The sequence below is a fragment of the Engraulis encrasicolus genome, unplaced genomic scaffold (genome assembly GCF_034702125.1).
Source record: "Engraulis encrasicolus isolate BLACKSEA-1 unplaced genomic scaffold, IST_EnEncr_1.0 scaffold_99_np1212, whole genome shotgun sequence".
Lineage (NCBI taxonomy): Eukaryota > Metazoa > Chordata > Actinopteri > Clupeiformes > Engraulidae > Engraulis > Engraulis encrasicolus.
Window position 1 is genome coordinate 57,626 of NW_026946357.1, and position 67,375 is coordinate 125,000.

Sequence of the window (67,375 nt, forward strand, 5' to 3'; positions counted from 1 at the left end):
TGAAAGCTGAGGATAAGCGAGTGACGTGGCGGGATTCCCCAACCGGGAGCTATGATTGGATAATTAAGGGCAGTGATGAGTGTGAGTTACCGTCTCGTCTTCCTAGCAGAACTTAACGCCACAGGCTTACATTTCTACATGTTTAGGTGCTATTATGGATTTTTGATACGTTTTTTGAACAAAATGATGTGCAAAAACTCATTTTGCAAACAAATTTGCAAAAATTATCATGATATAATGCAGAAATGGATTCCCTGGCCATGAAAACATATGAATAGACATCAAAAATGCATCTGTACTCCTTTCACAACAGGAGATATGACACATTGAGTGCATCTTAACCCTTTAAGCGCCACACTTTATTTTTCAAAAAAGCTGAATATTGGCATGATAAATTCAAATGACTGTGGCTTAACAGTGGTAACAGATAGAGCTTGACTGTCAATTAGACAAATATTGGGGATGACCAAGATTATTTTGGGAGTAAATATGCATACCTAATTTGCATATTATGACGTCATATGGTGGCGGCCATTTTTAATTTTTAATAATTTTTGGAAAATATTGATAATTTTCAATAATTATTGAATTTATTTAGCAATATTTGACATTCCATTACTATCACATAGTGCACATACACTATGGTCAAGGAAATAAGTAGTTTTAGGCAGAATATATATAGTATATAAGCGACACAATTTATTTTTCAAAAAAGCTGAATGTTGGCATGATAAATTCAAATGACTGTGGCTTGACACTGGTAACAGATAGAGCTTGACTGTCAATTAGACAAATATTGGGGATGACTCCAAGATTATTTTGGGAGTAAATATGCATACCTAATTTGCATATTATGACGTCATATGGTGGAGGCCCTTTTGAATTTTTTATAATTTTTGGGAAAATATTGATAATTTTCAATAGATTATTGAATTTATTTAGCAATATTTGACATTCCATTACTATCACATAGTGCACATACACTATGGTCAAGGAAATAAGTAGTTTTAGGCAGAATATATATAGTATATATTGTAATATTGCAATAATATAGGCCTAATGCAATAATATTGAAATATATAATGCAACAATTACTACTTTTGCCTGGAGGGCCGAACATGTTTGTATCTGTAACCTGTACCTTTTTAGCTTGTGAAACTTTCACAGAAAGGGTCAGCACACACATATTCAATTCATATTTATGCCTATTTTTACATCTGTAGGCCTATAGCCTACTATGGCCTTTGGAGCAGGCGCTGTATAGGCAGTAAAATGGTTGATCATGGCACAGTCTAGCTCAGTGACTTCTACAGTTTGTCACTTACATTTCACAAAACTAATGGGCAAACTGTCAACATAATGGGTATGAAATCACAAGTAGCATGTCCGTAGTATTGTGTCCAACGTAATTAGGCTACGTTATAGCCTGACACCTGAAGCCGATCAGGAACACAATCCCCGCCCCCTCGCGTGGAGAGCGCAGCGCCCTTCCACCCTCTCCCCCGTTTGAGGGAAATATATCGCCACCTCTTTCGTCTCTATTTGCTGTTTTACTGATTTGTATAACTCTTACAAAGACAGTCAAAACGCTGTGACCAGTCTGATTGTCAACAACGAGTCTAAAACATTCATGTTCTAGGGTTGCCTGTGCGTCTTCTCTTCACCGTGCGTTTTATTACCAAAACCTCTCCATACGGAGATATGGCCACGTTCGCCGCTGCCATCCACCCAGTAGAAGTCAGAAAGAGGGACAGAATGAGTGTGTGTGTGTGCTGCTTGGTGAACAGTGTTTGTCTGATCCCAGGATTATTGCGTTTGCGTCCGGATAGGTGGCTACCCGCATAACCGGGGGCTGAATGGAGGGAGCCCAAGCTAACGTTACCAGACCCACTTCTCTATCCCCTAATTCCTCCACCAATACCTGTATGGACACTACGACTGCATTTGCCACTTCCACCGACTCACTTGAGATCGGATAAAGTCACCGAATGAGTTTCAATGTGTGTGTGTGCTTAGAGAACATCCTTGCTTCGCATGTCGGCATCTTCGGAAGTTTCGCCACGGTAAACAAAGAGTGCTCGTCCGATCATTATCCTCCTCGTGAGATAAAAACTGTCCTTAGGAGTCAGAATAGGCAAATACCATGCTCAGAACTTCATCACGATTCAACTTCTCACTAGCCATGATGAAATAGCTCGCTGATAGTTCACTGATAACAACACAAACTCAACTCGTACGCCTCGAGTCAAAGACGCAAAGTGGCTACTTCCGCATTTTGTGGTCGCGTCACAGGTCGCGTCTTTTACTGATTCACCAAAGACTCTGTGAACTACAAAATGACGCAATCGTAGTCTTGTTTGAAAGGGTAGCATGTCTGCCAACTACTGGTAGGGAGGATGAACACTATTAAGACCGCTGGTTTGATCTACATGCGCTTTTGTTCATGATGACGTACCGTCGCAATTCTGCGACTTTGGCGCTTAAAGGGTTAATATGGGACCTTGCCTCCTCCACTTCCCTCCTCCACTCGCTTCTCGTCATGATGACATCACTGACAACAGCATTATATTTCAATATCTTGCAAAAGCTCAATTGTAGAGTCTTTTAATCGTTTGCAATTGTTATGGTGAAAAACAGTCCCTCAAAAGTTGTTGTGGCTAGGCTGACAGCTGGGAAACTTTATCGTTTTCTTCACGGAGGAGGGGCCAGGAGGCGGGGCGAGGAGACAAGGGCAAGTGGAGGAGGCAAGGTCACATATTGGGATGCACACATTGTAGTGTATGGGACTGTCCGGTGGCCATCTTGGACTTGTCATATGAAAAAGCTGGAGAAAAAAATGTAAGCCAAGGAATACATTTTCCTCACCATGAATGACCAAACTGAAGACAAAGGGCAACCAACAGCTTTTCAAAAATGACAGAGTAAAACAACCAAAAATCTATGCCGGGTCAATTTTGACCCGAACACCACAGATGTAACTTTTTTTTTAGACCTTTAACCCTCCTGTTACCCTCAAATTTTGGGACATCCTTGATCCTTGGGGTCAATTTGACCCCAAGCAATTAAATGTCTACAAAATCAGTAGAAAACAACACTTTGGCAAATGTTTATATCTCAGATATGTATTATTGATCTGTTTGTAACATTAAAAGTCCTTTAATATCCTAATATCCTAACACCCCCACACATAGCCCACACACCAAAAAAACTTAATCCATCACTAGGCGAAATTTAGAAAAATAGCAATAAAGTGACATTAACTCATTGGCTGCCAGCCATTTTCATAAAAGAGTACACCAGAGTGCCAGAGATTTTTCAGCATTTTGGGTGTTTTTTGGAGGCTCACAGAAAATTGAGTTCTGTGTCTATGTCAACACCATACCTATCAAAACACAGATTAGACGCTCATCTGTAATCAGAAAAAATGATGTCTATCTACCCCTTTCCGTTCTCTCATAATCATCTGTTGAAATTAAGTGGAATTCACCAAAATGCTGCTTTCTAGCCAAAAAGCAGAGAAAACGCCATTTGAAGTAGAACTTTAACTGCAAACGTTTTTGCCCATATTGGCATTGTCCAACTCCAAACCTATCAGATGCTATTACAGAGTCTTCTGACATCTGTAGCCTGAACAAAAGATCGTTTGTATGACCTTTTCAACCTAATATACTGAAATATAACAGGGGTGGACTCGAAAACAAGGGTGTTTTGGTTTAGTTGCTGGCGCGCATAATGGATCATGACAGCAGGTGCCCCTAACTCCGGGAACTCATTGTCCTCCCTCTGATTGTGCTCTCTCTCTATACGGGCTGTGCTCTCCCCTCGTTGAAACAGTACCGTGTGAACTTGTGTGTATGTTTGTGGGGGAGGGAGGCAGGTAGGCAGGCAGCGCCGCTTAGCGTAGCTTACTGCAGCTTCTTTGGCAGAGCGGAAAATTTGCAGATTGATGATTAATGTCATCATGGTTCTGCTATAGTGATCTTGTCATATATTGTTCAATTAATTTTCTTTTGATAAAGTACTGATCACATATCCAACATTTCACAAGCTGATTGGAGTGGTGAAGGCTAGCTGGTCTGAGGCTAAGTGCAATGCTTTCTCATGTGAGCTGAATGCATCTGACCAGACACAAAGGCTACTCTGTTCCAAGAATCTGCAACCCCCCTGTCTTTTTTGATGATACAGTAAGCTGATCATACTATACAGATCCATAAAAATAACTGTAGAATGAGTAAGAATAGTTGACTTACCAAGACTCCTTTATTTAGGATTAGTTGTAAGTTGTTAGCGATTTCGTGCTAGCTAGCTAGCTGGCGTAGCAAACTTTATAGCCAAGCATTCCCACATCACCACTAGTCCCGTGCATTCTCCTGTTAGATGATATTTTGTAAGCATCATCCTGATGTTGTGTAGGCTGATCACATTATCCAAAATGAAAGGTTGCCACACAGATCATCTCATGGTGTATTTTGGGCAAGCTAGCTACAATGCCTTCTAGCTAGATAGCAACAGGGGGTTGTATTTTGGTCATGAGAGGAAGGTTTTTTTCGTCAGGCTCTGACACTATAATCAGTAGCCTACTTGTGTTAAAATCAGAGGGCAAGAAAGTATACTACTGTCACAGGTACTTTACTTTCCAAAATGATTTTGCTATGCTACTTGTGAGATTATAATAGTAAAAAAGGGGTGTTTTTGTCTTGACATATCCTCTTGCTCTGACCTAAAGCCCTGCCTTGACTCTTCCTAAGGACACTTCTGCCACCTACAGGAACAGTTAGAAAATGCCTAGAAGCTTGAAATGACAGAACATAGGTCAGACCATCCTTGAGGCGTGGCTGTAAAAAAACACAATTATCGGCGAACGACGTCGAAGGCAGGGGGCGTGGCTATTTGAAATTAAGTCATTGGCTGCCAAAGGCAGCCAATGAGTTAATTGACTTAAAAACAGATGGACACATGCTATTGAAATTTTAGTGGCTCCATACACTCCCTAAATGTGAATTACTGTTACTTTTAACATTTGAAAAGAAAAAACAAATTTGATTATCAAGGATAGTATCTATCTATTACCATATGGGTCAATTTGACCATAAAAGAAATTTTCATATTTCCAAACATTCAGAGGGTTTTTTAAGTCCAACATTCATTTTCTTTGAATGTTTGAATGTGTATTTATAACACAAGTATAATAGTTAGGTAAGAACATGGATACATTGCCAACCAAAAGAGATTTGGGAACATCATAGAAAAGCATTGTTTTCTACATGATTTCTGCGCTTGAATTAGTGTGCACATAAGGAAGAAAAGGTTTGCATGTGCTCCTTGTAGACACATTACACGTTAATGGTAGTGGGGTAAGATTTGAAGGAACAGGGCTAGCAACTTGTATGTTTACTTCTATTCACTATTTATGCCTACTGGAGAACTTGTGGTATGGACACCAATGTGTATGTCCTTAACAAAAGTTACAGCTGTTGCTCTTCCTGGAAGGTCCTTCCTTCTCTATGTCAGGTAGCACCAGTTTATAACCAATGCAGACAACTATGTCAATTTGGAACAACATACTGAACAGAGGAGAAGAATAGCACCATTATACTGTATCTCTCAACATGGCAACTAGCCTTGAGATCACATACATCTAAAGAAGTACAACGGCTTGTCACCATTAGAGCAGTCCATTTTAATCTTTGGAACACAATCATGAAGATTCTCTTCAAATATAAATCACTTACAATCATGTATAATGGGCACAGAACAGCATGCACAGCAATGCTGACTATATGACCCATCTTATGCTAGTGTGTGTGTGTGTGTGTGTGTGTGTGTGTGTGTGTGTGTAGTGGGAGGGTGCGAAAGTACAGGGTACAGGGTTGGGGGGGGTGGTGCTGTGGGGGATGCCATGATGGTGCTTTAGGCACAACAAGGTTCAGTTGGTGGATTTTGTCAAAATGTCAATGCTGTAGTAGCCACCACTGTTCAAAATGTTGCCGGGAATAAGTTTTAGGCCTCCCCCATATCATTAGTGTTTTTATTTATCTAGGCCCAAACAAAAGCAAAATGTTCTGAAGAAACATGGTTGAATAGCTTATTTTCATGTATTTCACATTATCTAAACAGATTTTAACATTTATTTGCAAAATATGGATGTTCCATTTATGATTTATACACTTGCTTGGAGCATTGAATTTGAAATTCGGGCTAGCACCCTCAGAGACTGAAATAATTATGATGCCTGCTCCAAGAAGAAAATTGATTTATACACTTGAAACAATTGGGGTCAAATTGACCCCAAGGAACACGGATGTAACCAAAATTTGTACAGCACTTAGGAAAAACATTTTTGTGGAAATTTCACTTTTTTCACATTTATCCCATCTATTTAGGAAAAGTAATCAAAGATGATGCATAAGAAATATGTACTTCATGTATTTCTCAGACATTAAACATTGATTGGGGTCAAATAGACCCCAAGGATAACAGGAGGGTTAAAATTTACTAAAATGATAAACATATTTTTCTTGTGTTAAAATGATTGTGACTGAGGATTAGATGAAGCCTCATTCCAGGACAAAAAAGGAAAGTGTGTTTTTTTCACACTTAAACTTGAAATCAAAAATGACCCAAACACAACAGAAGTGCTACAGAAATAGGCTATATTTCACTTGGTGGTGAACTTTGACGTGCATCTTCCCCTAAACTGGAGTAGGAGAAAGAGCTAAAACATAAAGATAAAGTATGTAATTTCCCTCTATGAAAGACGGTTAGTAAAACCACTGCTTCAAAAAAAAATGGATTATCCTGTTAGACGTTGTACATCCCGTAGAAATTCGATACATGGCTTGGGGAAATATCTGTGTTTTTTTCACCGTCGCGCACGGCGAAATGAAGACTCAAACCCTATAACACGAATATATTAGACTTGCTTAACCCTTTAATGCATAAGCCATTGGACTCACACTAACGCATAACATGGGTCTAAATAGACCTGCATTCATTTCCAATGTATTTCTGAGCATTAATCATGTATTCTCTCACACAACTTCTAAAACCAATACATTTTATCCCATAATTCTTCTAAAAGTAATTACATAGGTGGTCCTTAATTCAAAAAAGTATTTTTTTAAAATGTTCTTATATTTTTATTTTACAAATAAACATGAATTTGGAATGAAATCACTAATTTCTAGACGTGGACCGAAAATGGCCCGCATTCATTTCTAATGGAAGTCTAAATCTTTCACTATAATAACTTCCACAATTAATGTATTTTAATAGCTAATGGATTAAAAGTTGTGATTTAGGCTGTTTTTAATGCACAAAATGGGTGTTATTTTTTGTATCTTATATAAATAAACACACAAATAATTTCCCCCATTATTGCAGACATAGCCTAAGTCTGAAGTGTTTCACGTTAGGAACTAAAATATATTTAAAAGGATTCCATTCAGGAACAAATAAACTGTTTTTGACCACTGTTGACCACTGCTGACCTATTGGATTTAAGCATTCCAAGTCATGCATATTTGTGTAATAAGAGACAGTGTGATCGGAGGAGCCCAATAGCCTATATCAGGGCATAATTAATGTGCATAATTATTAGGAAACTTTGCTTTCCTATGGGAAAATATGCCACAAAAGACATCTAACAAACTCCAAAAATACTATAAACAATTTTGATGTCTTCCAGAGGGGTGTGGCTGTCTTGAAATATTGGTCACATCCGTCTAAAGCATAGTTACAAAGCCATCAGTGTCACATGATATGAGCTCACAAAGTCACTACCAGATTTAGAAGAATTGAAGATGAAACTACCACAAAAGTATTACCTGCAGTGCTGTTATATTCCAGAACTGAAACCTACATTGAGTGTCCACAAGAACATTGTATTCAGCACTCAGACATGGTGTCACAATCTGGACTTTGTGTTGTTTTGTGCTCATGTTTCACTGTCTCTCCCCTCTCGCCCATTTTGGTTTCCTTGTGTCTTTGTTTACGTTGTCACCTCTGTCCATGTGCTTTTGTTTTCCTGTCATGTGTTTTGCCCCTCCCCTCGTTTGTGTCACCTGGTCCACTTATCTTTGCCTTGTTTAGCTCTCGTTATTGTTTTCATCTCGTACCTGGCCCTCTTCTGATTTCCTCGTTGTCCATGCCAGCTTGCTGTCATTGCTTTCACCTGTTCTTGTGTTTCATGTGCCTCCTCATTTGCCTGTCTGCCCTCTGTCTGATTGTTGCTTATTATCCCATTGTCTGCCCTTGATCATTACCTTCTGATTTGTTCCCTCGTTGTTTGCCCACCTGTGCCCTGTTAGGTTCTACCCTATCGTGTGTTTTCTTGTGATTTCTTTCTGTGTATTTAACCCTTTAAGCGCCACAATTTATTTTTCAAAAAAGCTGAATGTTGGCATGATAAATTCAAATGACTGTGGCTTGACACTGGTAACAGATAGAGCTTGACTGTCAATTAGACAAATATTATTTAATAATATTAATATTAAAAATATTATACTATTTTGGGAGTAAATATGCATACCTAATTTGCATATTATGACGTCATATGGTGGTGGACATTTTGAATTTTTAATAATTTTTGAAATATATTGATAATTTTCAATAGATTATTGAAATTATTTAGCAATAGTTGACATTCCATTACTATCACGTAGTGCACATACACTATGGTCAAGGAAATAAATAGTTTTAGGCAGAATATATATATTATATATTGTAATATTGCAATAATATAATGCAATAATATTGAAATATATAATGCAACAATTACTACTTTTGCCTGGAGGGCCGAACATGTTTGTATCTGTAACCTGTACCTTTTTAGCTTGTGAAACTTTCACAGAAAGGGTCAGCACACACATATTCAATTCATATTTATGCCTATTTTTTACATCTGTATAGCCTACTATGGCCTTTGGAGCAGGCGCTGTATAGGCAGTAAAATGGTTGATCATGGCACAGTCTAGCTCAGTGACTTCTACAGTTTGTTACTTACATTTCACAAAACTAATGGGCAAACTGTCAACATAATGGGTATGAAATCACAAGTATTATGTCCATAGTATTGTGTCCAACGTAATTAGGCTACGTTATAGCCTGACACCTGAAGCCGATCAGGAACACAATCCCCGCCCCCTCGCATGGAGAGCGCAGCGCCCTTCCACCCTCTCCCCCGTTTGAGAGAAATATATCGCCACCTCTTTCGTCTTTATTTGCTGTTTTACTGATTTGTATAACTCTTACAAAGACAGTCAAAACGCTGTGACCAGTCTGATTGTCAACAACGAGTCTAAAACATTCATGTTTTTAGGGTTGCCTATGCGTCTTCTCTTCACCGTGCGTTCTATTACCAAAACCTCTCCATACGGAGATATGGCCACGTTAGCCGCTGCCATCCACCCAGTAGAAGTCAGAAAGAGGGACAGAATGAGTGTGTGTGTGCTGCTTGGTGAACAGTGTTTGTCTGATCCCAGGATTATTGCGTTTGCGTCCGGATAGGTGGCTACCCGCATCACCGGGGGCTGAATGGAGGGAGCGCAAGCTAACATACCAGACCCACTTCTCTCACCCCTAATTCCTCCACCAATACCTGTATGGACACTACGACTGCATTCGCCACTACCACCGACTCACTTGAGATCGGATAAAGTCACCGAATGAGTTTCAATGTGTGTGTGTGCTTAGAGAACATCCTTGCTTCGCATGTCGGCATCACTGCCTTCGGAAGTTTCGCCACGGTAAACAAAGAGTGCTCGTCCGATCATTATCCTCCTCGTGAGATAAAAACTGTCCTTTGGAGTCAGAATAGGCAAATAACATGCTCAGTACTTCATCACGATTCACTTCTTACTAGCCATGATGAAATAGCTTGCTGATAGTTCGCTGATAACAACACAAACTCAACCGCACGCCTCGAGTCAAAGACACAGTGTGGCTACTTCCGCATTTTGTGGTCGCGTCACAGGTCGCGTCTTTTACTGCTTCACCAAAGACTCTGTGAACTACAAAATGACACAATCGTAGTCTTGTTTGAAAGGGTAGCATGTCTGCCAACTACTGGTAGGGAGGATGAACACTATTAAGACCGCTGGTTTGATCTACATGCGCTTTTGTTCATGATGACGTACCGTCGCAATTCTGCGACTTTGGCGCTTAAAAGGTTAAGCCGTCATGTTTCAGTTATTCCTTGTTGCGTCATTGTCTTACCACACCTTGTTCATCTGAAAACCCTGAGAAGTTTAGTAAGTGTCTTGTTTGTAAGTTTAAGTTTTCTGTCTTCTAGATTAATGTTTTCCCCCTCGTGGGTTTTTGTTTTGGAATGAATCTTTGTTACATTTGGTCCTTTTTGTAGTCCTTTTTAGTTAAATAAAACCCCAACTCTTCCTATACCGTCGTTTGTGTGCTGCATCTGGGTTCTCGCTTTGAAACTCTGACACATGGCCAAGGTAAAACAGGCTGAAACCTGAAGACAACTCAACAAGAAACTTAACCCTTGTGTTGTGTTCGTAAGCTGCATACACCTGTGGTGTTCGGGTCATTTTTGACCCGTGATAACAAAACTCAGCAATAAAATACCCCAAAACACTAGTTATCATCAAATATTGTTTTTCATCTCATGGCTAACTTGGTATGTATTCATATCCATGGAAATATTACTTTATGTATTCATCTTTTTGACTTTACTGGTCTTTTATCTTACATTATGCAAATCGTTTTTGATGACCAAAACTATCAAAATCTGCATAAATTCACTATTAATACCTCCTAAAGTGATGCAATTAGTGACCCCAAAATTTATTTTATTAGTTTTTCTCTAATATTGAAAAATATCATCAATAGTGGCATTTGTGGTGTTGAGGTCCAAACCAATCCAAAGAGATTTATAGCAGGATAAAGACCAAATGTCAACTAAATTAGTTTTTCAGTGCATAAAATCAATGTTTAAATATGTTGACTTGGTGTTTTTCAATATTTATATGATTTTAGTGTGGTAAATATACAAAATAACAATTCTGTCAGAGTCACAGCTATTCCACCAATCTAATGCAAAGATATTGGAAATTAACACATCAATTAACATGAAAAAAGTCACACTATTCATCTGAATCCCCTATGCCATGAACAAGGACCATTATCTCATTGCCACATCAACTTTATGGAAAGTATAAGACCAGTTCTTCATGTTTGGGTGGCATTATGAATTTTTGATACATTTTTTGGACAAAATAATGTGCAAAAATGTATATAATTGCAGAAATGGATTCCCTGACCATGGAAACATATGAGTAGACACCAGAAATACATCTGTACTCCTTTCACAACAGGAGATATGACGTATTGTAGTTTATGGGACTGTCCGGCGGCCATATTGGATTTGGAATATGAAAAAGCTGGAGAAAAAAAATTCAGGCAAGAAATATATTTTCCTCACCATAAATCACCAAATTAACCCTCCTGTTACTCTCAAATTTTGGAACATCCGTGATCCTTGGGGTCAATTTGACCCCAACCACTTAAATGTCTACAAAATCAGTATGAAACAACACTTTGGCACATGTTTATGTCTCAGATATGTATTATTGCTATGTTGGTGACATAAAAAGTCCTTTCAATATATCCTAGCACCCCCACACATAGCCCACACACCAAAAAAACTTAACCATGACTAGGCGGAAATTAGAAAAAATAGCAATAAAATGTCATTAATTGGTCTAAAAACAGATGGACACAAATTATTTTAATTTTATTGGCTCCATATACTCCCTAAATATGAATTTCTATAACTTATAACATTTGAAAAGACAAAACAAATTTGATTATCAAGGATATTATCTATCTATTACCATATCGCTCAATTTGACCCTAAAAGAAATAGGCATATTTCCAAACATTCAGAAGGTTTTTTTTAAGTCCAACATTCATTTTTTTAATGTTTGAACGTGTATTTATAGCACAAGTGTAATAGTTAGGTAAGAACATGGATACATTACCAACCAAGAGTTTCGGGAACAACATAGAAAAGAATTGTTTTCTACATTGTTTCTACGCTTCAATTAGTGTGCACATAAGGAAAAAAGGTTTGCATGTGCTCCTTGTAGACATATTACATGTTCATGGTTGTGGGGTAATGTTTGAAGGAACAGGGCTAGCAACTTGTATGTTTACTTCTATTCACTATGTATGCCCACTGGAGAACTTGTGGTATGGATGTCAATGTGTATGTCCTTCACAAAAGTTACAGCTGTTGCTGTTCCTGCCTTTTCTATGTCAGGTAGCACCAGTTTATAGCCAAGGCTGCAGACAAAGATGTCAATTTGGAACACAATACTGAAATGAGGAGAAGAATAGCACCATTATATCTCTCAACATAGCAAACAACCTTGAGATCGTCTCCATCTAAAGAAGTACAATGGCTTGTCACCATCAGAACAGTCCATTTCAATATTTGGATCACAATCAGAAAGCTTCTCTTCAAATATACCATCACTTATAATTATATATGCTGGGCACAGAACAGCATGCACAGCAATGCTGACTATATGTGACCCTTCTTATACTAGTGTTTGTGTGTAGTGGGAGGGTGCAAAAGTAGCTCCCAGGGTACAGGAATGGGGGGAGGGTGTTGCTGTGGTGGGTGCCATGATGGTGCTTTGGGTACAACAAGGTTCAGTTGGTGTATTTTGTCAAAATGTCAATGCTGTATTAGCCACCAATGTCCAAAATGTTGCCGTGAATTAGTTTTAGGCCTCCCTCATATCATTAGCATTTTTAGTTATCAGGGCCCAAACAAAAGCAAAATGTTCAGAAGAAACATGGCTGACTAGCTTATTTTCATGTATTTCACATTATCTAAACAGATTTTGACATGTATTTGCAAAATATGAATGTTCCATTTATGTTTTATACACTTGAAACAATTGGGGTCAAATTGACCCCAAGGGACACGGATGTAACCTAAATGTGTACAGCACTTAGGGAAAACATTTTTTGCTGAAATTTCACTTTTTTCACATTCATCCCATATATTTAGGAAAAGTCATCAAAGATGAGGCAGAAGAAATATGTACTTCATGTATTTTTCAGGTGTTAAACATTGAAAGGGGTCAAATAGACCCCAAGGATAACAGGAGGGTTAAAGACAAGGGGCAACCAACAGCTTTTCAGAAATGCATAAAACAGCCAAAAATCTATGCCGGGTCAATTTTGACCCTTAACACCACAGATTTAACTTTTTTTTTTTGGACCTTTAAAATTTACTAAAATGATAAAACATACAGTGCCCTCCATTATTATTGGCACCCCTGGTTAAGATGTGTTTTTTAGCTTCCAATTATTATTATTATTTTCTAAATAATATGGGACCTTAATGTAAAAAAAAAGGGAAAAATCCAACCTTCAATACAAGTGCATTTATTCAGTGGGGAAAAAATCCCACATAAAGAAATAATTATTTGACATCAAATAATGTGTGTCACAATTATTAGCACCCCTGTTGTTAATATTTTGTACAACCCCCTTTTGCCAACAAAACAGCACCTAATCTTCTCCTATAATGTTTCACAAGATGGGAAAAGACAGAAAGAGGGATCTTCAGCCATTCCTCTTTGCAGAATCTCTCTAAATCATCCAGAGACCTGGGTCCTCTCCTCTGTACTCTCCTCTTCAGCTCGCCCCACAGGTTCTCAATGGGGTTGAGGTCTGGGGACTGAGATGGCCATGGGTGGAGCTTGATTTTGTGTCTGGAGAACCATTTCTGTGTAGATTTGGCCATATGTTTTGGGTTATTGTCTTGCTGAAAGACACAGTGACGGCCCACCTTCAGCTTTCGGGCAGAGGGCAACAGATTTTGATTTAAAATGTCCTGGTATTTCAAAGCATTCATGATGCCATGCACCCTAACAAGCTTCCCAGCATCACTGACAGCATCACTGTTATGTCTATTGTTGATTAGATATCTCACTCTCACACACACACACACACACACACACACACACACACACACACACACACACACACACACACACACACACACACACACACACACACACACACACACACACACACACACACACACCACACACAAACACACACACACACACCACACACACACACACACACACACACACACACACACACACACACACACACACACACACACACACAAACACAGGATTCAAACAGTGGTCTCACATAAACCACACAGCAGCAATGTGGACAAACAGAAGCATCACGGCAGAGAGAGCTGGAGAGCAGAGCAGAGGAGAGGAGAGTAGTGGAGAGGAGAGGAGAGGGGAGAGGAGAGGAGAGGAGAGGAGAGGAGAGGAGAGGAGAGGAGAGGAGAGAAGAGGAGAGGAGAGGAGAGGAGGAGAGGGGAGAGGAAGGGAGAGGAGAGGAGAGGAGAGGAGAGGAGAGGAGAGGAGAGGAGAGGAGAGGAGAGGAGATGGGAAAAGAGAGGAGAGGAGATGGGAAAAGAGAGGAGAGGAGAGGAGAGGAGAAGAGAGAAGAGGAGAGGAGAGGAGAGGAGATGGGAAAAGAGAGGAGAGGAGAGGAGAGGAGAGGAGAGGAGAGGAAAGGAAAGGGAAGGAGAGGAGAGGAGAGGAGAGGAGAGGAGAGGAGAGGAGAGGAGAGGAGAGGAGAGGAGAGGAGAGGAGAGGAGAGGAGAGGAGGAGGGGAGAGTAGTGAAGAGTGTAGCTCCTTCACAGCCCACTGCTCTCACACACACACACACACACACACATTTATACAGTGGTCTCACATAAACCACATCAGGGCGGATGCTCAATGAAAGACACACACACACACACACACACACACAGGATTCAAAACATGGTGTCATATAGACCGCTGAGCACCACGGCGAACAAACTGGTGTGATAGCTTTTGTGATAAGCACCGGATTCTCGTGCAAATGTAGGCCTACATCTACTTGTACGAGGCTACGGCAAACAATGTGGGACAAAGGTGTGGCAGGAAGCGACTGTCAACATTTAAACAGAGACTACTACACAAGTTTCGATATGGTCACCAAATAGGCTAGTGACAATGGCCTCAAAATTTTGAGACACCCCAACCGGAGGTAGAACAAAACCCAATAATGTTTTTCCTCATCTCTAAGGTGTCCCATACATGAAAATGATTCTTGGCCAAAGTGATTTTAATGCTAAGCCTAAAAATTTCACACATTTCCATATGCACCTCCAAACAAAAAAAGCACCCAAAATGTGACTTCTCCGTATGGGAGTAGATATACAAAAAAACATGCAGAAAATTACCAGAAGCTCTGAGAGCTTTGAGAATTGGTATGATTGTGCCCAGGGGCTACCTGCACCAGATAGAAGTGGTTGTATTGGACCATATTGATGTATGAAGGAGATATAGGCATTTAATTACACCTAAAATAGGCGGAAAATGAAAAAAAGTGATATTTATACAGAATGTCATCATTTACATTGTAATTGCTTTGTCAGGGCATGTCTTATGCACACATATGATATCTTGATGGAAAGGTGAGATTGTTCTGAATCCAGCAATACCTCATATGTATATATTTTCTGAATATTAAAGATGGCATATCATTCAATGTATGAGGTGCCCAGAATGAAAAAAAATCGAAAGGGAGTTACAGGACCTATTTCAATGCACTTAAGTGGTGACAGGAATGCTCACAATTGTATTACAGTAGGCTATATTACTTCAAATAAACTTATTATTAGTGTGTGGTGCTATAGATTATGCTTGAATGAAGAATCAGATTAGGGTGAAAATATATTTATCACTAGTGTATATATATACGTATACAGTATATATATCATTTCTTGCACATCTGTAGGTATGGTTAAGCTGGAAAATGCAGTGACTCCACCTACTTCCAATGCCTTGCAACTAGCTCATCAGAATATTGCATCACTCCTTTCAGGTAGATATGATAGAGGAAGGGGAAAGAGAGTGGATGTCATTCAATTTGTTCAGAGATCTTTTATCTTCCACGAAGTGAAGCTCTCCAGTTCTTCTCCCATGAAAGAGCCAGCTATATATATATATATATATATATATATATATATATATATATATTTCTTGCATCTGTAGGCTATTGTAAAGCTGGAAAAGATGAGATTGTGCTGAATCTAACATTACCTAATATGTATATATATTCTCAACATTGATGATGGTACATCGTTCAATACATAATGTGTCCAAAGAAGAGAGAAAATGAACCAAGATATAAAAGTTCAAAGACTGGTTCATTAATTAACCGTAGTGGTGCTCTGAAGCCTAGTATATATTTAAGTATAATGTTATTAACCAATACAACACAGTGAAGGAACTATATGCTATAAGGATATTTGTTCTTAAAACTTCCTTACAATGATAAAGTGTACCAGAGATACACTGCACCAACATACCACTGACGTATACAGGTATCGTAATGGCATTGATAATCCTAAATCAATAAAATCGATCAATCAATCAAAGTACATCATGATACAAAATTGCCATTCAATGTCCTAACGATTAGAGAAAGAGAAAAGAGAAGAAAGAATGCATTGTGTACTGTACTGTATCACTTAAGGCAGACGAGAATAAACCTTTTCACATTTCTTTTTAAAATAAGATACTATCGGGGCAGTTCTAATTTGGACAGGAAGCTGGTTCCAGCATTTTGCTTAATGACTAAATGCCATCTCACCCTGTCTAGATCTGGTCAGTATAGGGAATTTAAGTTCATTACATTTCCCTGACTCTTTTATCCAATGGCTACATTCAGTGTGTGTGGAAAATACAGAGTGCAGGCTTATACTGTATATAGGGTTATAAGAGTTGAGCATGAAGATAAATACTCCTAGAAGATATGTGTATGATATGTGTGATATGTGTGTTTTCAGCTTCTTAAAAGTTGAGGGGGATGACCAAACTCTTGTATCAGCTGGTAACTTGTCAGACCATTGGGATTACCTTGTCAGAGGCCAAGGCCAGACTGTTGGTGTTACAGTATTGCGAAGCAACATTACGTTTTAGTGCAGCCTCAGATAAAATGAAACAGTTCCTTCCAGGAGAGAATTGCACTCAAGGTACAGAACCTGAGTTGCATATTGGGTCAGGTGCAGTCTGATTTTCTGTATATTGAACAGTGCAAAAGAGCATCAGTAATTTAAGCGGTGTTTTCAGAAAAGATGAGCAGTGATAAATAATAACACCCAGGTTTATGTAGCGTTTTCTGGGGTAACAGTGGTTGACCTTATGCCTTGCTTGATATAATGGCAGATGATGGTGGTGTTGCTTCATCCATGTGGCCAGGTCTGAGAGACAGGCAGATAGATGCATAGACATTGGAAAAAGGTGGAACCAGGACAATGCATTAGAGCATTATAACACCCTATTTTTCCCAACTATTTATTGTAATTCAAGTTGTAGACATTGAATGCATAGCTTGAAATGGTACAAAGGTAATTAGACATCTAGAGGTGAAAGAGATGTTCTGAAACGTTTGTAGTGTACACGCAGAAACTATGGAGTTATCTCGGTGGACAGACAGGTGTTTATCATCCAACATAGCAGGGAGCAGGGTGAGTGGACAACATTGCCCAGTGAGATGAGATAAAGATGGCAAAGACAGGGGGGCCTAGCACAGAACCTTGGTACCCCTGAGAGGATTTGAGTTGAGGGGTCTTGATCATGGCACATAAAGGAATGCCCAGTGTGGTCTACCTTCGATGCCTTGTTCCCAATTAATTGTATTAAGCCTACATTTAGCAAATGGACCAGGATAGATAACGTCATTACACTTCTGACTTGCACTTTGGTTGGCCCTTTCTTCCAGGTCCAGCCAAACCATTTGCTTAGCTGTAGAATATGATATGGTTGCTGGATTGAAGTCTAGTGTATTTGACACACTGTTATTTCCCTTAGTTTAACAAACATACCCTAGCCTTACCTTTCCTCCTATTTGCCAAAATTATATTGTAAAAATAAAACGATCTGCTACTGGATGAAGAAAAGTGTGAGACATCATAGTTCTTTACTTGGTCAATCCAGCCATATAGTCATCAGATGACATGGATAGGTTAAGTGAAATGTCACCAGTAGGCTACAGATATGGTGCTTTATGACTTCACTAACAATCAATGGCAGAAAGTGGGTTAATCAATTTAAAATAAAAGCTATGAAACAAATAATTCACTGAATTCAATTCACTAACATGTGACATGATGGTATTAAGAGTGTAGTGGAAAGCGCGCACATCCAGCAGAAAAGCATCAGCAGGTGCCAAATCAAAAAACTTCTTTAGATCTATGAGCGAAACGTTGCTCCAAATAAATTAAGTCTTTTGCAAGCAGTGTGCAGATCCTTTCCCGCTCCTACATGATGGTATTAAGCCACACCTGAGTGATGTCAGGTAATGTCTGAGTGAACTTAATGAAGAAGCTGTGCGTGGATCTATGAACTTTTGAATTCACTGAATATGTTTGCCATTCCCCTCCCTGTTTATTACAGTAGGCTCATTAAATAAAAGGCCTTTGCTTCCTGCTGTCAGGCTTTGGTAATATACCATTTACCATTTGTATGTAAACATAAATCATTGCTCCTTCCAGGAGCAGTCTTTATTTATCACACTACCACCACCCAGCACCTCCTCCCTCCCTCCTCTCTATACTCACAGCAGACCTGGTTAAAGCCCATTAACTGGATAGGACATCACCAAGACTGCTTAAGAACTGTGGTGCTGAAGTGGCTGAGCTGCTGGAATATTTTTTCAGCCCGAGTGTACATCTTAGTAAGGCACCAACTCTGAACACATGCCTTATGCCTTATCCCTGTCCCCAAAAAACACATCCAAAAGAGATAAACGACTTCAAACCGGGAGGCCCTCCCTTCACACAGCATGAAGACAATGCTGTTACATACACTCAGACTGCAGTAAGTCATGCACTGGATCTAGTACAGTTTTCATACCAGGAGAAGGTTGGAGTGGATGATGCCATCACATACCTATTGCACAGGACATATAGTCATGTTCCTTTACTTTTCCAGCGCTTTCTACAACATCCAACCCTCCATTGGGAGAGAGCGGCTCCTGGGTTTGGATGCCCTCCTTGTGCACTTGATCAGGGACTACCTAACAGAGTGGCCACAGTTTGTCAAACTGAAAGATTGCCTCTTGGACACTATAGTATGTGGTACTAAAGCAGCCTAGGGAACTGTGCTCCCTCCTCTCCTGTTCACTTTGTACACATCGGACTTAACATATTTACAACACAGGCACATACCACATGCAGACATTCTTGGATGATAATACAATTGTAGGCTGTATTAAGGCAGGAGGGAATACAGGAGTACAGGGCTTTGCAGTGGTGTAATGCACCTACATCTCAACACTAAGATCAAGCAGATGAAGGTGGACTTTTGGAGGTCTAAGCCCGCTCTCCAACCAATCTCCATGGGGCACCTAAGTCTCCACCCCTTCCGGGCGGCTTGTGGGGCTGGGAACGCAAACACTTTTGACTGGGCTGTAATGGACTGATCAAAGCTATTTTCCGACCCACCTCGCATTTCCCCGTCGATCAGACATATGCTGTGCCTCAGAATTAATAACAACCAATGGTGTGCTTGTTGACTTCACTTGGCAAGCGATTTTTGAGTTGTGTGTGTGCAAAAATATATAATTATTTGGACTACACAACAGATGTCGCATGTCCGACGTGCAGCCACTTAAGCCACGGTGCAGCAGTAGGGTTGGCTGTGCCTCGGTTCACGTCAGATAGGCCTATGCGAGGCGCACGTGTAGTCTCTAACACAGTTTTGCACAAAAGCTAAAATAACATTTCTTGCGTGTCGAAAATGAGTGGTCTTACAACGCAAATCTAAACCTTTCAAATTCACTGTCATCATATGTGAAATCCAGAGCACATGCCAAACGGGATGAGGATTTAGCTTGACTCGCTCCATTAACTCGCATTCAAAATTTTGAGCGCTCCAGCCCCACGGATCTGAAATAGAAGGTCGTGACTTAGGTGCCCCATTGAGGTTGATGAAGTGGAGATTGTAAGCACATCTAAGTATTTCAGGTAGGGGTGGGCGGTAACCGCGGTATAATATCGTGTGCGGTATTTTTTCATCAATGATAGAGATTTTGTCTCATACCGTCTACCGCAATAGTGCATTGCGTCCTGTAGATGTAGAGTTATAGTTATAGATTAAAAGTTTAAAAATATGTTTTCAAATGATTTGAATGACAAGAATGCCCACATAGAAGATAAAACAATGTCTGACCAGTTATTTCCAAAAAATAAAATGCAAAAAAATGGTGTTTTGGTCATTTTGCCACAAAATGCTTAATTTTAACATTTTATACACAAATGTACAATACCGTGATATATACCGTGATATATACCGTGGCTAAAATTATACCGAGGTATACATTTTTGGCCATACCGCCCACCCCTAAATTTCAGGGTATAACAAGACAACAAACTGGACTGGTCAGCCAAAGATGCAGTTTACAAAAAAGTACTATTGGCTATACTTGTCTGCTATAAACTCCTTAATATGTTCTATGAGACTGTTGAAGCCAGTATGTGTCCTTTTCTGTGCAGTGGTGTGCTGGGGAGGGAGCACAATGAAGAGGGGGTATTGGGTGTCTTGAAAGACTGATAAGGAAAGCTGGCTCTTTCAGAAGAAGAAGTACTGGAGAGCTTCACTTCGTGGAAGATAAAAGATCTCTGAACAAACTGAATAACATCCACTCTATTTCCCCTTCCTCTATCATATCTACCTGAAAGGCGTGATGCAATATTCTGATGAGCTAGTTGCAAGGCATTGGAAGTAGGTGGAGTCACTACATTTTCCAGCTTAACAATATGCAAGAAATGATAAGTAATATACTGTAATACAATTGTGAGCATTCCTGTCACCACTAAAGTGTATTGAAATAGGTCCTGTAACTCCTTTTCGATTTTTTTCATTCTGGCCACCTCATACATTGAACGATATGCCATCTTTAATATTCAGAAAAGATATACATATGAGGTATTGCTGGATTCAGAACAATCTCACCTTTCCGTCAAGATATCATATGTGTGCATATGACATTCCCTGACAAAGCAATTACAATGTAAATGATGACATTCTGTATAAATATCACTTTTTTTCATTTTCCGCCTATTTTAGGTGTGTGATTAAATGCCTATATCTCCTTCATACATCCAGATGGTCAGATTCAACCACTTCTATCTGGTGCAGGTAGCCCCTGGGCACAGGCATACCAATTCTCAAAGCTCTCAGAGCTTCTGGTAATTTTCTGCATGATTTTTTGTATATCTACTCCCATACGGAGAAATCCCATTTTGGGTGCTTTTTTTGTTTGGAGGTGCATATGGAAATGTGTACAATTTTTAGGCTTAGCATTAAAATCACTTTGGCCAAGAATCATTTTCATGTATGGGACACCTTAGAGATGAGGAAAAACATTATTGGGTTTTGTTCTACCTCCGGTTGGGGTATCTCGAAAACGAAGGCCTTTTTGGGCCTATTGTCACTAGCCTAAAATATTTTGGGACTGTCATTTATGTTATGCCTACACTTTGGAATTAGATCAGAGTCTTGTAGTTAGGCTACACGGGTATATTTGATTTACCTCAACGCCCTGTACTCAATTTTACAAACAGTTACAGGGCACATGAGAATCCTGTTCAGATCACAAAAGCTACCATCACACCAGACAGAATCACGGCGGATTCTTTATCTCCCCACGGGTCTCACAAACACAGGCTTCACACACATAGGAAACACTGATCTTACCTTTAGCTCGTACATCAGGTCCAGGCGCCGCTCTTTTCCTTCACTTTTGGCGTTGCGCATGCTAACGTTACTTTAGCCGGCGCTGTTCATCCAAAGCCACATCTATTCGAGACGCCCCAAACGTCCAAAGCAATTTGGCATTGACTATGAATATGAGTAGCCGCGAGGATTTGTTTCGTGAGGCTCCTTAGTCCTTAGTAAATTGTTAAGTCGTGAAATCCCATGCGAATGTTCTTCCACACATTCTCGCCGGTTGCAAACAAGACACAGGGGAAACAAAAAAATAGTTTCTGTTGTACCGCTCACTTTGAAATGATCGGGTAGTTGACCGGTCACCTGCAGCAAACCCTTCAGCTCTGTCGGTCCTCCATTCTTTATCACATATTTTCCCCTTGGAAATCCAACTTTGAGAATGGTCTTAGTTTCGTTATGAAATCCACTTGTAGCAGTCCAAGTGAACAAGCTAGCCAACAACACCGACTGACTGTATTGTGAATTTCAGATTCGCTATGACGTAACTGGCCAGCAAGACTCAACGCCAGAAGGAGTCTGCGGCCAGGCTACTGCTGGCCTCACCACTGTATATTTCAGTGGGCGTTCAGAGTAAAGAAATGATAATCACACGTAGAAAATAGTAAAAAAAAATTATCAGGAAATGAGGGCACACCATACATACTTCTATTAAATGTATAAAAACGTTTAATACAATATTACCAGGTTGCATTCACAGAACGAGCAAAATGGCGCATGCGCTCAAGCCTGTTAACGAGGGATTGCGCAATCCGGGGGTGAGGCAAGTTCAGAGTTGCCCCAAATTCAGCGTATTCTGAGAAATTTGACATGAAATGGGCAAATATTACCATTTTGGCCACAAAAATGATTGAAAATGAGTGAAACTGTTTAACACTAGAACTACCAGGATTTTTCTGCCTACCTAGAAGTACCAGAGAGGGGTCATTTGACCCGGCGGCTTTTACCTAATACACTAATCACTCATTTTGTTATGGTAATGAGGCTGTTAGGGGCCGTGTGTGGGGTGAGGGGTGAGGGGGTCACACCTTACAGTGCTAACAGCCAAGACAAACAGGGACAGACAGCTTCTTCCCAAGGGCTGTCAGCCTCCAAATCACCACAGGTAAATAGCAACTTGCATGAAGATATCAGCAGCAAAGACAGATAGCACAGTTTGGCGGACAGTGTGTTACAGTTTTTCTCAATTGGTTTGGCTCATTTCTTGAAACTGAGATGTCATTCTCAAAACATGGACAAATCCCAAAACTAATTTGCAGTTCCTCACAAAAGAATGGCATTTATCATTGCTTTCATCAAATTTCAAATGCTTTTGTACATGTCTCAATTATTTAGTAGGCTACATCCTTGCAAATGGCTATGTACAAGTATCCTACAGTTGGCACAATCAGTTTACTTTTAGTACAACAGCATTTTCAAATAAATGTACCTTGCTGATATATCCCAATTGGTTGATTGTCAGTGTAATGGTTGTCCTGAAAACATGTCAGCACATTTTCTTCATATAAGTCATCAATGAATGTTTGAATGTCCCATGTGATCATGACGAATCATATGGCTGCAACCAGATAATGGTTGAATTACAGTTTTTCTCGATTGGTTTGGCTCATTTCTTGAATCTGAGATGACATTCCTATAACCATTGGGTCATTTGGCCAAGCATTCTTACACTTCTGCACAACAGTTCAGATAACTAGCAAAATGTCATATACCTCCCAAAACACCTCATTCTTGCATCAGCACTAAACCGTCTCACATATAAATAGTCAGTACCATCAAAATGGCATAGATCCTTCTCAATTGCTTTGGCTCATTTGCATTCATTTAGTCCTTCTGTAAAAATAAACTGGATGGTTCAGCATTAGTACATGGATCCTCATCACTCGCTCATATCACCCAAAAAACAGTTTACCCATGTGTCAAAACTACATTTCTTCCCCACATATATCATCAGTACCCCCAAAATAAATTGTCCCTTTGCCATTGTGTAAGCACTGCCAGTCAAAATGGTTAGGTGTTTTATCTACGTTCAGCTAACAGTTTTCGACTATGTATAAAAATGAAAAAGTGAGTGAAACCATTGAAGTTTGACAACACAGATAATTTACCAAGGACATTTATCAGTAACTTTCTTTACTGTAAATTCATATACAGAAAGTAATGCCCATATATCACAGGTTTCTCATGGGTTTGGCTCATTTCTCAAAACAGAGATAACGTTCTCAAAATAACATGGATAAATGCCAAAGCAACTAGCAATTGTTCAAAACAGAATGTCGTTTGAAAAAATGTCATGAAATTAGCCAAATAACAGAGGAAACTGTAGTATACACGGTTGTAAAATTATTTTCTACTAACTAGTAAAGTTACAATACCATCTGACCTGTTGAACACTGTCATGAATTTACTATGTAATGAAATTCTTAAAATATGATGTCCTTGACTGTTTTGGGAATTGCGTAGACGACTTTGCATATGATGACTTACACAATGAAATAATGCTGACGTGTTTTGGAGAGGGCAACCATTAGACTGAGAATTGTCTAATGCGTTTAGATAAGCAAGGTCAATTTATTTGGAAGATGTGTTAAATGTATGCTGAATGTGTCAACTGAAGGGTATTTGTACATATCCATCTCCAGAGATGTACTAAACATTTGAGACATGTACAAAGCATTTGATATCTAATGAAAGCAATGAAAAACGCCATTCTGTTTTGGGAAATTGCAAGTTGGTTTGGGGATTTGTCCGTGTTGTTTTGAGAATGTCATCTCAGTTTCGAGAAGTTAGCCAAACCAATCGAGAAAAACTGTAACGTGTGAATCTCCCATGCCATGTGACCATAACGACTCATGTGAATGCAACCTGGCAATTGTTAGATGGATAAATACCAGTGCATGTGGACTACTGCTTCATTTCCCTCAAGAATTTTGTGGTGAAAGAAGCTCCTCTCCAAGGAACGAAGATGCAGAGATACAGCACTCAACAGGCATTGGAAATGATCCACGCACGCACGCACACACACACACACACACACACACACACACACACACACACACACACACACACACACACACACACACACACACACACACACACACACACACACACACACACACACACACACACCCCACACACACACACACACACAACACACACACACACACACACACACACACACACACACACACACACACACACACACACACACACACACACACACACACACACACACACACACTCTGTTTCTCAAGTGACAGCTGTGAGCTGCTAACAGCCACATTTCCACAACAAAAGGAGTGTCCACAGGGGGTCCAAAGGGTCAATTGACCCCCTTGTGGGGCTTTTAGGTAAAAAGGTCAATTGACCCCTCCGTTGTAGTTCTAGTGTTAAACACTGCTTAAATGGTAGTTATGGTGCAGATGCTCGAAAACAATAGCTGTTATTGTAACTATTATTCACATTTACTGCATCTCATCATAATCATCTGGGGCTGGTGAGGCCGTGCCTCCCCTGCTGTATTGGAGTGCACGTGCCTGATGTGTACTGAATATGTGTGCTTATCCTGTCTGAGAAGGTTTTCACAGACTAAAAAGTCATAGGTAGATACAAACACTTTTGGCACTCCAGGTAACAACCTCCCAGTCATTCCGTTTCTTGCTATGCTATTATTATTACAATATTAGTTACAATATTTACTATATGTTAGGCTTAAAACTGCTTTTTTCCTTGACCATAATGTATGTGCACAACATGACAGTAATGGGATGCCACATATTTCTAAATAAATTCAATAATCTATTGAAAATCTATTGAAAATTATCAATATGATAATTAGGTATGCATATTTACGCCCAAATAAACTTTGGGTCTTTCTCAACATTTTTGTAATTTACAGTTAGGCTCTATCTGTTACCACTCTCCAGCCACAGCCTGTTGAATATATGAAGAGTTCAGATGCAAAACCCCCTAACTCCATTTCTGAAGACCTGCACTTCTATATTTTTAGAGAACCCTGTTGTGGGTTTGGTTTACATTTATGTACTTGATGATACATATAAATAGTTATATTATATTAAAAAAAAATATATATATGGAATTTTGATAGCTTTGTATTAAATAAAAATGAATTAAGATTATTTTCTGAAAAGGCACTTAGGGGGGTTTGCATCCGAACTCTTCATATGATGCCCAAATCGAGCATTTTCACTAAAATAACATTGGCATTAAAAGGGATTACACAGATGGCGCATTAACCCTCTGGGCGCCACAGGCGACTTTTGTCGACGAGATGCCGTATTGTATAAAACGGTCGTTTTTTTCAAATAGGATATCAAATGTAGTTCAACTTCCACCTCTATAGGTGGCAGACATGATTTACTTCAGTTCTAGACACATCGGGAAGCCTTATATGGTATTTTGTTTAAGAAAACTACAAAACTACAAACCGCGTTCATTGCGGAAGTAACTCCTCCCCTGTGAAACAACTCGAAAGACGGAAGCAACTCTGCAGTGACATTACGTGGATAATTCTACTGAATAAACGACCAAATGCATTCAAATGGTAACTTGTCATGGTTTTACATACGTATTCATCATATATTTCGCCCCTAAATGAGGTAATATGCAAACAGGAGTGTATTTTCTGCCGCAGTAGAACTTCCCATGTTATGGTGCCTGAGGGAGACTATCGGTAGCCTATTCTTCGATCATGGGGACTGTAACAAGAAAACCCTTCATTCATTCACACACAATAGAAGTGTTTGTTTCTGCAGGAGACTTATATAATGAGGAAGGGAAGGTTTTTCCGATCAAGATGCGAGGTAAATATTTGGTGCTGCTTGTATACTGTCGCTATGCTGGCGACGTTCATTGCAACGGGGGATGAGGAAACGCGTCGTAATTTGCCTGTTACAGACTCAATAGTCAACACCTGGAGGGTGACAGGGGTCGGGATGTTTGTAGAAGAGCTTGTATACTAAGTAGAAAAGTAAATGAAGACAAAAGAAGTGTGCATATTCCTGCCAACAGCGGGGGATGTTGAGTGAGAAGTATAGGCGCCTGAGACACACAGGTCTCGTGCCCATTCTACTCGGTGCAAATTGGAATCGCAGTTCACGCTACTCGACACTGTTTGTGCCGTCTGCAGGTCTAAATAAATAGCAATGCTATTCTAATAATATAATAATAGCAATAATTATATCAAATTCCGACCTGACTGAGTCTATTAGCAACAGAAAATTGTGATACCAGCTGGGGTTTGGTGCATCAGAATGACATGGGCGATAGCCTATGGTACCCCCCCACCACACACACACACACACACACACACACCCACACACACACACACACACACACACACACACACACACACACACACACACACACACACACACACACACACACACACACAAACACACACACACACACACAGGTTCCTTTCTATCACTTATTTGTATATCAGTAAATGTAACACTTGGTTTGAATAGGTATTTGCACAAGTTTTTAGAAATGTAGTCCATACCCGGAGTCCTTCAGGGTGTACGCTGACAGGCCTACTGTAGGCTACTGTAGGCCTGCTGTAGGCCTACTTGGTTCAAAGACCCACAGATGGACAAAATACACATAATACCCCTAGTGTGGATTGAATCTGTATGCTGGGCATTGCTGTGAAGGGTTTCCATGCACTAAAAAAAACTTGTCACCTTCATAGACCAGCCCCTACAGGCAAAACAGCAACCTTCCATTCACTTGTGTTTGTCACTGTGCTACATTGTTGCACAATATTAGTTACAAATTACACATTTAGTGTACAATTTTTGCTATCTAGACCTAAATGTATGCACAGAACATAATAGTGAAGGTGTCTGGGGAAGTTTTATAAATTAAATTCAATAAATGATGAAAAATATTTAAAAAATATGCATAAATATGCAATAACTCATTATGAATTCAAAATGGCCGACACCATATGACGTCATAATATGCAAATTAGATGGGATAATTTACTCCTAAAATAAACTTTGGGTCATCCTCAATATTTGTCTCATTAATTGTCAGGCTCTATCTATTACCTATGTCAAGCCACAGCCTTTTGAATATGACATGTCAAAATCATCCGTTTTGGGCAAAAACCTCTGGCGCCTCTCTTTTTTCCAAAATGCATCTCAGCTTAAAAAAATGGCCATGTTAATACTTGATGAAAAAAAAATCACTGCAATATTTGTAAAGTGTGTCGAATTTACAGTCATAAGATACTGAAATTTCAAAATGAGCAGTGCTATGAATTGTAGAGGCATATACAAGTAAATATATTAAACATTTAGGCTATTTAAACAAAATGACCTCAACAATTCATCATTTCTAATGGGCAGACAGAGAGAAAGAGAGAGAGAGAGAGAGAGAGAGAGAGAGAGAGAGAGAGAGAGAGAGAGAGAGAGAGAGAGAGAGAGAGAGAGAGAGAATCTGCCACTGACTGTTAAAAAGAGTGTCGGCTCCTTTAAAAGAGGGTGGACAGGACTGTTGTTTGTGTTCCCTGCAATGCGCAAGGCAATGTAGACTGTCGGGCTGGTACTCACACACAATAATGTCTCTCACTTCACCTCAAACAATAACGTCTCTCTAGTCTACCACTTATGAAAAAACACGCAAACAACGCCTACCACGGTAGAGAGATTAATGTTTACAGCATGCAAACACTGTTCATATTTACAAACCCCAACTCCGGTGAAGTTGGGACGTTTGGTAAACAGTGAATAATATCAAAATGCTATCATTTTCAAAACATTCAATCTATTCATTAGATGGAGAATAGTGAAAAGACAACATATTAAGTGTTAAAACCGAGAAAAAATGTTGTTTTAGGAGACGTATGTACTCATTTCTAATTTGATAAATCCAACACGTCTCAAAAGAGTTGGGACGGGGACAATAAATGGCAGCAAATGTCGAGGAAGACTACAAACAAAACAAAAGACAACACTTAACCCTGCAGCGACCGACTGGGGTCATTTATGACCCCGGGCACATATTTTCATACACCATTTCTGCAATTTTCATCATAAAAACTTGTCCTTCTAGGAGTTTGTCAATACATATGTTGTGCATGTTGTGAATGATTTTTGTGAGATTTGGACCATCTATATAGGATTTATAACCAAAAAACCTCTGGGGTCATTTATGACCCGAGAGGATCCATGAGATACTCAACATTATAATGGCCACTGTGTTGTTGTAATTTTCAAACTCTGATTTTTGTATTTTGTTTCTTTGGGCAAGCCATGGTCAGCAGACTGAACAGTATCCAGACCAGGCTTTTTTGGCATTCCTGGGACTGGGGGGGGGGGGGGGGGGGTCTTTGCTTTGCTGTGAATCTGACCGAGCGGGGTCATTTATGACCCCAAGGAGTTTATATAGAAATACCACTATATAAATTATTTTTTGGGGTTCATTCAAATTTATTTACATCTTGCACATACTTGTCCCTCATCTAAAGCAAAAAAATGTGAATTTGAACATTTTTTTGTTTTGCTAAAAATTAGTCAAACTTACATACGTATATGCTAAATATGATGTATTCCCTCATTTGCATATGTAAACATCAAAATACAAAAAACATCCAATACATTTTTTTCTTCTCTCATCATCAGTAATCAACTGAGAAAGTTTCATGGTGATATCTATCATTTATTTTTTTAGCCTATTCACTTGTAGTAGTCTTACCATAATAATACAGTATATTTATGCTAATTATGGAAATTGCTCAAAGTGAAACTTTGGGAAACCAAGCTAAATTCTATCCATTAGGCCCATAGATGATATTTCTGCAAAAGGGTACTCAACATTTCTGGGTTCATGAAATCACAAGATCAGAGAATATAGTAATTTACATAGACAAAACCATGTCCCAAATATATGATCTTTTGCACACTCAAAATTTCTCTGAAACTTTTTCTGGACATTGTAGCTGTGAAAATGTGTCTTCCACATGTATTAGAGCAAAGAAATGATTCAACTGATGCTTCAGCCTTTGTATAGCCATATAATAAGGAAAATTCTAAAAACGCCATTGATTTCTACACTGATGACTTGTTTCCTCCCTCTTTGTTCATCAGGATAACTTCCATTTCATATTCTCATCATGTGTCTAGGACCACTGTGCCATGATATCAACAAATATGGAGCAATAACAGAGGAAATGCTACCTGGGTGCCCTCACAATATGCTTTGTTGGCTATCGCAGGGGTGCCCTACTTATTTATATAATATATTATATTTTAGTACTATAAATGTTTATATTGTGAATATTTTAGGTCTGCTGACCATGGCCTGCCCCAAGACACAAAATACAAAAACCAGAGTTTGACAATTACAACAACAATGGACATCATAATGTTGAGTATCTCATGGATCCTCTCGGGGTCATAAATGACCCCAGAGGTGTTTTGATTATAAATCCTATATAGATGGTCCGAATCTCACAAAAATCATTCACAACATGTAGGCCTATATTGACAAACTCCTAGAAGGACAAGTTTTTCTGATGAAAATTGCAGAAATGGTGTATGAAAATATGTGCCCCGGGGTCATGAATGATCCCAGTCGGTCGCTTTAGGATTCATCAAATTAGAAATGAGTACATATGTCCCCCAAAACAATATTTTTTCTCGGTTTTAACACTTAATATGTTGTTTTTTCACTATTCTCCATCTAATGAATAGATTGAATGTTTTGAAAATGATAGCATTTTGATTTTATTCACTGTTTACCAAACTTCCCAACTTCACCGGAGTTGGGGTTTGTAGTAGCTTTGCTGAAGCAACAGGTGGAGAGGAGAAGCGACCGGAGCGCAGTCTGAAAGCCTCTGTCAATTGAACGCTATGGTGACGTGCATAGCCAAACTCCAAACCCAATTTTGAGAATTTTGAGATTAACGCGATATTTTCTTTATCGCTCAATAAGTGTCTCACATTATCGCAGCACGTTAACGCCGATAACAGCCCACCACTAATTATAACTAATATTACATCATTAAAATAGCATTTACATTTATTTAGACCTGCAGTCGGCACAGTGTCAAGTAGCGTGAACTGCGCTTCCTATTTGCACCGAGTATACTCCTCGGCGCATACTCCTCTCACTTCACATTCCCCGCTGTTGACAGAATATGCACACTTATTTTGTCTTCATTTACTTTTCTGCTTAGTATACAAGCTCTTCTACAAACATCCCAACCACTGTCACCCTCCATGTGTTGAATATTGAGTCTGTAACAGGCAAGTTACGACGCGTTACTTTATCCCCCTACTAGCATAGCGACATACAAAGCAGCACGAAATATTTACCTGGCGTATCGATCGGGAAAACCTTCCCTTCCTCAATATATAAGTCTCCTGGAGAAACAAACACTTCTATTGTGTAGGCCTACTTACAAGTGAATGAATGAATGAAGGGTTTTCTTGTTACAGTCCCCGTGATCGACGAATAGGAGCTATCGAAAGTCTCCCTCAGGCACCAGTAACAAGCATATCCGCGCCAGAAAATACACTCCTGTTTGCATAATTACCTCATTTAGAGGCGAAATATATGATGAATACATATGTACAATCATGACAAGTTACCATTTGAATGCATTTGGTCGTTTATTCAGTAGAATTATCCACGTAATGTCACTACAAGGCAGCTGCCGTCTTTCGCGTTGTTTCACAGGGGAAGAGTTACTTCCACAATGTCCGCGGTTTGTAGTTTTGTAGTTTTCTTAAACAGAATACCATATAAGCCTGCCAATGTGACTGAAGTATAACATGTCTGCCACCTAATGGGGTGGACGTTAAACTACATTTGTAACCCTATTTGAAAAAAAGGGCATCTCGTCAACGAAAGTCGCCTGTGGCGCCCTGAAGGTTAACAAATGGCAAAAAACATTGTTAGAGATGGTTTAAGGCGAGACACTAAAGGTGAATAGGCTAAAAAAATTAACTTGCAGATATCACCATGAAACTTTTCCAGTGGATTACTCATACATATAGGAGAAAAAAATGTATTGGAAGTTTTCTGAAATCTTATATTTAAATATGGTAATTAGGCTATGTCTAATTAATTATGCGCTAATTTGCATATATATTCAAAAGTGTAAAACTTGACATGTGGAAGAGCCAGACTCAAAATTATTTTTTCATTGTGTTATTACAGCAATTTAAAAGATTTTGTCACAGGGGTTTATGGATATCTCCTTTTGTTTTGCAGAAAATCTGACAATGCTGCTATTAGACCTGAAAATGTGATTTTTCGCCTCATTTTAACACATTGACTACCAAACCACTGGAAAACCCGTTTTTACTTCCCATGCGTTGGCTCCCAAAACTGGGAAACCCGTTATTAATATTTTATTATATTTTTCATAACTAGACACTTCAATGCTTATTCTGTGCGATTTTGGGAGCTCTGTGATAAGTAGAACAGACATAGATGGCAGTCAAAACTTGTGTCATCATCTGAATATTTTAATCATTAATCATGGCTTTGTGTTAACAACCCCAAATCATTTTTGATAGCGCTACATTTGATTGTGGATAGAATTCTAATAATTTCCGCATTGTGTTCAATCGCGCGTCAGTTTTCCACAGGGTGGCAGTAGTGCTCCTTAGATCTAACCACGATTACACATCAAGGAGGAGAGGAAAGCCCGCGATAGGTCAGAGGAAGGAAGGCTGTCCTATGAAAAGTTAACCCAAAGCCGTGCGATCGATCTCGGAGAGATAGGGACGACGAAATGAAAAGGCGTAGTAAGAGAAGAAAGGTGCAACAGGTTCGTTTTCGCCAGACAACTCTGGAGGAGTCTGTATTCCTATTTCGCCACGAGAAGCAGACTCACGACGACCAGCACTGTGGTGTGGAGTCGGTGGAAGCAATTCCCAGTTCATCTGAAGCTGGACCTAGTGGCGAATGCCGTGCGCAGCCAAGTCGGGCATGCAAAAAAGTTTGTCAGGTGGATCTTAGTAGCAGTGATGACAGCGACACTGACGATCAGTGGGACAATCAAGACCTTTGGAGCCCAACTCGGACAGCACCAGGACCCGGTAAGATCACACATTTTCCAAGAAGAATTAACTCATTCGCTAGCATGAATTAGCAAACAAGTTACCTCAGTAATTTACCAAACTAGCTACATTGCGTAAACATAAGCATGCATGCCCTCGCCTGAACCGTGATTGTGTTGTAACTTGTAGCATACTTTTTTTTGTCTTCTATCAAGTTTCAGACAGCGAGTCTGACTGCTTTTCGGACGAGGCAGGAGAAATTAGACCCATCACTCCTTCTAATTTGGGTACAACAACTGGTGCATTTGCCATGTCACCAATATCATTCAATAACGTTGGCTCAGCTGGGTGTGTGCTCGCGGGTGCGCGCATGGGTGTGTGTCGGGGTGAACCCGGTGTGTAAAAATGGACATGAATATGATACGTTCGGGTGATAGAGTTGTCCTGCATTACAAATGTATGCTCATTGCGTGTATTCATTGCATGTGATGTAGTCTATTGTGTAATTCCAGATCCGGATGGCATGGAGGAATTGGAAGAGACAGAACGAAGGACAGAACCACAGGTGCCTTCAAAGAGGGGTGCGTTCTCTGTCTGTCTGTCTGTCTGTCTGTCTGTCATGGTCATGGTAATAACTGTTTTTATATATTATGTTTATCATTTACAGGTCGACAAATGACAAGGGGCAGAACAGCTGGGGCCAAGCGAGGGCGTGCACCAAGCCGGTCGGTGAGCAGTACCACCCTGGAGGAATGGCAGAGAGAGGACTGGAGGCCTAGAGACATACCCTTCAGTGCAACCCCTGGACCACGAGGCGCAGCCAAACTGGTGTCTGACCAACCTGTCGATTTTGTTGACTTGATAATAAATGATGATTTGTTGCAGACAATAGCTGAGCAAACCAATCTCCATGCTGAGCAAACCATGTCAGTGGATAATAGGGGTAATGCGACAGGGAAAAGAGTGCAACCTTGGAAAAAGGTGACTGTACAGGAGCTTAGACGTTTTTTTGGTCTTTTCTTTATTACAGGCATTGTCAAAAAGCCTACACTGGCTAGTTACTGGTCTACTGACGAATTGGTTTGCACTCCCTATTTCAACAAAACAATGCCACGGAATCGATTTCAACAAATTTGGAGATACCTCCATTTTAGTGACAACCAGACAGACCATGGGGGTGACAGGCTGTACAAAATACGGCCTGTCTTAAATCATGTGTTGGCCAAGTTTGGTGAGCTGTACCAGCCCAACTCTAACATATCTATTGACGAAGGCATGATGGCTTGGCGTGGGCGCCTTGCTTTCCGGGTGTACAACCCACAGAAGCCCATAAAATATGGGGTGAAGTCATACATCATTTGTGATTCAGAAACGGGTTACTGTTTTGGTATGAAGCCCTATTGTGGAGAAGCTGGGAACTTGGGGGACATTGTCGTTACCCTTCTGGACAGGTTGGCAGGACAAGGCTACAGGCTCTATATGGATAATTACTATAACTCTGTAGCACTTGCAGACAGGTTGCTACAGATGAACACACACATTTGTGGCACATTGAGAAAAAACAGGGGGGAACCAGACACAATTACACACATCTCAAATTCCGATCTGGGGCCAGGCGACACTATTGCACTGCACAACAACGTTGTTATGGTCTTGGCATGGAGGGACAAAAAAATTGTAAAAATGATTACCAGTCTCCACCAAGATGAAATGCAGACATCAATGGTTTGGCAGAGGGGCAACAATGAGAGGGTCTCAGTTCAGAAGCCAGCATGTGTTGTAGACTACAACAATTCAATGAATGGTGTCGACAAGCTGGACCAGAATATTGCGTACTACCCATGTGTGAGAAAGTCTGCAAAATGGACAAAGAAATTTGTCCTGTACTTGTTTCAGATATGCCTATTCAATGCATTCATTCTGTACAAAGCCATGAACCCCCTGGGGAAGCACAGGAAGCTGCTGTCATTTACAATGAGTGTGGCGAGGTCTTTCACTGGTGGACGAGTTGAGGAGGAGGCAGGAAACGAAGATGCGGCTGGTGGTGATGATGATTTTGGTTGGCTGTTGCAAGGTCGAGACCCGAGGGCTCCAAGAGGAGATCCTCCAGCTAGGTTGACTGGTGGCATTGCACGCCATGTAATGATGAAATACAGGCCAACTCCAAAGAATAAAAACCCAGGTCGAGTATGCAGGGTATGCAAGGCACGTGGGTACAGACGTGAAACTTCCTTTTACTGTGCGTCATGTCAGGTGCCCTTGCACCTCAGAAAATGTTTCAAAGTTTACCACACAGATCAAAACATTTCTTGAATGGATGGATAGATGAATGAAAGTATGAATTTGTAGACCACATACTAAGAAGTATGCAAGCACTCAATCTGTAGGCTATTATTCTTTCTGTAAATAATTTATACGCTTGGGCCCATGTGATTGTCTTTTTTTTTTTTTTTTAATGTATGAATTTGTAAATATTCTAGAAATACTAAGAAGCATGCAAACATGTAACAGCCTGGTTTGTTGGCTATGATTGTCTGATTTGCGGATGAAGCACTTGTAATAAATTTTCATTGAATTTCACCTGTCGTCATTTTATGAAAAACAGTAAGAAACGTGGTTGTTTTGTTAGAATACCAACATATTCTTGGTGGTTTTATGAACATTCAAACTCATTTGACATAAAAACACAACGATATACCACTTGACCCGGATATACAAGCGCTCAAAAGCGCGACAGGCTAAAAGGCGCAGGTTTCAGAAAAGCCTCGATATCTCCTCTTGAAAGTGAAACTGCGCGATTTTTGTGGACACCTGCCCTGGTTTAACGAAGGATTGCGAGGTAATGGAGAAAGCTAGAGACATACGGTTTTCGCTGACTTAAAGAGTAAAGGCTCACCTTTCAAACGAGCCATAGCATGAGTCAGTGGCCCGATCAGATAATATACGGTGGCCTTACAAAAAACATCAAAAATGGCCGAAATGTCTGGGAGTCTACGTCAGTATTCTGAAAAAAGCGCTGGGAGTCAATGTGTTAAGAGGAAAAGTCCTATAACTCAGGATTAAAATAATATAATAACAAAATCCTGTGACAGAATCTTCCAAATATAGTCAGGAATAGGACTGGAAAGTTTGGTGTATGTCAGTCATACAGAAGTGGAGTTTTAGGCCTTTGAGTGTGAGGAAAACCTCATTTTGAGAAAATGGCCGTTAAAGATTTGTATGGCAAAAATCCATAGATTTCTGGTAAAAGCCACAACGTACATAAAAAAATGGCATTAGGATGAATGTAGGATGAATATATGCATGTATTACACTAAAACTGATAACTCTATTACATTTAAAACAGGTGAATATTTTTATTTTATCATTAATGGTATCAACATGGCATGTGCAGTGCCATCATCAGTGATCTGGCTGTCGAGGTTGCAATCCTGTACCCCCTATTTCTTCCAACCATTCACTACACCAATTTTGGAGTGAAATCACCTATTTCTAGGCCATATTTGTGCACTTGAAGCATACTATTTCACTTACCAACTGGTGAAGTGAATGGCTGGTCCTCCAATTTGCATATAGCCTACCAATATGTTAGAATAGGCCCTAACAGGCCTCAGAAACTGCCAGGTTAAAAATCACAAACTGTGGAGTAGGTCCATGGATGTTATAGCATCAGAGGTTCATTTTGACCTTTCATTTTGGCCATAATATTTCCAAAAGATCACACAAAAGGGTCCTTAATATTGAGAATGAATAGGCTGAAATTGAATATAGCTCATCTACTTGACAGAACAGCTATAGGCCTATCGCTACAATAGCCGCACAGTCTGGTATAGGCCTACTTATTTGTGACAGCAAGTAGTTATAAACCATGTTTATTTTTAATCATGATTAGGCCTATGGTTTTAGTAGGCCTATAGGCCCTAGGCCTAATTATTATTTAGTTTTTGGTTATGTTAAGGTTGGCTTATGGACTTCGGCCTATGGACAAACAGAATGTTTCCTGCTAGGCTACCCTTAAAGATAGGATTATTTTACTATACTTGTAATGGTGTAATGGTCTCTATTTGCTAGATGCCAGTGATTGGCAACAGCCCACATGATAGGCTACAACTAAATTGGGACACTTCTCTGTTTGTTCATGAAAGGGCCTCCTCTGCCTGTGCACACCACTGGGCCAATGAATAAAGCTCTACTTTTGTTTGTTTCTTTGTTTTTACTTCACTTAAAATATATAGCAGGGTGTATTTTATTGCCCATGCTTAATTGTTTTCATATATCCACTGTAGGCCACTGACTGGGGAAAGTGAGCATGTTGCAGGATGACAAGCAGCCTACCTGCTTTGCAATGTGTGGTGGTCAACTACCTCATCCAAGTCTGTTTACACAAGTCCCTTTCCATAATGTTGAAGGAAGTAATGTTTTCTGTGCCAATGGAGTCAATTATAGACTAATAATCAATATCCAACAACCTAAGAAAATACTGGTCTATTGGAAGAAAAATATCACAGAGTTAGAGTCGCCAGGCTGGTTTCACCTCGGAACGACCTCGGCATGTTTACCTGTGCACTTCACTCGAAAACAAGCTACAAGAGTGGTTATTAGGCTATGTGAGTCAATTGTGAGCTACATCGCACAACACGTTAAATAAACAGTACAATGAGTACCAATTCGTTGATTATTCAATTCAAACGCGCACTGACAGAAATTTCGTTGTGGTGCAAGGAGAGAGGGTAACCTCACTGTAGGCAACGCATTGCAAACGCGTGCCCAACAAATGCCGACAGCGTACCGAATAATTCACTTTGAAACATATATTGTCTGCTATATTGTTTGCTTTATTGTTTACCCGTGCTTTCTGCTACATGTAAGCACGGGCTCTTGTCATTTCAATTCGTCTCGAAAAAGTGGAGAGACACGAAGTGCTCCGTTGGATACTCCTCACTCCAAAATAATCCACTGCAGCCGAGAGTGACACGTGACTGATTAGAACCAATCACAGTGCCGAATCTCCCATTCCGGCCAATCGGATTTCGTTTCAACCTTCTCTTCCTGCTTTTTTCGCCTTGTCTAAATCAATGATTGGTGGTTGACACAGCGGAAATATCCTTATTTGGAATACATGACTGTATGCGGGAAGACTCAAGCTTTCCAACGAGACCTCGGAAGGCATATAAAACCCAACGGTTGAAAATAAACACTGTGCGTAACAAGAGGAAAAACATGACAAATCAAGCTAAAAATCACAAGCGCAAGTCTACCAAATGTAATAAAATAACTATCTAATACTGTTTTTTAGACGTTTTCTTCACACCAGTGTGAAAGACAACAAGTTAAGGATGCAAACTAGCCCAAAATCTCAGATTTGACCAAGGCATGAAAAAACGATGATTTCACCTGCCGTGTCTCGCCTTAAAAGGAGAGGTAGACAGGAGAGGCAGAAACAGCAATAAGGCAGAGGAAGAAGAGATAGATAGTGATTGTAGTGTCATAAGGTCCACTTAGGTTGAGACCAGGATTGTTAGAGGCATAAGGTCCATAGTGGCTGGGTCACACATAAGTCATAGATAGTCACACTGAATTTGGGCGCTCAGATGTGGCCCCTGGTAGCATAAGGGGTGAGGAAAAACTCCCTTTTCACTTGAGTCATACCTCAGCTGCTTCTTGAAGGAGTTGACGGAGGTGGCTGATCGGATCTCGATGGGGAGGGCATTCCATCTCTTGGGAGCATAACACACGAACGCAGCGTCACCAATCTTCTTTTGGCGGGGGGGTGGGAAGTCCTTAGCAGCTTGGCATCAGTGGAGCAGGGGCGTAAAAAGAAAGCATGTCAGAGATGTAACTGGGGGAAAAGTCAATTCATGCTTTAACCCTCAAACGACTGACCTGTTTTTGCGACTAATCTGACCGAGCGGGGTCATTTATGACCCCAAGGAGTTTATATAGAAATACCATTATATACATTGTTTTTTGGGGTTCATTCAAATTTATTTACATCTTGCACATACTTGTGCCTCATCTAAAGCAAAAAAAGTGAATTTAAACATTTTATTGTTTTGCTAAAAATTAGTCAAACTTACATACGTATATGCTAAATATGATGTATGCCCTCATTTGAATGTATGCCCTCACAAAAATAATAAATTTCTTTCTTCTCTCATCATCAGTAATCAACTGAGAAAGTTTCATGGTGATATCTATAATTTACATTTTTTAGCCTATTCACTTAGTAGTAATTCACTGCGTAGTAATCTTACCATAATAATACAGTATATTTATGCTAATTATGGAAATTGCTCAAAGTGAAACTTTGGGAAACCAAGCTAAATTCTATTCATATGGCCCATAGATGAAATTTCTGCAATAAAACTTTAGGCTTCTCAACATTTCTGGGTTCATGAAATCACAAGATCAGAGAATATGGTAATTTACGTAGACAAAACTATGTCTCAAACATATAACCATATGCACTTAACCCTTATGTTGTGTTCGGGTCATTTTTGACCCGTTTTCAAGTTTTAGTGTGAAAAAAACACACTTTCCTTTATTTTCTTGGAAAAAGGCTTCATCTAATCCTCAGTCACAATCATTGCAACACAAAAAAAAATATGTTTTATCATTTTAGTAAATTTTAAAGGTCCAAAAAAAAAAAAGTTACATCTGTGGTGTTCAGGGTCAAAATTGACCCGGCATAGATTTTTGGCTGTTGTATGCATTTCTGAAAAGCTGTTGGTTGCCCCTTGTCTTTAGTTTGGTGATTTATGGTGAGGAAAATATATTTCTTGCCTGAATTTTTTTTGCCAGCTTTTTCATATTCCAAATCCAATATGGCCGCCAGACAGTCCCATAAACTACAATATGTCATATCTCCTGTTGTGAAAGGAGTACAGATGTATTTCTGGTGTCTACTCATATGTTTTCATGGTCAGGGAATCCATTTCTGCATTATATAATGAGATGTTTTGCACATTTGTTTGCAAAATACATTTTTGCACATTATTTTTTCCAAAAAACGTATCAAAAATTCATAATGGCACCCAAACATGTAGAACTGGTCTTATACTTTCCATAAAGTTGATGTGGCAATGTCATAATGGTCCATGTTCATGGCATAGGGGATTCAGATGAATAGTGTGACTTTTTTCATGTTAATTGATGTGTTCATTTCCAATATCTTTGCATTAGATTGGTGGAATAGCTGTAACTCGGACAGGATTGTTATTTTGTATATTTACCACACTAAAATCATATAAATATTGAAAAACACCAAGTCAACATATTTAAACATTGATTTTATGCACTGAAAAACTAATTTAGTTGACATTTGGCCTTTATCCTGCTATAAATCTCTTTGGGTTGGTTTGGACCTCAACACCACAAATGCCACTATTGATGATATTTTTCAATATTAGAGAAAAAACAATAAAATAAATTTGGGGGTTGTTGTACTCTCATGTCAGCTGTAATACATGGACAACATAATCACTAATTGAATCACTTTAGGAGGTATTAATAGTGAATAGAGTTTGATAGTTTTGGTCATCAAAAACGATTTGCATAATGTAAGATAAAAGACCAGTTAAGTCAAAAAGATGAATAAATAAAGTAATATTTCCATGGATATGAATACATACCAAGTTAGCCATGAGATGAAAAACAATATTTGATGATAACTAGTGTTTTTGGGTATTTTATGGCTGAGTTTTGTTATCACGGGTCAAAAATGACCCAAACACCACAGGTGTATGCAGCTTACGAACACAACACAAGGGTTAAATTTTTTCTGAAACTTTTTCTGGACATTGCAGCTGTAAAAAGGTATCTTCCATATATATTAGAGCAAAGAAATGATTCAGCTGATTCTTCAGCCTTTGTATAGCCATATAATAAGGACAATTCTAAAAACGCCATTGATTTCTACACTGATGACTTGTTTCCTCCCTCTTTGTTCATCAGGATGACTTCCATTTCATATTCTCATCATGTGTCTAGGACCACTGTGCCATTATATCAACACATATGGAGCAATAATATAGGAAATGCTACCTGGGTGCCCTCACAATATGCTTCGTTGGCTATCGCAGGGGTGCCCTATTTATTTATATAATATATTATATTTTAATACTATAAATGTTTATATTATGAATATTTTAAGTCTGCTGACCATGGCTTGCCCAAAGAAACAAAATACAAAAATCAGAGTTTGAAAATTACAACAACAATGGCCATTATAATGTTGAGTATCTCATGGATCTTCTCAGGGTCATAAATGACCCCAGAGGTGTTTTGGATATAAATCCTATATAGATTGTCCAAATCTCACAAAAATCATTCACAACATGCACAACATATGTATTGACAAACTCCTAGAAGGACATAAATGACCCCAGTCGGTCGCTTTAGGGTTAACCCCTGTAAGGTTTTAATGTTTTGGTTACATAGAAGGTGTTCGGGTGAATGTGACTCGTTCATATAGGGAAAATAATGAAACATGAAAAAAATCTTAGCTCATATTCACACTCATGTTCCCCTCACCCTGCCTGTGAATTTCAGTTTATTTATGTTTTTGAGAGTGGGAGATACAGAGAGAGAAATATAAGGAGAAGGTCAAGAAACTGAGCAAACTCAATCTAAGATCTGGGATTGAACCACTATAATGCCCTAATCGCGCAAGGTTGAAACATTAATGCACAACTGAAGGACCGAACAATATCTGCACTCCCTTTTCCACATGCTTCACCCTCTGCCTTGTCTAACCAACATGTGATCACTGTTATAACAGAGGGTTTACAAAATATTGATGTATAAGCCCCCCAAAGTATTACGGGTCAATATGACCCGGGAACACCTCCTCTGTAATAGAAATGCGCTGGGGGGGTTAGCAAGGGGGGGGGTATTTTTTATTTTCATTTCAGATTCATATTCCTCACTGAAAATGAACCAAAGCCAGTGAATCTAAGTATGAAAGATTAATAAATTATATATTTTTTCTCAAGCTAAAAACTGAAAGCAAGGTAAAATGACCCAAACACCTTACAAGGGTTAAATACTGTTAATTGACTCTTAAAGTCAATTTTTTATGAGACAGGCAACCAGTGCAGGACTATCAAAGGAAGTTCCGGGGTGCTACCTTGCTACTAAACAGGCACAGCAACTATGATTGAAATCCGTGTCAGTCGGGTCCCAAAGTGTCTGATTTCAAGTGAAATGACCCAATTTTGTTTTCCTCCAAAGACGCTCGGTAGCTCTGCACTTTCTTTTTAAGGCTCTAAGCGAGTCATTCATCCAAGGTGAATACCTAGCTCTGGTTCTTGTCATTGTTATAATTGGAGCTACGTGTATGTTATTTAGAATTTCTCTTAAGTTGTTGTTGAAGCTATCAACCATTTCATCAGTTGTGCGGTGACCATTTAGTAGGTCACCTGATTTGATGAGGTCTGAAATCTTAAGCTCAGCAGAGGTATTAATGCGACGTCTGTGAGTGACATTGTTTGGTGTATTATTTTTTGTTGAAATGTCAAAATCGAAAAACAGAGTGGTGGTTGGAGAGGCCGATATCCTTGACCCATATATTGTTGATATCAAGCGCATGTTATATAACAAGGTCAAGTGTTTTGCCTTTTCCGATGGGCAGGCTATTCTGTAACCTTTTGGACGAGACCGAATCCATTTAATATATCTAAAAAAGACTTGGCTATTGCGTCATCTGGTTTATGTACGTGAACATTAAAGTCACCAGCAACTATCGCTTTATCATTGTTAGTAAGTACTTCAGACATGAAGGTGGAAAAATCAGACAGGAACATCTGAGAGAATGTCAGTGGGCGGTACAGTACAATAATAATCAGTTTGTAGTTTGCTTGGACCCTCATTGCCATATATCCAAATGAAGAGAAAGAGCCCAAATTAGTCTTAGTACAATTCAATTTGTTGGAGAAAAGTGTTGCTACGCCTCCGCCTCGTTTATTTGGTCTCGGGGCGTGAAGAAATTTGTAATCAGAAGCCTCAATAAAGGTCGTCGCCCGTCGTCTTTAAGCCATGTTTCGGTAAGAAACATAAAACTAATGTTTTTGTCCGAGACCAGCTGGTTTATTACGAAGCTTTTGTTGGTCAAGGACTGCACGTTAAGTAATTCAGCATTAATATTCAAAGTAGTAGAGCTATTGTTAATGTGTTCAGGTGCAATCGTAATTAGGTTGTTGTTATACACACACACGCAAGCCTCAATAAAAGTCATCGCCCCGTCATCTTTATGCCATGCTTCGGTAAGAAACATAAAACTAATGTTTTTGTTGTTTTATTGTATTCTGATGTCTCTCCCAGGCTTGAGCAGTGTACCCTGTCAGTGAAGAGCTGTTCCTATCTGGCTTCCGCCCTGATATCACATTCCTCACTTCTCACACAGCTGACGCTAAAGGGCAAAAAAAGATCATCATCATCATCATCATCACTGACTGTGTCCTCTTCAGCTGGGTGTCATCCAGACTGCAAGCCCCGGGAGTTGAGGTACTAAACATTCACTCTGCACACCCCCCGAAGTCATTCTCACGCTCAAAGGCAACGCCACACTTTCAAGTCACGGCTACTCAGAGTGGGCAGTAAATGTTGCTTGAAGTGATAACTGAAATTACGCTTGAGAATGACTAAAACATATCAGCTATTTACACAATTTATGAACCACATAACAGAATATATTTGGGACATCATGTTCAAAGAGTTAAAGTGTTTTAATGAGAACATTATGAATTCAATATTACAGTTGGCACAGCAGTAAAAGTGTAAAAAAAATAAAAAAGAACGCCTATGATTTATTTGGATTCTACAGTGCACCATTCTTTAGGAGTGGCATAGGTCCAAAAAAATTACATGACATGATACACCTATATGTTGACAACATGTGGAAAAATTTTGAAGGCAATAGACAAAGGTTTGTAAGAGCTGCAAAAGAATATCCATTACATGACATAGACGTGCCCAAAACCTATCCAGACGTATATACTGTTATACTGAAGCACTGAACATTGTGGTTTTGATAGTTGCAGTGGATATGAATGTATGCATACTGTGTATTATTTTTCAGATATGATCAGTCTTCTGAAAAAGACTTTCCGAGGGAGTTTTTCCCTCAAGGAGCCTTTCCTAAAAACGTTGCTTCCCAAGGATGTATGACTTGGCACACCTCAAAATGTCTGTGTGCTTTTGTCAGACTTCTAAAATAGATAGCTCTGCATGACTGAATGAACACTACTATACAAACACAGTCATTAGTATTATTATTATTGTTACAAAAATGTCCACACCAGTAGCCCGGGCACATAATACTTCCTGTGACACTGCGTAGTTAGACTGGGCACGTCCATACTACCTGTAACGATGCAGTTTTCGCTTCTCAATTTGTCTGCTATATTGTGTTGTCACCAGAGCCCCGTTGGCCAGAACACAAAGGTTCTGTTACCACCTCCTACGGCGTGGACGTGGGGTTGGATTTTAAGAGGCAGGAACAGGAACAGGAACCGGAACTGGAACAAGAACAAAAACTATTTACATTATGTACAAAAGTTTAGCCGTCCTTCTGCCGGTCCTCCTTGTGCCACTGCGTGTAGCAAATGCGGTCTGCAACAATGCAGAGAGGCACCCCGCACGTCTCGCACTTGTAGATCGTCTGCCTCTCACACAGACGACACCTTCTACGTCCCTTTGTGGCTTTCAGATAGGACACTTCTGAAAGCTCACACACTGTCGTGGGAAGGTGGGAGATCCGTGCTGTGGAAGCTGCCGCTGCTGCTGCTGGCGCTGGTGCTGGCGCTTGACTGGCTGCTCTCTGTGGCTGCTCGACTGGCTGCTCTCGGCCGACAGCAGCCAGTTGCTTCATGAGCTCAACCCTGAAGGCCTTCTGCCTCAGTGGCCTCTCCCCTTTTCCCAGTGCCATCTCCTTGTGGATGATGAAGCTGTTCACCACGGCGATGTCAAGGAAATGGAGGAACAGCTTCATGTACCAACGGGTTGTCTTCCGGTCCACAGTGTAGAACTTGATGAGGGCATCAGATACATCCACACCACCCATGTACTTGTTGTATTCCTGCACTGGGGTTGGCACTGGTATTGCCCTCCGGCTCCACACCCCTTCTGAGCGGACATTCCTGCGGACGACCTCCCCATCATAGGCCCGGTGGATGGTGGAGCACATGGCCACCTCACGTGTGTCCATCCACTTCACGTACAGCAGCTTCCCATCCCGAAGCCACCGCATGTCGCCCCTCTCTGCGTTCCTCGGCAATGCATTCACCTGCGTCTTGGGGAAACCCTTTCTATTCTGCCGGACTGTGCCGCAAGCGCCAAAGTTCATGCTGCTCAGGTGGCGGAACAGCAAAGAACTCGTGTAAAAATTGTCGACGTACACGTGGTAGCCGGTGCCGAGGATTGCAGGGTTTATCAGGGACACGACGGAGTCATAACTCAGCCCCATGCCACTGGGGGACTGAGCCTTCCCTTCATAGATGTTGAAGTCGCAGGTGTAACCATTGCGGCTGTCGGCGAGTACAAACAATTTGTACCCCCATTTCGTGGGCTTGTTGGCATTGTACTGCTTCATCCCAATGCGCGCCTTGGTTTTCACCATTCTCTCATCCACGGCCAACCGCTGGTATGGGTGGTAGTAGGCGCGGCATGCTGCAATTATCTCGTCCATCAGTGGCCTGGCCCTGAAGAGACGGTCGTACCCTCTCTGCCCACGGAGCTGCCATCACTGAGGAGGGGAAGGGGAATGAGAAGACAGGATCTCTGCTCCACAGATCTCTGATGGCTGACACCTTCACCAAGCCCAGGTATAGCAGCATGGCCATCCAGTGCTGCAGCTCATCGGGGGTGACGTCCTTCCAACGCATCTGTGACCCTGCTGCAATGCGCTGGGCGGCATACCTGTTGGTGTGGGTGCACAGGGTACGAAGCACGGAGGGAGAAAAAAAATGCTGCAGAAGGTCCAGTGGAGAGTAGGAATGGAGCAGGTCCAGCTGGACTCCTGGGCGGCGTTTGGGGGAGAAAAGAGGTATTGATGGCTGGACATCAGCGACAGTAATGTCTTGCCAACCATCAGGGTCTTCATCTGCCGTGTTGCACAGCTGGCTTTGCGGTGGAGCAGGGCGCCGGCGTGCAGGAGAGGGACCCTTGCGGCGTGCAGCAGAGGCAACTGGAGGGCGACGGCGGGCAGGAGAGGAGAGGGAGAGGGTGACCGTCACAGCAGGAGGTCGCTTGCGGCGTGAGGAGGCAGCAGCAGCAGGCCCGGAGGAGGAGGCAGCCGCAGCAGCAGCAGCACGGGAGGAGGAGGAGGCAGCCGCAGCAGCAGCAGCACGGGAGGAGGAGGAGGCAGCCGCAGCAGCACGGGAGGAGGAGGAGGCAGCCGCAGCAGCAGCAGCACGGGAGGAGGAGGAGGCAGCAGCACGGGAGGAGGAGGCAGCAGCAGCAGCAGCACGGGAGGAGGAGGAGGCAGCAGCAGCAGCAGCAGCACGGGAGGAGGAGGAGGCAGCCGCAGCAGTGGCCGTGGCAGGCCATAGCCGGTGACCAGCAGACTGTGGTGGGGCAACAGAAGGAGCAGTGGAGGTAGAAGGCTTTGGTGGGGCAGCATCAGGAGTGGTAGGTATATCTCCAGACAGCCTCTTTATTTCAGCAGAAGCTGCAGCAACCTGCGCCAGCTGTTCTGAAGCTCCCAATTCATCTGCCAATTTGTGTAGGGCATCGGCAACCTCCGCCAGCTGTAACAATATCCTAGCAGCTCCGTCCAAGTCCTGCTCTGTCCTTCTCCTCTTTGAACCACAGACACCGTCCACCTCCACATCCACATCCACGGAAGACTCCCCTCTAAGTAAAGAAGATACATACTACACGTTATTAAGTTCTTACAATAAGGACCATTTGCATTTACTTCATTGCAATGAACACTTTCACAAACAAGAAATTTCATTAACATGCAACATTGATGTATTTATGTATATTTATATGTATGCATATAAATGCATGTAGTAAGGCATTACTAAAGACTCTTAGTTTAATAGCAGTAGTATGGTAGTGACCTTTACAATTACTATTACAGCGCTCACACTGTACCTTGCCATTTTGACAACATAGTGCAAACAGTATTATATTGTGCATAATTATAGTATTATACAGTACAGACAAAGTGTGGACTCACCTTCTCATTTAGTTTATTATCTTTATTGTTGTGGCTATTTACAGAACATTGTACATTTTTTTTTTTTGGGGGGGGGGGGCATTAAATCTGTGCATGAACACATGTATAGTTGTGAGACAGCTGACATTGCTTTTTGACAACAACTAGAATTGTAGTTTTCAGTAAGCACATAATTCTACATGGGTTCATGCACAGTTTTGATGTCCTCCTTGAAAAAACTCAATGAAAATCCACGAAAATAAAGAGAATACATAAAGGAGAAGGTGAGTCCACACTTTTGGCCTGTACTGTAGCCTACATCTCAAAGTTCAAAGTACTGTTTATGCATTTTGTGCATTTTTGTACTAGTAGTCCATGTCCTCTGATTCAATAAATACATAGAATTAAATAGAAAAAATAAAGCAGAGAGTTGGCTGCATGGAGTGGGTCTTATATCATTATTATATGCATAGATATATAGATACAGTACATTTGGATAACGGTTATATGACCATATAATATAAAAATGCATTTGTTATTATTATTATTATTATTATTATCATCATCATTATTATTATTATTATTATTATTATTATTATTATTATTATTATTATTATTATTATCATCATCATTATTATTATAGAGATATATCTATCTATGTATCTATGTATCTATGTATCTATGTATCTATGTATCTATCTATCTATCTATCTATCTATCTATCTATCTATCTATCTATCTATCTATCTATCTATCTATCTATCTATCTATCTATCTATCTATCTATCTATCTATCTATCTATCTATCTATCTATCTATCTATCTATCTATCTATCTATCTACAGTGAGGAGAATAAGTATTTGATCCCTTGCTGATTTTGTTGGTTTGCCCACTAATAAAGACATGATCATTCTATAATATTAATGATAAAATGTATCCTAATATAGAGAGACAGAATATCAAAAAGAAAATCCAGAAAATAACTTTGAAGAATATATTTTAATTGATTTGTATTCCATTGAGGAAAATAAGTATTTGACCCCTCTAGTCAAAGAAGACAAAATACTTGGTGGCAAAGCCCTTGCTTTCTCATACAGAGGTAAGATGTTTCTTTCAGTTAATGACAATGTTTGTGGATATATTAGAAAGGATTTTTGTCCACTTTTCTTTGCAGATCATCTCTAAATCACTTAAGTTGTATGACTGTAGCTTGCCAAATGGGAGCTTCTGTTCCCTTCACAGGATTAGTATAGGGTTAATGTTTGGAAACTGTCTAGGCCACTTCATGACCTTAATATGCTTCAGCTTGAGCTACTCCTTCGTTGGTTGGGCTGTATGTTATGGATTATTATCATATTGGGAGGTCAATCCATGACCCACCTTCAGTCTAGTGGTGGTGGGAAAGAGGTTGGCATGCAGCATTGTACGTTTACGTTTACGTCTCCTTCCATCCATTTCTTGACGATGTGAAGTTGTCCTGTGTCTTGGCCAGACAAACAACCTCAAAACATAATGTTACCACTTTCATTTATGATGTTGGAGAAGGTGTTGTTCTTGGGATCATAGGCAGCATTTCTCCTCCTCCAAACACATCGAGTTGTGTTAATGCCAAACACTTTGACTTTGGTGTCATCTGATTCCGGGAACTCCCAATCATATCCTAATCCAGTTTGATGTTCATTGGCAAACCTGAGGTGAGCTTGAACAAGTTTCTTCTGAAGCCGGGGTACCATACATGCACTGCAAGATTTTAACCCTATCCAGACCGGGGGGGGGCTAAAAGTGCCCGCACCAACTTTGATGTCGTATAACTCTTGAATGACTAAAGCTATGACTACGAAACTTTGTGACTTTTCCTAAAATGAAGTTGGCTACAATGTGATACCAAAAGATTAGGTTTATCATTTTTGTTGTTGCCATGGCAACGGTTTTCTGACGGGTACACCTGACCAAAAATCACTGATCTAAGTCTCATCATCATCACTTTTCATATTTTTTTACATTTTCATTAGCATCAGACACCCTTGTGAACATTTGAAGTGGTCTGATGCACATAATAACCAAAATTTATATGCATTACCCAAGTTAGATGGAAAATACAGTAAGGTGACATTTTGGGCAATAAAATCAGGAAATGACGTCATAATGACGTCATAATGTCCCATAATGACACCAAACTGATGTCATTCATAGATCTTTGGCTGAAGATCATCCCCTCCAAGTTCGGTTCCTAAGTTATGAGGGGGGGGGGGGTCAAAAGAGCCCCCCTCCGGTCCCAGGTATGCCAAAAAAGGCCGGTCTGGATAGGGTTAATCCACTGTGGTATCAAGTGTTTCCAATAGTTTTCTTAGTGATTGAGGTCCCAGCCGCCTTGAGATCATTTCCTAGCTCCTCCCATTCAGTTGTAAGGTGCTTTATCTCATTTTTTTCTGGTTATTAAATTCCCACAAGGTCAAATCTTGTATGGAACCAAGGACAGGCCTAAAATTGATGATTGATGATCATTTTGTATGTCCTAAAATTGGGAAGAAATGCACCGACAGTTTGCTCTTGAATATCCAGGAGCCCGTTTCAGCCTTGTTGAGTTCTAAAATCTTGTCCCTGACATCCTTTGACAGCTTTTTGGTCTGTCCCATGTTGGCAAGTTTAGTTTGATTGATTGACTGATTCTATGGACTGATTCTGCAGATTCAATGTGTCTTTTGTGCAGGTTACTATTAACAGGTGTGTTCAATTCAGATAACAAGTTGATTGGAAGTGCCATTTGATCTGCGGGATCAGAACTCTTAATGGTTGGCAGGGGATCAAATACTTATTTCCCTCAATTAAATATAAATCAATTATTATATATTCTTTAGAGTTAATTTCTGGATTTTCTTTTTGATATTCTGTCTCTCCATATTAGAATACATATTATCATTAACATTAAAGACTGATCATGTCTTTATTAGTGGGCAAACCAACAAAATCAGCAAGGGATCAAATACTTATTCTCCTCACTGTATCTATCTATCTATCTATCTATCTATCTATCTATCTATCTATCTATCTATCTATCTATCTATCTATCTATCTATCTATCTATCTATCTATCTATCTATCTATCTATCTATCTATCTATCTATCTATCTATCTATCTATCTATCTATCTATCTATCTACAGTGAGGAGAATAAGTATTTGATCCCTTGCTGATTTTGTTGGTTTGCCCAATAATAAAGACATGATCAGTCTATAATATTAATGATAAAATGTATTCTAATATGGAGAGACAGAATATCAAAAAGAAAACCCAGAAAATAACTTTGACGAATATATTTTAATTGATTTGTATTTCATTGAGGAAAATAAGTATTTGACCCCTCTAGTCAAAGAAGACAAAATACTTGGTGGCAAAGCCCTTGCTTTCTCATACAGAGGTCAGATGTTTCTTTCAGTTAATGACAATGTTTGTGGATATATTAGAAAGGATTTTTGTCCACTTTTCTTTGCAGATCATCTCTAAATCACTTAAGTTGTATGACTGTAGCTTGCCAAATGGGAGCTTCTGTTCCCTTCACAGGATTAGTTTAGGGTTAATGTTTGGAAACTGTCTAGGCCACTTCATGACCTTAATGTGCTTCTGCTTGAGCTACTCCTTCGTTGCTTGGGCTGTATGTTATGGATTATTATCATATTGGGAGGCCAATCCATGACCCACCTTCAATCTAGTGGTGGTGGGAAAGAGGTTGGCATGCAGCATTGTACGTTTACGTTTATTGTCTCCTTCCATCCATTTCTTGACGATGTGAAGTTGTCCTGTGTCTTGGCCAGACAAACAACCTCAAAACATAATGTTACCACTTTCATTTATGATGTTGGAGAAGGTGTTGTTCTTGGGATCATAGGCAGCATTTCTCCTCCTCCAAACACATCGAGTTGTGTTAATGCCAAACACTTTGACTTTGGTGTCATCTGATTCCGGGAACTCCCAATCATATCCTAATCCAGTTTGATGTTCATTGGCAAACCTGAGGTGAGCTTGAACAAGTTTCTTCTGAAGCCGGGGTACCATACATGCACTGCAAGATTTTAACCCTACCCTAAATCTATCTATCTATCTATCTATCTATCTATCTATCTATCTATCTATCTATCTATCTATCTATCTATCTATCTATCTATCTATCTATCTATCTATCTATCTATCTATCTATCTATCTATCTATCTATCTATCTATCTATCTATCTATCTATCTATCTATCTATCTATCTATCTATCTATCTATCTATCGATCGCCTGTCTGTCTGTGGGTGCATGCATGCATACAGTCTGTGCAGTCATGCTAGTGTGCAATCACATGTAGGCTACTTACACGTCCAAAACGGGATCTATGCGATCATCAAACGCCTCCTCCTCAGCTGAGTCCATGCTCTCAGGATATCCATCACTGAGGCCATCAATGTCATCATCAATGTCGTCCTCAAATAACAACTGTAGGACTTTGTCCGTATTGAAATAGCGGCGCTGCATATTCCTGCGTTTTTCAAATTTCGCGCTGTCGAGGAACACCCCTATGCGCAACTGCGAGAAGGTCATTTACGCACATGGTGCAGCAAAACATAGGCAACCGAACATGATGGTTACGCATGGACCAATCGCGTTTGCTTTTCGCTCTAACGTGGGGAATCCCCTGATTTTGTCAACCAGATGGGCGAATACTATTGGCCGAATAAGATATCATTGACCTTTACACTCTGTAGTTTGGGCTATTGTTATTTTACGCAACGTTGCTCAAACCCGGAAGTAGATTTCGCGTGTAGAACTCGCTCGACAAAAGTTAATCAAACACAAAAAATAATGAAATCTAGCGAACAGAAACGATGGATTCTAACAGATAACAAGTTAACCCTTTAACGCATAACATGGGTCTAAATAGACCCGGCTGAGTTTAAAATGTCTATATCTTTGTAAGAATACAATTTTCTTACTCAGCACTTCATGAATTCCTCAATTGACTTGTTTTTGTCCCTTGGAAGACTTAATTTATTTTTATGCATCATAACTTTTTGCGTGAAAACACTTTTTTGGTTACTACCCCTTTAACGCATAACATGGGTCTAAATAGACCCGCATTCATTTCCTATGTAATTTCATCACAAACTTAATGTCTCTTAGCCATATTGAAAAAGGATTTTGATTCTTTTACTAAAAGTCCAACTTTTTATCATTTATGGAGTATGAACTCCCAACATCAATACTTATTTAAAATTCTTGATGGTTATTCTTTGATATAGAAGTCATTTTATATAATAATATGATATTTAGACACATGGGTCTAAATAGACCCGCATTCATTTCCTATAAAATTTCATCACAAGCTTAATGTCTCTTAGCCAATTTGAGAAAGGATTTTGATTCTTTTACTAAAAATTTAACTTTTTGTCATTTATGGAATATTAACTCCCAACATTAATACTTAATTCAAATACTTTATGGTTATTCTTTGAAATAGACATCTTTTTATACAATTATATGATATTTACACACATGGGCCAAAAATGATCCGCATTCATTTTTTATATACAGAATTATTAGGCAGACATGTTTTTTGACCATATTGTCTTTTTTATGCTTATGTTCCAACAGGAATCTATATGAACTTGAAAACCTATCGGATTTAAGCATTCCAGACCATGCATATTTGTATAAAAATATGGGGCTGTGGTCGAAGGTGCCCAACACCTTATATCAGGTGTGCATAATTATTAGGCAACTTTGTTGTTTTCTTGGAAAATGGGCCACAAAATAGATCTAACAAACTCTGAAAAAGTGGATTAACAATTTTGAAGTCTTCTAGAGGGATGTGGCTGTCGTGAAATTGGCAAGACGTTGGTCACTTTACCACAGAATTGTGAAATGCATCATTACAAAATCATCAGTCTCGTAAGAAATGTCACTGCCAAAAATTGAGAAGAATTTAAGGTGGAGCTACAAAAAAGTATTACCCTGCAGTCCTATAATATTACACAACAGAAACCTACACCAAGTGTCCAGAAGAACAGGGCATTGAGCACTCAGAGATATGGCCAAGGTAAGAAGGGATGACACTAGACAAGTTAATTAAGTCAAGACTGGGTCAAAAATACCTGTGGACAGTTTTCAAAGTTAGGCCTATTATGGACTTGGGAGCCCATGGCTGGATCATTGAGAGGAAGACATTTGCATCTTTTGAAGACCATGGTATTCATGCTGTACTTTGCTGGCATTTGAGTGGAACTCAGGAACTCATATAAGTTTGCACATTCCTGATCTAGCCATAGACTCATCTACCTGGTCCATTAACAGTCACCTTCACTAGTTCATAAAACCATTGAAAAAAACTGTCTAAAGACATTTCTTGACCCAGTCTTGACTTAAGTTTCTTGTTGAGTGGTCTTCAGGTTTCAGCTTGTTTTACCTTGGCCATGTCTCTGAGTGCTGAATACAATGTTCTTGTGGACACTCAATATAGGTTTCAGTTCTGGAAAATAACAGCACTGCAGGTAATACTTTTGTGGTAGTTTCATCTTCAATTCTTCTAAATCTGGCAGTGACTTTGTGAGCTCATGTCATGTGACACTGATGGCTTTGTAACAGTGCTTTAGACGGATGTGACCAATATTTCAAGACAGCCACACCCCTCTGGAAGACATCAAAATTGTTTATAGTATTTTTGGAGTTTGTTAGATGTCTTTTGTGGCATATTTTCCCATAGGAAAGCAAAGTTGCCTAATAATTATGCACATTAATTATGCCCTGATATAGGCTATTGGGCTCCTCCGATCACACCGTCTCTTATTACACAAATATGCATGACCTGGAATGCTTAAATCCAATAGGTCAGCAGTTGTCAACAGTGGTCAAAAACTGTCCGCAGTTTATTTGTTCCTGACTGGAATCCTTTTAAATATATTTTAGTTCCTAACGTGAAAAACCCTTCAGACTTAGGCTATGTCTGCAATAATGGGGGAAATTATTTGTGTGTTTATTTATATAAGATACAAAAAATAACACCCATTTTGTGCATTAAAAACAGCCTAAATCACAACTTTTAACCCTCCTGTTATCCTTGGGGTCTATTTGACCCCTTTCAATGTTTAACACCTGAAAAATACATGAAGTACATATTTCTTCTGCCTCATCTTTGATGACTTTTCCTAAATAGATGGGATGAATGTGAAAAAAGTGAAAATTTCAGTAAAAAAGGTTTTCCCTAAGTGCTGTACACATTTAGGTTACATCCGTGTTCCTTGGGGTCAATTTGACCCCAATTGTTTCAAGTGTATAAAACATAAATGGAACATTCATATTTTGCAAATAAATGTTAAAATCTGTTTGGATAATGTGAAATACATGAAAATAAGCTATCCAGCCATGTTTCTTCTGAACATTTTGCTTTTGTTTGGGCCCTGATAACTAAAAACTGTAATTGTAATTGTAATATGGGGGAGGCCTAAAAGTAATTCACAGCAACATTTTGGACATTGGTGGCAAATACAGCATTGACATTTTGACAAAATACACCAACTGAACCTTGTTGTACCCAAAGCACCATCATGGCACCCACCACAGCAACACCCCCCCCCCATTCCTGTACCCTGGGAGCTACTTTTGCACCCTCCCACTACACACAAACATTAGTATAAGAAGGGTCACATATAGTCAGCATTGCTGTGCATGCTGTTCTGTGTCCAGCATACATAATTATAAGTGATGGTATATTTGAAGAGAAGCTTTATGATTGTGATCCAAATATTGACTGTTCTGATGGTGACAAGCCATTGTACTTCTTTAGATGGAGACAATCTCAAGGTTGTTTGCTATGTTGAGAGATATAATGGTGCTATTCTTCTCCTCATTTCAGTATTGTGTTCCAAATTGACATCTTTGTCTGCAGCCTTGGTTATAAACTGGTGCTACCTGACATAGAGATGGCAGGAAAAGCAACAGCTGTAACTTTTGTGAAGGACATACACATTGACATCCATACCACAAGTTCTCCAGTGGGCATACATGGTGAATAGAAGTAAACATACAAGTTGCTAGCCCTGTTCCTTCAGACATTGCCCCACAACCATGAGCATGTAATATGTCTTCAAGGAGCACATGCAAACCTTTTTTCCTTATATGCACACTAATTCAAGCGTAGAAACAATGTAGAAAACAATGATTTTCTATGTTGTTCCCGAAACTATTGGTTGGCAAAGTATCCATGTTCTTACCTAACTATTATACTTGTGCTATAAATACACATTCAAACGTAAAAAATGAATGTTGGACTTAAAAAACCTTCTGAATGTTTGGAAATATGTCTATTTCTTTTAGGGTCACATTGACCGATATGGTAATAGATAGATAATATCCTTGATAATCAAATTTGTTTTTTCTTTTCAAATGTTATAAGTCATAGAAATTCATATTTAGAGAGTATATGGAGACATTAAAATTAAAATAATGTGTGTCCATCTGTTTTTAGACCAATTAATGACATTTTATTGCTATTTTTTCTAAATTTCGCCTAGTCATGGATTAAGTTTTTTTGGTGTGTGGGCTATGTGTGGGGGTGCTAGGATATATTGAAAGGACTTTGTATGTCACCAATAGAGCAATAATACATATCTGAAACATAAACATGTGCCAAAGTGTTGTTTCATACTGATTTTGTAGACATTTAAGTGGTTGGGGTCAAATTGACCCCAAGGATCACGGATGTTCCAAAATTTGAGGGTAACAGGAGGGTTAATCCATTAGCAATTAAAATACATTAAGTGTGGAAGTTATTATAGTGAAAGATTTAGACTTCCATTAGAAATGAATGCGGGCCATTTTCGGTCCACGTCTAGAAATGAGTGATTTAATTCCAAATTCATGTTTATTTGTAAAATAAAAATATAAGAACATTTCAAAAAATACTTTTTTGAATTAAGTACCACCTATGTAATTACTTTTAGAAGAATTATGGGATAAAATGTATTGGTTTTAGAAGTTGTGTGAGAGAATACATGATTGATGCTCAGAAATACATTGGAAATGAATGCGGGTCTATTTAGACCCATGTTATGCGTTAGTGTGAGTCCAATGGCTTATGCATTAACCCTATCCTGACCGGGCTTTTTTGGCATTCCTAGGACCAGGGGGGGTGCTCTTTTGACCCCCCTCCCCTCATAACTTAGGAACCGAATGGCGTATGACCACCAAACTTGGAGGGGATGATCTTCAGCCAAAGATCTATGAATGACATCAATTTGGGGTCACTATCGGATATTATGACATCATCATGACATCATTTCCTGTTTTATTGCACAAAATGTCACCTTCATGTATTTTCCATCTACCTTGGGAAATGCACATCAATTTTGGTTATTATTTGCTTCAGACCACTTCAAATGTTCACAAGGGTGTCTGATGCTGATGAAAATGTAAAAAAATATGAAAAGTGATGATGATGAGACTTAGATCAGTGATTTTTGGTCAGGCGTACCTGTCAGAAAACCGTTGCCATGGCAACAACAAAAATTATAAATCTAATCTTTTGGTATCACACTGTAGCCAACTTCATTTTAGGAAAAGTCACAAAGTTTCGTAGTCATAGCTTTAGTCATTCAGGAGTTATACGACATCAAAGTTGGTGCGGGCACTTTTAGCCCCCCCCCCCGGTCTGGATAGGGTTAATGGGTTAATGCTTCAGTGTACAGCCACGATTTTGAGGAATAAAGGATTTTATCATCATCAAAATGTCGAAGTCTCCGTGGATTATTTCAATGAGGGAATTCAGTCACTTTTAACACCTAAAGGTAGGCAAACTCATAACACATCAAATTCAAACTAAGTCTTCACACTTAAGGTATGTCTTTGTGGTGGTGTAAATGAATTTTATATGGGGTGACAGACCGTTTCAAACGCTCCTATTATGTTTATACATGATATTAGTTTGACGAGGTCGGACTATTTGTTTACTTTATCAATGAACATAGCGTGTGGTTGATGGAGGATTAGGAGCAAACCATGGCAGCAACAATCGTTGGGTTTTCTGTGTTTGTAGAACCAAGTGTGTTTATTAGTTGTGTGTATCGATTTTCTTTCTGAAACATTTTGTTTATACAAATATGTTTGTACTTGTTGTTTCGATCGTTTGATGTCCCGTATCCGTAACCGCTAGGGGCGCTAACGCATCAAAGGGTTAACCTCTGGTTGTGTTACGGTCAAAAATGACTGTTTTGAAACTTCTCTATTTTTCATCGTACACAAATGATACTTCATGACATCATCCAGCTAACCAATTCAAATGGTCAAAATGAAATATAATGAAATACCTAAAGAATTGTGGAAGATACACCAACTTGTTACATCCATGGTATTTCAGTCAAAAATGACCAGACCATTAATTTACATCTCCCAAAGTTATATACAGTTATATTACATTCAATTTACTATCATATTCTTTTTGCCAAGGCTTTTCAGAATACAGCCATATGTGCCACATTAGTGTAGATAATTACAGTTAGTTGAAATATTTGAAAAAAGTAAAGGTGTTCCAAACTGCCTGAAAGCCTCTGAGAGGCCATAGACTCCAGAGAGTTAATAAAACGATTTGGTGCAAGTTAAGAAAAAAGCCTACAATTCACTAAAAAAAAAGCAGAATAACATTTAAATCACCTTGGAATTGTTTCAAAAAGATGTCTAAAAGGTATTAATAACAAAATATGCTAATCACATTTTTAATCAATGTATTATTACCTTTTTTTGTAGGCTGTCAATTTTGACCATTAACACCATAAAAGTAACCATGTTTCTAACACAACCAGAGGGTTATAGGGGAATTCCACTGGAGGAGACATGAATATGTATTGAAAGTGGGTCATATAATATAGTAGAATAGTAGTATACATTTTTAATTTGGTGCCTTCTTGTCCTTCACTCAGCTTGCAGACAGTGTTGCCAGATTGGGCTGTTTCCCGCCCCATTGGGCTGCTTAGTATAGCCGTGTGCGAAAATGGCATTTAGCAGAAAAAAAAAACAATTTTAGCCATAGAAATCAATAGAATTGGGCGGGATTTTGAGCTTCTAGGCGGGTTTTGACAATTTTTTGGGCTGGAAATCATCAGCCTCATCTGGCAACCCTGCTTGCAGGTGCATCACAGTGGGACAGACATCACTGGAAAGGAGAAGCTGGAGCACACTGCAGCTTAGTTTTCAAGACTTTATTTTGTGCACACACGCTACCAACGTTTTGGTGTTGCTACACCTTCTTCAGAGTCAAATGATAGCAAGAGACATTTTTGAATATTAAACCTTTTTGAGCTTTCGTCCATGCGTCTGTCCCCTTATGTTACCCGTTTGTAACATATTGGGGGCTCGTCCGGGATTTTTCCTCCCGTTACCTCTCGCGTCTCCTATTTTTTATACGGGTCCTGTTAAATATTGGCTGCGCTAGTTTTTGTGGTGAGTAGGCTGTTTTTGGCATGGATTGTTTGCTTTTTCTAAGCTCGTTTTTTGTGTGGATAACCCAGGAGGGGGCTCCCGGTAGCCTCGAGCTGGGTAGGCCACTGAAGGTACGAAGTCAGACCAAGGCTTTCATTTTCCACAGTTTTCAGCTTAGGCAGTGTAGCTGGACAATCCTTGCCTATAGCACCAATCCACCTTGTTTTTCTGCGCATGCCAATCCGTGGCTAGGCTCTGCCTTTCTTGTTAATTCGCTGTTTTGTCTCTTCCAGCGAATTTCGTTTTTTGGGGAAGTCCGGTTCTGCTTTTCCTTTGATGCACCATGAACTGTTTGTTAAAACATCCACTCTGTTCTGCTACTTTTTAGCTTGTCTCGTGGCTCTGTTTTTGTCAATTTATTTTGCTGTAGTAACCTTGCTACCTGTAACAAGCTGCCTCAGTGGGAGCTTTCATTTTGCTCATGTGTGCCTGGTAATCAATTGCTAGTTATGCATTGTTGATTACGCATTAGTTTGAACTTTAGTTATGGCCACTGACTCCTCCCTACAAGGGCTTCGCTAAAATGGCCTCTAGGCGATTTCTTAAGTGGTTCAGTAGACAACGCTCAAGTTGTGTAGAACAGACTCATGATAACGCCGCCGAAATGGTCACAGTACGGCCCTTGTCCGATCCCTGTCTAGTGACTCTAAAACTCTCCCTCTGCTCTGATCAGGAGCTCGATGCTGGCTCTCAGGTTCTAGGAGACTTTGTTCAATTCTGCCACATGGGCCATCTTTAGAAGGTCCAAGAAACAGATTTTGCTTGTGCCCTTCAACCTTGGGCTAGCTGTAGACCAACCGAATCAGTGTGACCACTCACATTAGGTTTATACAGGCCTACCTGAACCCCTCTGCACTTCAGCACTTAGATAGGACAGTTATCTAAAGTTCTCTGTACATTTGGGCTCATTAGCGTTCTTGACTGTGTTGGTCAGGGTCATAGCGCCGCCGCCGGTGACAATGATTTAGACCATTAACCGTTTTTGAATGCTCTATCTCAAATTCAAGCGACAACTAAGATGACTTCTCTGTGCTTGTTTCGTGCCTGTTGACCAGCATTAGCATTTCACTAGAATTTTAATTTGGTGATATTTGGTTAATGAATCTCTGATTCTTGTTTTTAGGTCGGGTGGTGGTTTTGGTGTGCACAAATGTTTGCTCAATTCATTAATTGCCATCTCGTTCTGCTTCAGTGCAGGTAGTCTTGGCTGGGACCCATGATTCCAGTTCGTTGGGGTTGGCCAATTTTCTGATGTTGTGCAACCTTTATTCATCCCACCTGCTTAATTTGTTTGTTTTATGGAGACTATCACCATTTTGATATGGGGGTGTTACATGTGCCATGTATTGTCTGTCTGTCTTTCCACCATTATGCAGTTTGGCTCCCCCTCATGTCTTTTCATGTAATCAGCAGGCTAGCTTGATTGGTGCCTATCGGGCTGATTGGCCACACCTGTGGACCTGATCATCAGAGTCACCTGCAGCAGTTCTATAAAAGGACTGCCAGAAGACTGCAGTCACAGGTGCTTCCCCACCGGCTTCCCCTCCTGACCTGTCTCCTGACGCTCCGCCGTCCTTTTTTTGGTTTATGCCTTTGAATCTCTTTGGACTGAGCCTATGGCACTTTCATTTTGTTTTGGACATTGAGTTTTCATGCTCCTTTCTGACCTTTGTAAATCCCTAGACATTTTTGAATATTAAACCTTTTTGAGCTTCCGTCCATGCATCTGTCCGCTTATGTTACCCGTTTGTAACAGAGAAACACATTTTAAGACTTGACATTCACAGGTGATCCCACTTGGTTTGGCTAAATTGGTCTCATCTCATTGCAGGTAATTGACCCCATCCCCCAACACCAGGACAAGATTGTAGACAATTAGACAGCTTGCCAACTTCCCAAAACAAAACAAAAAAGTGAAAAAACAATACACAAAGAACATTGTCAATAAAACCACAGCTACAATTATTACAAGACCACAGCCGCGATGCTGGAGCAATTTGTTACAGAAAGCAAGACATATTGAGTTCCTCATTTATGCCCTGAGACTCCACTGAATTTAGAGTATGAATCCAAAATACCTTTCTACGAAGCCTCTCTGTCTAATTGTCTGCAATACTATCCTGGTGATGGGGGGTGGGGTCAATTACCTGCAATGAGATGAGACCAATTTAGCCAAACCAAGTGGGATCACCTGTGAATGTCAAGTCTTGAAATGCGTGTCTCTCTCTTGCTATCATTTGACTCTGAAGAAGGTGTAGCAACACCAAAACGTTGGTCAGGTGTCTCTACAAAAAAGTCCTGAAAACTAAGGTGCAGTGTGCTCCAGCTTCTCCTTTCCAGCTATGCCAGTGATTTACTGGCAGTGTTGCCAGATGAGGCTGATGATTTCCAGCCCCAAAAATGCTCAAAACCCGCCTGGAAGCACTAAATCCCGCCAAATTCTACTGCAATTCTAATGCGACTTTTCTTGCAAAATGACATTTTTACCCATTTTTACCCAAGCACCCCAATTGGTCAGGAAACAGCCCAATCTGGCAACACTGCTTACTGGAGCCTCAATGCCAGTGATTTCAAAAGCACTGGGACACTGATCTGTGATAGGTCTGTTTGAGCATTAGGTCCAACCCCCTATGGGCGGGGTTGAAAGGGTGGGGGAAAGGCTTGTACTCTCAACAGAAATCCACCTCTCTTTCACTTCCTCCTACAATGATGCAAAATGACGATTTTTACATCATTGTAGGAGGAAGTGTTAAGAGATGAATGCAGATTTCTCCTATCTCAGGGGGAATTGAGAGATTGTTGCAAGACCATTCAAAAGTATGACTGGGTGTCTAGCAATGGAGATCCTAATGTAAAATGGGTGAAGTGTCCCTTTAAGCACAGGTACCTATTCCTCTGTGCAACTGTTTATCCACCCTCTCTCTGTGTGTGTAAAGTAGCCGATCCATGCGTACTGTTGTGCATGCGTGTAGAGCTGTGCCATCCGCAAGTCCTTGCATCGCAGCCACACACGCAGTCACATTTAGGGNAAGTAACTAACTGCTTTTCACCTGCATTTTACAAAGACAAAAAAACGATGGCCCAATTTACACACAGAGAGAAAGGAGGACATGATGCATTTTGTTGTTTTCTGATCCCCCTGACTGCACTACTGATGGACACTTCATGGGCCATGGCGTGTGCATGGACTGTGCTCACTGCTGAAACAACATTTGTTTTAACAGTAGCCTATTCTGTCCCGGCAGTAATGGAGTATTCTTGACAGATAGCGAACAAAGAATTATGACTCGAGGCCTGTTTCCAGTTTGTGAGGTTTAGTGAAATTTAGTGAGATTCCACGATGATGTTTGTCGCTTTCCGTCCAGCTGTGTCCACTCTGCCCGAGACTTTTTTTTAGCGTGTAAGGGGATGCCTTGCTGTTAATGCCCAACAGACTGAAGAACTCTGATTTCACTAAGGATCGATTGCTTTGGTCATCGAGTACAGCGTATACTTTGTGAGAAATGCTTGGATTATCAGCCTGTGAAACTTTGACCAGGCAGATCTTGGAACAGGATCTAGGCTGGGGCGCGTCGCCACATATCTCTGTGCATTTGGAGCTGACAACAGGGGGTGCTGCAACTCCAATCTCCCCGCTTTGCTCCCCACCATGCTCCCCGCTGTGGTAATTCCCCAGTGAGTGTTCAGCCTGTCCATAAGGTGACCACGGCGCTGGACCAGGATGCATCGCTGAGATGTGCATGTCGTTGTCACACTCTGAGCATTGCAGTGTGGTCTTGCAGTCTTTGGCGATATGCCTAGTGCTTGCACAACATCTGAAGCAGATCGAGTTCTCCTTTAGGTAGGCTTTCCTCTCATCCAGGTGCTTTAGTCGGAAGCCACGGCATTTTGTTAGCGGGTGCGGTTTGTGATGTATAGGGCATTCTTTGTCTGGTTCTGTCTTCAAAGACATGCTGTCCTGAGACACCCCATCTGCGGCTGCGACGTCAGTCTTCTTAACTATCAGTGCAGGTTTGTGGATGTGCTTTTGGTCTCTCTCACCTTTGGGTTGACTGGGGGTAGAGGAGAGGTTGAACGCGAAACTGGGATCATTGCGAGTCTTGGCCTGGGAACATACAAATTCAACAAAGTAGCTGAATGGCGGGAAAGGCACGTGATACCGCTCCTTGTATCTGGATCCCTGTGTCATCCACCGTTCTCGTAGTGAGAAGGGAAGCTTTTCAACGATAGGATTCACCCCTCTAGCTGTATCGAGGTACATGAGTCCAGGTAGGAACCCCTCTGCCTTTGCACCTTGTAGCTCTTTCAACAAGTCGCCTAACTCTCTCAGCTTGTGTGTGTCATTGTTGGAGATAACAGGAAAGGCATCCAGTCTTTTTATTAAGGCGTCTTCAATCACCTCTGGGCTTCCTCCAAACGCTCCCATACCATGTCCCATGACCACCAGTCCTGAGCTCACTATCTCTCTTCTCATGAGATACTGGGCCAAGACATGGGTTTATGAGTTTTGAGGTGAGCATTTGTCACCCTGGTAGGCATGAGAGGCTGGGGGGTTAAGTGCTGTGTCTTTCATTTTAATGTCAGGAGGAACAGGTGAATTTTCCTGCTTTGGAAAAATGTCTCTGGGGCAGAATGAGAAGCATGGCGACCAGAACTGTCCTATAAAGGCAAAGAGCAGTAAGTGCAAAAAACCCAAAATGAGAAAAACTGCTTTTTGTGTTTTCTTTACACAACTTTTTACTCATAGGCCTATTTAACCCTGTGAAACCTGAACCATGAAAGCAATGAGAGAAAATTCTAATTTTTTGGAATTTGCTTCAATATTGGTCCCTTATAAGAAATGTAAAAAAAAAATTCAAAATTTTGTTAAGGTCGCTGAGATATTTAATGCATCATATATGATGCATCAGGCTTTTAATGAATGAAAATTCCAATTTCATGACCATTGAAAAATGACTTTTAATGCATTTACAACTTTTTTTTTAATTTAAAAAAGTTGTCAGACAATTTAATTTGAGGATTATCTTTAAATATTTAGTGAGATCCTGCCATTTTTTTAAGCCTATCCTTGTTTTAGCAGGACCATATTTTACATTTCCCACAGCCTGGTTGGGTAATTTTTTAAAATCTATGTAAAAACATAGCTGATCCAATGCTCAACAACCTATTTATGAGTGTAATATAGATCATTATTCATTTTTGATGTGTAATTTGAATATATGGGTCCATTACTACAATTGGACCATTTCTCCATTCACTTCAATGCATTTTTTACGAGATCATAATTTCAACATTTTGCATTACATTTTCAAAATTGCAAGTAAAACCTGTTTCTTAAGGCAATATCTTTGTCTTGAAGTAAAACAACTTGTGTGTTTTGTTAAACGATCGTCGTGGTGTGCTTTGTAAGTTTCCCTATGGAGCAAATGCATTGATGGCTGACTTCCTGCCACCGCCGGATGGTGCTTATATGTCTCATCAGTTTAAGCACGATCTCTCTGCAACACGGTGTAAAAATATAAACTCTTCCTTGCTTAATTGCACAAAGCAGGTGTTCAAATTAAAGGATGTAGAGTTATATTTCGGAAATTTGTACACAAACCTTATGCAATTTGACGAAATCTCAGCGTTGGTCAGGGAAACCGCTTCTACCCCATTTTCCTGTTTTTCGCCGAGCTGTGGTCAACTTGTTGTCGACCGCTGCTCTCTTGTGGCGGTTTCCGCGTACTGCAGGACGTTTGGAAATGACACGCAGGATGTTTTTCAGATCGATTTTTTTTTGTGTCAGCGTGGAGAGGGCTTTGAATTTGATGAGACATATATGATGCATCCGGCGCGATAGGGTTAACACCAACATTTGTAATTACATAGATTAAAGTGATTTGAACACACCCATATATTTTTTATTAAATGTTTCCACAATTTGGCAATTTTATAGGCTATACTGCATTTTGCCTTTGTATTAGCCTACAGCTTAAAATTACACAAGCAGATATTGCCGTATGAATGATGACCATAATTACTCTTTTTATGGGAAAATCAGTAGGCACTGACCATATTTTTTTTATGTAAAAATGTTCCGTGATGCTTAAGCAATGGAACAATTGTGTATTTTACAGATTTTTAGGCCTACTGCTAATAAAGGCTACACTCAGCCGTTAGCAATTGCGATTAGCATCTTCTTTGATCTTTGATCATTTTCTTCCCTAATCCTTGTAAACATACAAACATGCAATCATGAACAATTTTAGAATGGGATGTCTTAAGTTTGTGCTGCTTGGGAGTGTCTAGAAAGTGTATTGGTTAGCAGATAGAGTGAGTGATTAGTGAGTTATTAGCAATCGCGATTAGCATTGGGTGTTGTTTGGCTCTGCATAGAAAGTGTAAACACACTCATTAGCATTATTAATCATGATTAACATAATCATGACACACACTGCAAACTACCAACACTACCCTGCTGCAAACTACTAACTACAAGAAGCCCCTTTTCAAAATATATAATAACAAAGGCTAGGGCAAGGTAAACCAAGGCAGACTGCAGCAAATGACTGAAACTAAGGCAAACAGCAGTAAAAGAATAGGCAAACTGCAACAAAAACACCATACTGCACTTTGGCTTGGTTTTAGCCTATTTTTCAACGCAAACTAAAATCTCAAATATTTACATGAAACTGTTTACAGAACAACTTGAAATTTTAAGAGATTGAAGAGCTGACCGTGCACTTTCCATTTCTGCAAAGCATTAAAAAAAAAAAGAAAATGCACATACTGCTCTTTGCCTTTGTAGGGCAGAGTAGTCGTGCCTCTGAGTTCATTTCCCTCCACGAAAGATTCGTACAGTGAATCTTGGTCTTTGTGGCTGGGGGGTCGAAAGGTCACTGGTGTATGCTGAACAATTAATTGCTGTGGGCTAGGGGCTGATGGCGATCGTGGTGGATGAGCATCGAATGGCTGGGTTTCGACATAGTCTTCTGTGCGTGTCATTGGATCATAAAGAGCTAGATCCTGTAGCTCAACAAGATCGTTGCTTTGTCTTTGTTCGAGCTCTGCTGCTGCTTCTTCATAGACAGCTGCCTCTGTTGATGCTGCAGCTGCTTCTTTCTCTTGCTCTAACACATGAAGACATGCATCTATTTCCGCCCTTTCTCTCATCATCGCTGCCTCCTTTTCAGCCCTTTCTCTTATCATTGCTGCCTCCTTCTCTGCAAATGATACTTTAGTTTTTGCTGCTTCAGCCTTAGCTCTGGCTCTTGTTGCAGCTATGCTGGATGATGTCCTGGTTGATGATCTGGAGGATTTGTGTGAAGTTGAACCTGAGGTATGAGATCTTGTCTCCAACTGAGACTGACGTTCCTCTTGACCCAGTTGGCTCATCTTGTATGCTTCTGCTGTGCTGTTCACTGTTGTTCAACTGCTTATCCTTTTACAGTGGTTATCATTTTACTATTCTGTCCCGGCAATACTGGAGTATTCTTGACAGATAGCGAACAAAGAATTAAGACTCGAAGCGTGTTTCCAGTTTGTGAGGTTTAGTGAAGTTGCTGAATCTTAATAATTTTGTAAAACTGAAACACAACAATAAAGGGTACAAAATATTAGGCTTAGCCTACATAACAAATACATTGAATGCCACACGGTAAAATAGTTTCTTCTTTACAGGATACTAAAAAGGAGTAGGCACAGTTGGTCTTCACATATTAAGTCTGAGTCTAGCCCTTTCAGAGGCTTTTAGGCTGCTTGCACCACCCTGACATTTTCAAGTATTTTCAACTAACAGTAAACATCTATGCAAAAGTGGAATATATGGTTGTATTGTGAAAAGCCTGACAAGAAATAATCTGAAAGAAAATTGGATGTCATACAAACATGTTTTATTTAAATTGAGTATAAACACAACTGTACAAAAAAACAGGTTTCAGAGGTCTTCAAAAAGTTCATGAAAACACAAAATAAATATATCTAGCCAAGACTTTTGAAGTTTGAATCTTGTAAACAAATCTGTTGGCAGCATAAAAGTGGAAAGGGCATTTAGAAATGTTTTGCTGTTTTCATACAAAATGCAAAAAAGACTACGTCACTGCCACTGCCTGTCTCATTTGAATACTAATGAGATAGGTGTGAACAAACCTCTAATGGCACACACCCCCTTGTCAATCCCCATGTGATCTGATAGCCCCAACCCCCCTGTAACTCTACGTCTTCTGCAAATTCCTCAGTTGGTGTATTGACTAGTGAGCTGTATGGCTGTGTTTACCCTAGCTGAAAGGGGCGTGTTGTCACCTCTGAATAGCCACTCAAGCACCGGTACTTTACATATGAATAGCTATAGGTGTGGCTGCTACAGGCAGAGAGTACAGAATATGCGAAGATTTCTTTTCACTTTCTTTAAATTGGGCCAGCTATATAATTTATTTAATATATATATATATGAAATCTGGAAGGTCTGAGGTTTCTAATGGTGTACCTTATGTGTTTCAATGACAAAAACTCACAGATTTGTTTTTGGAGACATGTCAAATTGCCCTCTGAAGGGCAATTAGACCTCTGTGTGTTAATAGCGATCTCTCAAGAACTAAAATCGAGCATTTTTATGACAACCTTCTAGAAAGAAATGTCCTTAAACAACTTTTACAAAGGTGTACTTACTGATAGTTCCACTCTTAGGTGTCTAACAATTGAATTCAGGCGGAGCTCATTCACATACAGCCTTCAACAGGTTGGTAGGTAGGAAATGCATAATGTAAACAACAGGAAGTAAGAAATTACAGATGCAGTACTGAACATAAACACTAGGGGGAACCTAACGCCATCTAACAACTGACAGGTCAGCACAGT

General features: G+C 40.0%; 1 protein-coding gene across 1 annotated transcript; it reads left to right on the top strand.

Annotated features, from left to right (window-relative positions):
* The first annotated feature begins 32,428 nt into the window (after positions 1-32,428).
* Positions 32,429-44,434, top strand: LOC134445107 (uncharacterized). Its single transcript, XM_063194194.1, has 5 exons — positions 32,429-32,912; positions 33,089-33,160; positions 33,386-33,454; positions 33,541-33,687; positions 44,292-44,434. Exons 1-5 carry the CDS (start codon positions 32,606-32,608, stop codon positions 44,432-44,434), a joined length of 738 nt encoding a protein of 245 aa, XP_063050264.1. The 5' UTR covers positions 32,429-32,605.
* Positions 44,435-67,375: the final 22,941 nt, after the last annotated feature.

Bases quoted from the DNA above. Each gene is read 5' to 3' on its own strand.
- LOC134445107 (XM_063194194.1), top strand. From the start codon at position 32,606: ATGAAAAGGCGTAGTAAGAGAAGAAAGGTGCAACAGGTTCGTTTTCGC. The intron at 32,913-33,088 runs GTAAGATCACAC...TCTTCTATCAAG, and splicing joins TCGGACAGCACCAGGACCCG to TTTCAGACAGCGAGTCTGAC. The intron at 33,455-33,540 runs GTGCGTTCTCTG...TATCATTTACAG, and splicing joins ACAGGTGCCTTCAAAGAGGG to GTCGACAAATGACAAGGGGC.